Source organism: Arachis ipaensis, chromosome B5 (assembly GCF_059453495.1).
Source record: "Arachis ipaensis isolate K30076 ecotype BB chromosome B5, ASM5945349v1, whole genome shotgun sequence".
NCBI lineage: Eukaryota > Viridiplantae > Streptophyta > Magnoliopsida > Fabales > Fabaceae > Arachis > Arachis ipaensis.
In genome coordinates, this window is record NC_142440.1 from 156,817,572 (window position 1) to 156,888,432 (window position 70,861).

Genomic DNA, 70,861 nt, shown 5'->3' on the forward strand with positions numbered 1-70,861 from the left:
TAGACAGGGTCTAAGAGGACTCCTTAAACAACTTTAGATAGGATTCAAGTGAACAAATTCGCGATGAACCTATAGTATTAGTAGGCTAAATTATTTTTTTTTTCCCTTCCACTACACACATTCACTCACTATTAACATTTAACTATTAAGTGCTGAATGATTTTTTTTTTGTCATGGTTTGGGTTGGACAAAGCCAACCCGCACCGGGAGAAAAACCAGGACAGACCAAGAAAGCCCAGAATGATAAAAACCAGTACAAACTTAACTCCACTTGCAGCTGAAGCCTAGCTCAATTGGTAAAATCATGTCTCTGCACCCGATTTGAACCTTGCCAAATGTGCCAAGTGTTGAATATGAGCTCTTTAGTGTTGTGTGAATGTGTTGTGGTACTTAAAATTGGGAGTTGTCCAATCCATTTGACAAAAAAAACTCCACCTAATACTTTCTACTAGCAAATTGAATTGATTACAAATTCAGAAGTATTAAGAGCCGGTTTGGGAAGTAACAGAAGCTACTTTTTCTGACTTTTGAATTATGAAAAGTTACAGTACATGTGTTTGGTATTATTTTAAAAACAATTTTTAACCTTCCAAAAATTAATTCATAGCTTTTCGAAAAAGTAGAAATATATGACTTATCCTCCTCCATAAGTCATTCTATCATTTCCGTAAAACAAAATGACCTCAAAACAAAAAAATCTATTTTCATTCTTGGCTCTGTAAAAAAATTCTGAAAATACTGGCCCCCACCACCATTTTCACCCAAGGTTCCATATGCTAGAAGCATTGGCCTTCCATCATCATTTTCACCTAATGATTTATCTGCTGAAAATATTGACCCTCCACCACCGTTTTAAAATAACGTTCCATCTGAACCATCTATTGCATATATTCCTTCTAGGTTTTTTTTTTTATCATTTTACCACTCTATTTTTATTATTAAATTTGTATTTAACATTGTGTGTGGTATAAAATCTCAGTTTTAATTTTATTTTTTTCCATGTGATTTTATTTTTATATAGCTGCTATTATTTTTATAGTTAGTTATAGCAAGTTCTTGACCCCAATAAAAGAAGAGAAAAATCTAATAGAAGTAGAAAAAATAAAAAAACAGCAACAAAATATACATTGACACACATTTCACATTTATTTTTTATTTTTATCTACCATATCATACACAATAAAATAGCAAACAGTAACTACACAATAATTTCTTTGGCATTGCCATCAAGATTATTGTGAATTAAAATTTTATTACTATTTACCACGTACAAAAATACCATTATGAGTGAAGATGAAGTAGAAGAACCAGTTTCTACCTAAAAAATAGAACTAATAAGAAAGCAAATAAAAAAGTAATTGCCTAAACAATTGTAATTTTAGTGATTAGATTATAGAAAATCAACATTCAATATTAAAAAGTATTTTTTATCATCGTTGTTTTAATATTCATAAAAAAAATGATATTTTTTGAGTTATTTATCCAAACGCTACAACTTTAAAATAAGTACTTCTATAATTAAAAATTCAAATACAAAATAACTTATTTATAAGCTGCTATTAATAAAAATCCTTATACTTTAAGTCTTTTTTTAAAAGAGCTTATTTAAATTGTTTTGCCTAAATAATTTAAAAAGATATTAATCCCATTTATATGATATATGGGATTAAACTAATATGTCCGTTGTAGTGTTCATTAACTTCAAAAATTTGGCATAGCCCATCTTTCTTTTTGGTTGGGAGCATATCCCATCTAAATTGGTTTATTTGTTTTTTGGCCAAAGGAAGACAAATTTTTTTCCCTAGAGATGGTAACGGGACGGATATATAAAAGCAAATTTCAGCACTTTTTGATCCCGTCTCATTCTGTTTATTTTACGAATGAGATAGATATTCGTAAGAAGTTGTATTGCTGTCCTTAAATTTTACTATTGCAATATCTTCTTGGATCAAACAGCTATTATGCACGTAAGAATAAATACCTGTATGTTTTCAAATATCTTCAAAACATGTACATGAAGTCTGACTAAAAATAAAGGACAAAGTAATTTCTAATTATTAACTTTGAGATATAAAGGTTTTTCCCTCTAAGATAATATTTGAAAATATTGTTTTCAATTCTTAAACTCTAGAGACAACTTGTTGAATTGGTGATTTGTTATAGACCATTTTCATCTATCATCTATTCATCAGCTATAGTGATAAATGGTGATAGCTAATTGTTATAGAGTATATCATATGCATTTCGCAATTAAAATATTTTTAAAATGATTAGTTTGTATTATTTTAAAATATTATAAAAGAATTGTGATCCAGCAAAAAGAGCATGGGTCCAATAATAATAATGCTAATGATCATAATCATATCATTTCAGTAGAACAAGTCACCATTGCAAATTGAAGGCATTCCAGCTTCCTGATGAAGTGCACCGTAGACTGTACTATATATGATCCTCTCAAACTTAGCTAAGGTCACTATATATATGCATATGCAGACAAATAATCCATATTATTATTATCATCTTCATTTATCTCCTATTGTATATAATTACAGATACATACCACAGTCCACACCAATATTTTATAAAACGTCATAACAATATGCATGATAGATGTAGATTAGATTATAATATATGAACCTTTCATCCATTGCATCACGCAACTCTACAATCATGTGGATAAACCAAAAAATATATACTCAAATTATCTCTGTATTGATAAAAAGATCTTTAAATTTTGTTATCAATAAAAATAATTTTAAATAATTTTAAAAATGTAAAAACTATCCAATCATAAAAAAAAACCTCCTACTTTATTAATAGAAAAACGTGATATGAGTACTAACGATAATAAACATCTTCCCAAAAATTTAAACTAATACCATGTATGATACCACTCATCCCAAAAGTTTCAGCTGATAGGAAAAGGTAACACTAATGATTATATCTCTAATACTCTCTAAACTTCCATTGTACATATTGTATAAATATTCCATTGGCTCCTCATACTTTTCCTTTATATTAATGTAGAATGCTCAGACTCTTAATATACAGATGTATATTTTTTTTTATCACATTTTAAAAATATTTTTATCAATAATAAAATTTAAATATATTTTTATTATTATCATATTTTCATATTAGCTAATATTAAGTAAAACGTAAACACATCACCTCATCTTTATAGTGACTTGACGGATCTTTAATTTAATATAATATTTCGATTGTAACAGAAAACAATTTAAGTATCTCTTAAAACATGCCGGCTGGATCAATGTCCATGTCAAATTCTGAAATTTAATTAATTTATTGACATTATATAACTGCAATAATTGACTTATATCATCATATTTTTATATCATAGCTAGAGAGCTAACCTTAGGAGTGTTAATTATAAATAAAACTTCCTTTTTAAGCTTTTGGTCAAGAAGCTTTGATTGATCGATCGTGATATGCATGCAAATTAAATGACACACGAATCAATTGATGGTTAATTTTTTATTATGTGTTAGGTGAATGTGAAGAGAATAAGGAGATTGATTGAGAAAAATGCTCTAGAAAGAAATGCATATGTGTGAAATCAGCTTAAGGTACAGAAAGATGTATAATTAACATCTCAAATAAATAAATAAAGGAAAAGAAATGGACATATACCAAATTTTCAGATGAAATATAATGCGACCATTAATTTGATATATGGAACTGTCATTCTCTTCATCCTTCAATGACAATGCCACAAACGGAACAAGAAACATGCATGCACCTCATTGGCTTTTGTTTTTAAACCGAGATTATATTATGATAATTAACACCAACGGGTTGGTTTGAGTGTTAAATGGTTCGAATTTGTTTAAACTAAGTTTTGAATTCAAAGCCTAGCATATGCACTTATTCTCATTGGGAGATTCACCCAGGCCACCAGAGTTAGAAATGCGACACACATTAGTTGGGGCAAAATTTCACTGACGACCAAAAAGAAAAAATATTATGATAATTAGCCTTTAATATATGCTTTTTTTATTATTATATGTTAAAAAATAATTGTTCTTTAATAATAATAATAATAATAATAATAATAATAATTGAGGATCTTGTTAACTTTATTCCAAACAAAAATAATAATAGTGCATCCAACCATCTCTAGATGCCTAGATAATTAGTGTATGTTTGATTTAGCGTTCATGAATGTATATTTAAAAGTTTTAAATATTGGACTAAATTTATTTGGATGATTTTTTTTAACATGATTTTTTACTCTCAAACGTTTACTTGAAATAATATTTTGTAGCTTTTGTTTTCAATTCTTACCGTTGAGAATTAATTGTAAAAATTTATTCTCCCAACTACCCATCTATCTTCACCTTCTTAAGTCATTTTTATTTTATTTTTTAATTATCCTTCTTCATCTTTTCTGCATACAAGGTCAATCATCTTCATTTTATTTCTCAACTATCCTTTTTCATCTTTTATTTTTATTTTATTTTATGCATTTTATTATTATTTTTGTTTAATTTTATAAATTTATTTACTTTTTATTATTATAGTTTATAATTATTAGACATTATCAATAATGTGTATATATATTTAATATTATGTATAATTTATTATAATATGCATATAATATTTAAGATAATATTTTATATAATAATATATTATAATTTAAAATCTTCTAATATAAAAAATTTTTAAATAATAATATTAAAAATTTAATATAATTTTTATCCTTTTATAATTTCATATCTAAAAATGATTTTAATCTTTGTTATCCAGATAATATTTTATCAACTATAATTACTTTTGAATCAAAATATCTAAATATAAATCACGTTAAAATAAATTCAATTTTAATCAAAATCAATTTTAGTATAGTCAAATTAAACTTAATTTCAGTTTATAAAAACTAAACCAAACACACGCTTATAATTGTCCTTTCAAAAATTTATCTAATTAATGTAATTAGGTTGCTAATTATAAGTGGACCATATAATTGTCCTTACTCGTTTTAAACTGATTTTAATACTGTATTGCAGATCATCATATCGTATTTGGACATACACACAACACTGAATTAAAATAAAATTGGATGACATATTATTGGGCCCTAATAAACTTTGGGTTATAGTTTGGGATTTACTGTACTAACCTTCAAATTGACTGATATAAGATAAAATTCGAATTTCTAACATTTTAAGTGGATAAATAAGTTGATTAGTTATCGACTATATGATTTAGTTTGATTTAATTCCTTTGAAAGGACTTCGAAATTTAAGTTCACGAGAAGTATTAGTATTCAATATTAATTAAGGATTAGTTTTGATTGCGTAAGTCTGATTCACATCTTACTTAGACAACAGGACAAAGTCCAAAATAATTTCGATAGTCAGAATTGTCACACTTTATTAACAATTCAATATGCTAATATGCTAAATTTCTGTAACTATTAGTCAATACTCCATACATATAATTGTTTTGGAATTTATTTTTCATGTTACTGTGAAATTCAATAGTGGCATAGCCGCCACCAGATATTCCTACTTTTAATTAAATCCTTGATCCTTTTGATTTAGGGATTCAAACCTTTAAGTAACTTTCCAAAGAGGTATTTATTCAATATATAAGAACATATATTCATAGATTGATTATCTTCTTATTGGGTGAAGAAAAGTCTTCAGTCCTATAATTAAAATATTAATATGGATCGGATTAACTACATGAGAGGCAAACAACATGTTGAATAATACAATTGAATTTTTCCCTTTAATTAAGTATACTATTTAATAAATTAGAATGATCTTTATATAAATTAACAAAAAGTTTCAGAAAATAAATTTTTTTAGTAAAAAAACTACTAAAATTGATTATGTTTAGCTTTATTTAATATATTCTAGAATAAATAAATATTAAATAATATAAATTTAGATTAATCGAATTAATATTTTGTCTTTCTATTATTACTCTATATTATTAAAGGTAAGTAGCTATAACGGCCGCACCACCCATAAACCACCGAACTCTAATATTTTATTAGTTTTTAACTTTTTATACAAAAAGAAGAGACATATTGATATGCTTCTGCAAATTCATGGCCCAACTAAAAATTCATATAATAAATAATTTAATAATTATTCTTCATATGTCATATGGAAACAAAGCCAGCATTCATGGAGCACAAAAAGATGCCTTATCTAAAACCGAAAAGCTCATATATATTCCTCCATCAATCATCCAACAAGTAAATAAATCCAAACAATAAAACGCAAAACTAAGGTAACAATTAAAAATAAAAGAAAAGAGAGAGAACAAGAAATGTATAGAAGATTCAAGAACAACAAGAGAATGAGAAGAAGCTAACAGATATGGTATTATGTTTTCCCTTTTATTTCTCTATCTAAACCGAAAGTGATGTTTTGCAAGTGGATCGTTTCTCACTTTACACGTGAATAAAAAAAAAATCAAATATCTTTTTAAAAAAATATTTAACTTGTTTTTTATACGGTGAAAATTCAGGTGCAGTTCACTTCACGTGAAATTGTTAGTTGAGAGCTGTTATATAAAAATTTAGTCAAATTAGTCAAATCATCTAACGACTCTCAACTATTAACTTTACGTGAAGTCGACTGCACCTGAGTTTTCACCTTTTTATATTTATTAACATTTTCTATTTATAATACGAGACACATATTAAACAGAGTCTCTGTATATATAGTATATATACCATCTGATCATTACCTCTTATAAACATGTAAAATTAAAAAGATAAATAAAAAAAGAAAGGAAATTAAACCTAGCTATACTCTTCATCCTAATAAATCATATATATGATGGGTATATATGTACAACATGAAAAAAGTGAAAAAGAAAAATATAGAAGGAAACTAAAATAAAAAACACAAGAAAATAACGTAACAACTATATAATAATAATGTGTAGTACTAGCTACCTCAATCTTTGAATGTTGAAGAGAATAGAAAAGTAGGTTAATTAATAAAATTAGGTGTGATTTTGATGACAAGGCCAGGAAAGACATCATCAGGATCATGAATATGAGGGTTGCGTTCAACGATGAATGGATCACTGCACTTGTCACTTATGGTGTGAAGTGTCTCTCCTTCTCCCACCACGTATATCTCGTCGCACGGCCGTACACGGAGGTTGCTCCTCTGCCCCGTCACGGCCGCAGCCGTGGCGGCCGAGTTGTCGTCGTCATATTCATAGGCCTCCTTTATGGAGGCCAAGAGTATGAGAGACAACAGGACTATGGAACAGTACCATGATGCCGGATCCGCTGTGGATTTTCTTGATGACGAGGAAATTGAAGAAACCATCTTGGTTATGTGGTTATGAAATGAAATAATATGAGGATATACAAAGTGGAAGGGATATATATATTATGAATTATGATGAGAGTATTTATTGTTCTGTGGGCCCCTGGGAAGGGGATAATAGAAAGAGAGAGGGCTTTAAGTTTTGAGAGAGAGAGAGAGAAGAAGTATGGCGGGTAACTTAACTGACATACCTGAAGTCATTCTTATTTTTATTTAAACATGAGAAAGTTGGATTAGTAGCTTCGAAATATGAGACATAATAAAAATAAATGGGCAGAAAGGTAAAGAGAACAAAATAATATGTAATTTTTTAGTGTATTTAAAATTATTGGTTATGTAAAAAATCCTCAAATCTATAAAATAAATAAAAGGTTTTTTCTTCTTCTAACTGGATGGTGGTAACTCAGCATAACTAACTGATTCAGAAGAAAAGAATTAAACATGTATAAAATAAAAAAAATATAGGTAAATAATTTTTAATTAGTCAATTTTAAATAAATTACTAATTAATAACCACTAATTAACATAGAGTACAATTTACAAATATTTATTAGTTTGTTGTTGGTTAAAGTCTTATTAATTATCTAACAAAATTGAATTAAAAAATAAAAAAAATTTGCTAATTATCTTGATGCGCTGAATCAAGTTATATGGGCTGTGGATTGATGGTGGGGAAGTGGTTTGATATGCTTTCGTAAGTTGAAGGATGAAAAATATTATAGATATTTGTTCATCTGCTCGAATGTTCGGTGAGTCGGGTTGAGTTGGTACTGGTCTACTGGAGCAAAGTCTTGAAGGGGTTAGGGCCTAGGTGCGAGTTGGGATGATGGTTGAATTTCGGAAGAGGTCGCTTGCTTTGATCGGTGAAGTGACGATGTGGTGGGGCCACCTGCAAGGACTCCGATGCTCAAGTCAATATCCGTACAAAAGTAGCGATTTAGGGTTAGAAAAAGTAACGTACCTTTGGAGAGGGGTAGGTCCCTCCCCTTTATAGTCCATACTCGGGTGGGTCCTTTGTGGCTAGGTCCACCTGCCTGGAAGCTTTTGACAGCTGTCCAGGTTTCACGTGGATGAGGAGGTGACGTGCGGGTCACCTCCTGGCTTGGGTCGAGTAACCCGTCGGGTCGGCTATTCATGCCCGGACCCAGGTTGTTGGTGGGTTGGCGCAGAACAGTGCCCCAAACGTGTTAGCTATGGGCATAGAAGCTCGTAGTTGGCGCGTTTGATCTACTCGCTTCTGCCTCGATCGAGTTCTCCTGGGGTTGGGAGTCCGTGGTGGAGTCTGTGCCCCTAATGCGCAAGTTGCCCTCGTCCGTTACAGGAAGCGTCGCCTTGATTCCTGTGTCAAGCATTTAATGCTCATTATCGCTGATTTGAAATTCGGGGAAAAAGCCCATTTTTCCCCTTACTTTTCGCGCTTTCCATTGACAGTTACTATTTTGCATTCCCCCTTCGTTCCTTATTCCTTCATATCTCTCCTAATTCACTGTTTTCATCACTGATTTCATTCTCCTCTTTCTTGATTTGATTGCCGCAAGGCCTGCTACATTTTCTTGGGTTCATCTCTCTTCTTTTCTCAATTTTTTGGTAAGTTTCAATTATCTTCATCTTTTTATGGACGATTATGGTTCTGCTTTTAATTTTGCTACCACTACTGCATTCCTTTTTCATTGTTTATGATTGCTCTTGTTTGGGTTGAGCATGCCGTTGTTAGGTAGATTACAAGGGGTTACCATTAGGTAAATCGATTTTGGATTTTTGGCCTCTAATTAATCACATATTAGTGTACAACAGAGACGTAGCAAAACGTAGAATTAGTCTCTATCTCCTTCGATTTTTTGACCTCCCGAGTTTAACTTTAAGTGGTACCCCACTGTAGGTATGGCACAGCGTCCCGTCCCGAGAGCTCCCGTAGATCGTTATTCTTGGATCATCTCCAACGTTAAAGATACGACTTCCAATATAACACTCGAAGAGCTCCAGGAGTTCCGTAACTCCGATCTACTATACGGAGGCAGTCTCGAGGAGGAACAGTACGAGGCATTCATTCCTGGAAATCGGGAACGCATTTTCCATATAAACATGGATACTCCCCGGGTGGCCAATTGGATGTGGGTGTACAAGCCCATGTTCACCAACTTGGGGGTTCGGTTCCCCTTATCCCCCTTTGTCATCTCTCTTATGAATTGGTGTGATGTGACGCCATCACAGTTGCACCCAAACAGCTAGGCCTCCATCCGCTGTTTCGAGATGGTGTGCAATTATCTGGAGCTGTCGATCTTTGTAAAAGTTTTCCTCTACTTCTTTCTACTGACCAACCCTTCAAAAGAAGAAAACATAAAAAAGGATACATGTAGTTTCGAGCCATGCAGGGTCGACAGATCTTCGGGTTGTTCGAGGATTCGTTCCATGGCTTCAAGAAATTTTTTTTCAAAGTACGGCCCACTGAAAGTTGGCATCCCTTTTGGCTAACCTTAGAGGGGGAACGTCGTATACCAACCTACTGGAATTTAGTTTCCGGGGCGAATTTTTTGATAAAAAGTACTTACAAGGAGTTGAGTCAACAAAACCGGGATATCGCCGATATACTATTAGCCATCTTCGGTAAAAATAACCTCAACCCCTTCTGTTGATGGGTGATCGTGAAACCAGTAGAAGTTGCGTGGGTAAGTTTAGATGGGCTTCCCTATTTTCATCGCCTCTGTTTGCTCCCACTTGCATATTATTCGTAACTTGTTTCTTAGGTAACGATTATATCTGCCTTCTTGTTTCAGTTTTCATGGCGGCTGAGTAGGTTGGTCTCAGTAACTTAATGGCTCAGTTCCTTTCGAAAAATAGTGGCGACAGCTCAGAAACTCCTTCTGCCGAGGCTCCGCCTTCCCCTACTCCTGAGGTTTAATCACAACCGCCTCTTCAAGAAAATGTCGGTTCTTGTGCTGGTGTGACTCTCCAATCCGAGGAGATACCCGTGGACGAAACGGGTCCCGACCTTACCATCGTGGAGAATCCTAGGAAAAGAAAAATGACGTCCAGCACAGAGGGGGCACTCATTGTGATGGAAAAGAACTTCGCTGCTGGGGGATTCATTGACTCCCAGCTTTTACCGGGCACTAAGGACTTTTTTCATGGCGGTGACCTGGCCTCTCAAGCTAAGTGGGTTTACCGCAGCATGCTCCGTGCTACTACTATTGCGAGAAAAGCGAAACTTGTTCTGGCCTAGGCTGGGTTACTGGATGGTAAATACCGCTTGGCATTGTGGGAAATCGACAGTTTGAAAGCTAATGTGGAAACTGCCAAGAATAAATTGGCCGATATGGAAGAAAAACTGAAGGTTTCTGACGGGACAATGGCCCGCCTTGCCGACCGGGAGATGACCTTGGAGAGCCAGTTGAGCACTGTGTTGGACCAGACATCGGTGGCGGAGGCCAAGGTGGCCGGCCTAGAGAAGAAGCTGGCAGAAGTCGTTGCGTCAGCCGATACAGCAAAGCTTGAGGCTGCCAATCTCAAGAAAAAGAACAAAGAAACCATCAAGAACGCTCGGGAGGTGATTGGGGGTACCAAGGAAGCGATCAAGGCTTAAGTCAAGTTATTATCCCCTGATTTAGACACCTCACTAATCGGAGCCTTCAAGACCATCAAGGATGGTAAGATTGTCGACATCCCAAGGAAGTAATTCGTAACTTGCTCAATGTTGAACTTTGTACTCTTTTTTGGCTAGACCAATGCCGCGCCTTATTTTGTAAATGACCTTTTTGGACTTGTAGTCTAGAACTTGGATTGTTTATCATTTTGCCGTAAATGATTGCCTGTTAGGACGACACGGTGCCTCTTTTTTTTTTAATTGTTGGTTTAGTTAACGTTTTCCCGTTTGACTACTATTAAATCGTGAGCCGTGATTCATCAGGTACTTGTTAGGCGTGACCACTTTGGCTCCCAGGGTAATCAGTCCCAGGTTGCTGTTAGTTCGGTCGTGATCTTCTTATATTTTTCGGAGTTTTGCCAGAACCCCCCTCTGTAAATCCGTAGGTAACAAGGGGGCAGGGTTTCCAGAAAATTTTCTCAAGCTGACAAAGTCGCGCGGTTAAGAAAGGTGTCATTTAATATCAAAGATAAAGTAAAACAAGTATCATAAGATAATTACAATTTGAATTAAAACGCGCAGGAAATAATGTGCTTGCGATAAGTATTACGAAATAAAACAGCATGAAGTGGAACGATGTAGGAAAAGAGGGAGGAGAGAGAGGAGCCATTAAGTCGTGTGGTCGCGTCTTAAGAGTATAACCTTTTCAAATTTTCTATATTCCACGTTTTCGGGATGTCATTTCCGTCTTGCCTTTCCAACTTATAGGCACCCTTCACGAGGACCTCTCTTACCCTATACGGGCCTTCTCAATTAGCCGTCAACTTACCTTCCCCTGGAGTGTAAGGCCCGATATTATTGCGCCATAATACCAAGTCACCTTCTTCAAAACTCCTGCTGAGCACTTTCCCGTTGTATTGCAGCGTTATTTTCTGTTTTAATGCAGTTTTTGACAAATGGGTCATCTCCCTTGTCTCATCAATCAAGTCTTTCTCAATTGCTTCTTCACCGCCGCCGAGGAGCAACCTCGGACTCAGTTCCCCAAATTCAACAGGAATCACCTTGTCTACTCCATAGGTAAGCCGGAAGGGCATTTCTCTAGTGGAGGACTGGGGGTTGTCCTATAAGACCATAATACTGAAGCTAGCTCGTCTGCCCATGACCTCTTCTTCTGATCAAGTCGTTTTTTCAATCATTTGAGGATGATTTTGTTTGCTGCTTCTACCTGACCATTGCTCTGTGGGTGCTATATTGAGGAAAACTTCTGTTTGACCCCCCAAACCAATAAGGAATTTCCCGAACTTCTTGTCAGCAAACTGCATCCCATTGTCCGATATCACGGTCTCAGGAATTCCGAACCTGGTAATCACTTGCCTCCACATGAACTTCTAACAATTTGCCGACGATATGCTGGTCAGCGGCTCCGCTTCCACCCATTTAGTGTAGTAGTCGATGGCTACTATCAGATACTTGACTTGCCCAGGGTCAACCGGAAATGGGCCAAGGATGTCGACTCCCCACTGAGAGAAAGGTCGGGAGGCTAGCATCGAGTGTAAGAATGAACCCGGTTTTCGGTAAACAGACTTTCTGGCTATTTTAAAATTTATTTCGCAAAATCTCAAATCACGGCCGGTTGGGTCGGGTTAAGCTGGCACTAGAGCAGAGCCTTGAAGGGGTTAGGGCCTAGGTGCGAGCTGGGATGATGGTTGGATTCCGGAAGAGGTCGTTTGCTTAGATAGATGGAGTGACCATGTGGTGGGGTCACCTGCAAGGACTCCAACGCTCAAGTCAGTATCCGTACAAAAGGCGGCTTAGGGTTAAAATAAGTGACGTACCTCTGGGGAGGGGTAGGTCCCTCCCCCTTTATAGTTCGTACTCGGGTGAGCCCATAGTGGCCAGGCCTACCTGTCTAGAAGCTTCTACTAGCTGTCCAGGTTTCACGTGGATGAAGAGGTGACGTGCGGGTCACCTCCTGGCCCGGGTTGAGTGACCCGTCAGGTCGGCTATTCGTGCCCGAACCCAGGTCGCTGTTGGGTTGGGTCGGAACAATATTCAATTTGGAGATATGAAGATAAACGAATTAAAGAGATAATAATTTGGTAAAGATATCAATTAATTATCTTAAAAAAGATATAGGGAGTAACTTTATTATTTTAACTTGAGTTTTTTGATGCACCACATAACAATTAATCTCTAAATACTTAGTGCGCTCATAAAAAATGAGATTCATTGCAATGTATATAAAGCGTTTTGATTATCACAATACAAAATAAGGTACAATCACATGAGAATCGCAAGAAATGCAACATATTTACCAATAATTAGAGGTTACAGTTGTGTTACTAAGAACTAGATATTCAACTTCAGTAGATGATTGAGCAACGATAGTTTGTTTCCTCAATTTTCAAGAAATCAAAGACTTTCTCTCTAAAAAAAAAAGTATATAGTTAACGAATAGTGTGTGTCTGGACAGCCAACCCAATCAAAATCACTAAAACCACATATTTATATAGAAGATTTTCTTGAAAAGAAAAGACCTTTTCCTAAACTATTCTTTAAGTATCTCAAAACACGAGTGACAATAAAAAAATGAGCTTGGTAGATGATGCCATAAGCTGACTAAACTACTGTGTAGCATACATGATGTCGGGACGGATAATAGTAAAATATATAAGGCGTCCAACAAAGCAGCCGCGATAGATTAATTCTCATGAAATCAGTGTCTTTTAAAAGATTAAGACAATATTTTCTTCGACAATATGAAATATCTTTGTAGAATAATGAGCAACTTCAATTCGCAAGAAGTATTTTAGAATGCCTAAATTCTTTATTAAAAAAATATTAATTTAAGATACATTTAATAATTTAATAATTGTCATCTCAAAAATAGTATTGTACGTTAAAATAATATTATCAACATATACATACCAATAATATAAAAATTTTAGCACCAACTAATTTAACAAAAAAAACTATAATCAGATAGAATCTCCTAATATATAAAATAATATATTTTTTTTGTTTTAATTTTAATTTCAATATATTCTAACACAATTTTATGCTGTTAGAAAAAAACTACAAAATGGATGGTCAAATTGTCTTAAATGACTAAATTTCCATTATTATTGTTATTATTATTACCTTGTTAACTACTTTTTGTTCTTTGACTATCTATTTTGTTTTTATTTTCTTAACTTTTTGTTTAACCGACAATATAAATTTAATTTCTTTACATTATAAATGCATAAAAGTTCTCTATACTATTTCAAGATTTTAGGATTTGGTTTATTACTCTTCCTGGGATACTCCAACCTACTACTCTTTAAAGTCCAATTTGCAATTTGGAGGAGTCTAATTTGATACTATATGATGCTTTAATAGAATTACCTTTTATTCCTTTTTCAGAGTTGGTAATTTATTGTTGACTTTGACTTTTCTGAATGGTTAATGCATGTAAGAAAACATTGAATTTGTAGGATATAAAAGATAATTTTAATATTGGTCAATAAAATTATAAAAGTTAATAATTACCTATTTTAAAAATTAACTATCTAATATAATTAAATTTTTGACCGGCGGTAATTTTTCTTTGATGATCGTTGTTGTCGTACGGGAATTTTCTTTGACTTAGAATATAGTTTTGGGATAATATTACTCAAATTTTTTTACCAAACAAATAATATTATTAGTGGCTGAATTGGTGGCTAATTTTTGGTGGAGATTTAATATAGTTGTTATTGATTAATATATTATTGGTTATATAAGATTAAATGCAAGCTTAAGGAACTTATTAATTAATTAATTAATGTTACATTTATCTGTATACTTATCTCTTGACAAACATTTTTTTATGACACCATGTTATTTTATTATTTTTTTTGGAAGGGCACCACGTGACTAGAGATAAGATGGGAAATAGACTAATCATTTATGCTGTATTTTTTTATTTTTTTTACCCGTTTAAATTTTTGAAAAAAAAAATGGTATCATGATAATAATGTGTATATATATATATATATGTTTATTAGATGTTCATATAAGAGCTGATAAATTTTCCTTCAAATTTTTTGTCCTTTTATATATAATTCATAGAGTTTAGCTATTATGAAAATTATATAAAAATATATAAAATTTAGTTTTTTATATAATTATTGTGTACTTATTAAAATAAAAAATTTTAATTTTTTATTAATAATAATTTTAATTTTTAAACTTAAAACACATATTAACTAAATTCTAATTCATACGCTTACAATTTACAAAGGAATATATATTTAATTTGACCTCTGTGATTAGATCAAAACAACAAAAATTTTACAGATTATATATGTGCAAATATCAAGCCGAAGACGACTAATTAAGATGAAAAAAAAAAAAGAAATTATATATAGACCTTACTATATATAATTGAGCAAACTAATAAGTGTGAAATAAAAACTTAAAGAAGTAGCTAGCTAGTCTACCATGTTGTCATGAAATCTTAGAAGAGGAGCATATTTAAATAGTGTTCTACTACCAAAACTTATCTGGGGGAGGAAATTATTGAGACATACATAATTAAGGTCTTGCTGGTGATGAGTATATTGTTATCAATATAAAATTATTTATTTCATAATAATTGTTCAGTCAGGTCTGGTGTTCAAATATATAATTCTGCATATACTTCCCTACATACAATTTGTATCACCCCTGATAAAATTTGTTCTTAAGTTTTTTAAAGATAAATACACTCATATATTTTATAATGTATGTTTAAATAAGCTTCTAAGATTCGTGAGTCGCGACAGCATACAATAATAGACTAGCTACGATTTAATTGTTTTAGGTCACATCTTAGCTTGTTCAATAATATCATCACTTGATTGAAAGAATTCAGTAGAACTTATATGTTATTATTAGTTTATTATTATAGATAAAAAAATTAAATTATTCTATCAGTTTTTATAATTTTTTATTAAATTTATAATTAAATTTTATTATTTAAAAGTTTTTAATTAAATTTTTAAATTATTTTAAATTTTATAATTAGATATTTATTGTATTAAAAATATTAAAATTAATAGAATATTTTTTTCAAGTTAAAAATATTTACACTTAAAAATTAAATTCTTAAACCTAAATATTTTATTAATTTTAGTAATTTTGGTATAATAAAAAACTTAATTCTATAAAATTTAAAATAATATAAAAATACAATTAAAAATTTTTAAATTATAAAATTTAATTTTAAATTTAGTTAAACTATAAAAATTGAGAGAGTAATTTAATCATATGAAATAAGGGATTGGTTTAGTTATCACGCAACTACTAATGTACTATTTTCACGTAGTACCTTTTGCCTTTTGGTGGAGGTTAATTAATTATTAGTTAATCTTAACGACATCAATTTTGACTCTTATTACACCATTTTATTAGAGCTCTGTTATTCTAAAACTCATAGGGTCAATAACTTTCCAAGCCATCAGCTTGCTTTGCGAAAAGAACCTCTTTGGAATTTTTAATAGATTCCAGTTTCAAGGTTTAATTGTGTATTATTTATGAATAATATACTGAAATTAATCACGGAGAATATAAAATAAAGAGGTGTTTGTAGTTCAAGAAGGTTTGGTGAATTTAGGGTTGTGTGAAGGTAATTAAATAATATGGGGTGGTCTTTGTATTGTATAATTTATAATCATCGTGTAAAGTGTCTGCTTGATCATATACTAATTGATTAACGTTAAGAAAGCATATACTAATTTTAATTTTATCATTACAATAAAAGAAGATGACTTCAATTACTAATTTTGATATATACTTATTTGGATAGAGGACTATATTTTAATTTGATTTCAATATTTAGATCAAATTTTAATTTAATTTTTAATATTTTAAATATTTTATTTTGTTTTAAAAAATTTTAAATAAATTCAATAGCTCATTATCGTTAAATTTGACGTGAATATTAATGAAATAAATGACGTGAATATTAATAATATTATTGATTAAGTCATATTTTTTATTTTTGTATGTTAGAAAAATATAACTAAATTTTTTTTTTATAAAGCTCCAAATTTTAGTAATCAATCATCAATATTCTATAATTAAAAGAATAATTTTTATATTGACAATTGTTGGTAGGTCAATTTTATTTACAAACTAAAATTGAATATTATTATTAATTCTCAATATACTAATTTTTCATGTTAAATTTAACAATAAAACAATATTAAATTTATTTAAAATTTTTTAAAATTAAAATAGGATATTTAATTTGACACATTATGAACCAAATTAAAATTTATCTTAATCACTAAAAATCCAAATAGTAGTTTGCCGTAAATTAAATATTTTATGTATTTGTATTCAGCGAAATTGTTCGTGAGGTTAAGACTTAAGACAATATATAATGAAAAAATGTTAATTAATATAATGTTAAGTAATTATTTCACGAGGATTTGTTGATAGGCATACGAAAACAACTTATTATTAGGCTTTTATTTGCGTAAAAAACTTAATATAATATTTGGTGCCTAACTTATTTATAGTGAATTCGTTCATGACATACGTGTGATGAAAGGCATATCTGTTTTGAAAATTGAAACAACTGGTGTTAAGTCATTTCATGTCTGAATTAATTAACTTAAGAATTCACTTCCCACTTCTGACTTCGTTTTTGCCTTATATATGATTAATATAAATAAAATTAAAAATATTATTTATACACTAAAATCAGTTACCAATATATTTGTGTATAAATACATGTGTGATTTAATTTATTTTTAATATATATTTATATTCTAACATATATTTTATACTGGTGATTAATTTTGGTGACTAATTTTAGTGTACATGTAACATTATTCAAATAAAATTATATATAAGGTTGGTGGCTAATTAAATCTTGTCTAGTGCAAGAATCAAGAAAACATAACACCCATGACGTGTTGATGAAACAATTGATGTTAACTCCTTTAGAAACCGTTGATCCGAGTCAAGACAAAAATGTAAGTCTCTTTGAATAGGCCACATTACATTCATATACATAGGGAAAATCAATATATTGTAGTTAATATATGCCTTAAAATATATAAAGTTTCTTTTAACATATTATTTATTATATATTTGTTAAAAAAATTTGATTTTTTAATAATAATCACTTTAATATCAATCATATTAGATATATATTAAAATTAGTTACTAATATAAAATACATATTAAAATATAAAATATTTAATAAATATAAATCAAGCTACATATATGATATATACAATAAAACAACAACAACAACAAAGCTTTGTCTCACTAAGTGGGATCGGCTACATGAATCAAATGACGCCATTGTGCTTTGTCATATATCATGTCTACAGAGAGACTGTTTACATGTAGATCTCGTTTGACCACTTCATGGATGGTCTTCTTAGGTCTTCCTCTGCCTTTCGCCCCTTATCCATCTTCCATCTCATCCACCCTCCTGACTGGATGTTCTATCGGTCTTCTTCTCACATGTTCAAACCACCTGAGACGCGATTCAACAATCTTTTCCACAATGGGTGCTAATCCAAATCTCTCCCTTATATCTTCGTTCCTTATTTTATCCAATCGCGTATGACCACTCATCCCTCTCAACATTTTCATCTTTGCCACACTCACTTATGTTCGTGCTCCCCTTTAGCCGCCCAACACTCCGTACCATAAAGCATAGCAGGTCTTATGGCGGTGCGATAGAATTTACCTTTAAGTTTTAAAGGCATTTTTTTGTCGCATATAAAACTAGATGCACTCCACCATTTTGACCAACCTACTTGAATCCTATGATTTACATCCTGCTTAATCTCTCTATTATCCTGTATGATGCACCCAAGATGCTTAAAACTTTTAATTTTTTGTAGGATGTTTTCTCCAATCTTCACCTCTATATTAGGGTTTTCCCTTCTCAGACTGAACTTACATTCCATATATTCCGTCTTGCTACGGCTTATGCGCAGACCATACACTTCTAGGGCTTCTCTTTATAACTCCAACTTCTTATTTAGGTCTTCCTTTGACTCTCCCATAAGGACGATATCATCGGCAAAAAGCATGCACCATGGCACAGGCTCTTTGATGTGTTATGTGAGTACTTCCAAGACTAATGTGAAAATGTATGGACTTAAAGATGATCCCTAGTGTAATCCTATACCAATAGAAAATTCTTCTGTCACACCACCTTGAGTCTTCACACTAGTTGTGACCCCATCATATATGTCTTTAATTGCACGAATATATGCAATCCTTACTCTCCTCTTTTCTAAAATCTTCCATAAGACCTCAATTGGTACTCTATCATACGCTTTTTCCAAATCAATATACACCATATGTAGATCCCTTTTATTACTACGATACCTCTCCATCATCCTTCTTAATAGGTATATCGCTTCAGTGGTAGATCTGCCTGGCATAAATCCAAATTGGTTCTCTGTTACTTGTATCTCTTTTCTCAACCTCCGTTCTATCATCCTTTCCCATAACTTCATGGTATGACTCATAAGCTTGATCCCTCTATAGTTTCCGCAACTTTGTATATCCCCCTTATTCTTGTAGATAGGTACCAAGATGCTATTTCTCCACTCATCAGTCATCTTCTTTGACCTTAAAATCTTATTAAAAAGCTTGGTTAATCAATTGATGCCTTTTTCTCCAAGATCCTTCCAAACCTCAATCGGGACATTATTAGGTCCTACTGCCCTGCTAGTTTTCATCTGCTTTATAGCCTCTTTTACCTCAAATTCTCGGATCCTTCGATAGTAGTAAAAGTTTTGATCTTCTTCCCTTGTGCATAACCGACCAAAGCTCGGGAGAGTCTTCTGTCCCTCATTAAATAACTCGTAGAAGTAGCTCTTCCACCTTTCATTAATCTTCTCCTCTTGAGCCAACACCTCTCCATCCTTATCCTTTATGCACTTAACCTGATCCAAATATCTCGTTCTTCTTTCACGACTCTTTGCGATTCTATATATACATTTTTCTCCTTCTTTCGTACCCAAAGACTAGTAAAGACCTCATATGCCCTTGTTCTTACTTCACTTACAGCCACTTTTGTCTCTTTCTTAGCTGCCTTATATTTTTTCCAGTTATCTGCGTTGTGGCATAAAGACCACTCTTTAAAGCACTTTCTTTTTATCTTTATCTTAGCTTGTACACTCGCATTCCACCTATAACACCCTACCACCCAGAACTTTACGCTTAAGTCGTAAAATAGAGGTGGCAAGGTATTACGACTTCTAAAAATTAAAATAAATTCTTATAATAGTAGAAAGAATATAATAGACTAGGAGCCTTGAAAAATGGGTAAAACAAAATCGCAAAATGAAAAGCGCCATACTCCGGAAATGGAACAACTTGCGTGTGAGACAAACTATAACTATAAAATGTAAGACAATAAAAGTAGGAATCGAAAGCGATAGGTATCAAATAACAAGCTCCTAACTCAGTCTGCGAAGTCAAGGCTGGCCGGAGAATATTTACATATATATACATATCCAAAACCCAAGATGTACATAAACAAAATCCTGCCTCTCCATAACCCTCTAAGAGGATCAAAAAGAATAAGTTATGTGGAGAGAAAGCTAAGTACGTGCATATACATCACTGCACAACAAAATAACACAGTAACAACTTCTCTTCAGGTGACCAGACGCCTAATGAGATACCTTTCGACCTGCATCTGAAAAACAACAACATAGTATGGAATGAGAACCAGAGGTTCTCAGTATGGTAAAGGTGCCCACATAGTTAATATAAAAGGTCTCGGGAAAGCCAGAGGCATTCCTAGAACTTCGACACTTAGATTTCAGCTTAAGAGTTCAACTAAACCGGAAGTTAGGTAAGTTATCTAAGATATTCTAGTTCTGAATCTAACTTTAACTTAACATTCTACATTCTGTCACTTCTAATCCTCTGAATCACTGGTGGAACAACCCTCGTCATTCCTTCGCCAGACAAGGGGCCTCTTAATTACATAGACAAACATTACAGACAAGGAAAACACAAGTAGAGAAGCATTTACAGCACGTAGAACAAGTAGCAGATAAGCAGAATTTAACAGTTAAGCAAACTAAAACAATGCACACCCAAACAAAGCAAACAAATGCATATGATGTATGCCTGTCCTATGGCTGATGAGTCTCATCTGTCGGTTATACAGCCAACCCGACAAGTCCTGGTAATTAACCAATGGACAGTCCCTCTGTGCGCGCATCCCCAAGCTCAATAATATTCCATGGAGTTAAACTCCAAGCTCAAATATAATATTCCATGGAGTCACACTCCAAGCTCAATAATATAGTATTCCATGGAGTTAAACTCCAAGCTCAATAATATTTAATATTCATATCTATATGCATGCCCATGGGGGAATCCGGGGAGTTAGAGTGCCCGGTCACATCTTGCGACAGAGGGTCAACAAATAGTCTCAAATACACAAGCTATATGATAATCTCTTTCCTTTTTAGAATAACACCTCAAATCAAAACTCTAATTCTTATAGAAACTTTGGCAGTATCTCCTTTAAAACTCGAATTTCTGCCACCCTTCAAGGGTCCCAACTATCAAATCAAACACCTCTCAGTCCTTCAAATCGTTTTCAGTAACAAATTATTTCAAAATCAAACAAATACCAATATTAAATCTTTTTCCAAAACTGACCAACTTCAACAGCAAATTATTGACAATAGCTAAACCTCACATTTTATACCATATACACAATCCATCATTTATTCATTCATTTCATTCCTATCTTAAGGTCTTCTAGCCTAAGTTTTCACATGACATTAAACATTAACTACAAGAAACCAAAACCATACCTTCGTACAGAATCAAAATATTCAAAACTCTGGAAAAACTTTCTGACCGAGCTATCGAAGAAGAAAACGTCCAGAATCGTCTGTGCCTCCTAAATCTTTCGTTGGCCAAACTCAAAGAGTAGAGGAGTTACGTCACCGTCAACTTCTACCAGTCAAAAGTGGTGCCAACATATAAAAGAAGAGGATACGAACACTTTTATCGGATTAGATTTTTGATTGGAGTTACGGATTATAAGAAATTAAAACCGAAAGGTTGGAGGAGGAAACGTTCCCACGCTTCTCTCTCTCGGTCACTCTTCTCTCTCGTCACTCATACCTTCATATACTATATATATCAGGCGACACATATAATAATAATAAAGTAAATATTACTTATTTCTTCGGATGATATTATCATATACAAAGCTAATGATATAATAAAGCTAATGATAATCATAACTAGATATTTCATATATGTGTATACCTATACAATGGCTTTTCATTAAGTAAATGGTTGCCGCCTTATATATATATATGCGTACATGCATAATAATAATAATAATAATAATAATAATAATAATAATAATAATAATAATAATATATGTAATCGTATTATAATCAAAACCGTCTTTTGTTTTCGTGCTTTATGATTAATAATAGTAATAATAATGCTAGCAATAGTAATGATAATCATGTAATAATAATAATAATAAACGTAATTATAGTAATAATAATAGTAATAATAATAGTAATGTAGTGAATATTATAACAATAATGAGTATATAATAATAGGAAGCAAAACTATATAAACTTATAATATATATAATACTTATGACAATTATATCTAATAATAATAATAATAATAATAATAATAATATAGATTTGATTAAATTCAAATTATTATAAAATTAGTTCGATTACTAACCCTAAAAATAATTTTCTAAAAATAAAGAATTCTAATTTTATAAAATAAATTATAACTTATTTATATTTATATTTTAAAAACTGAGGGTTGCTACACCACCACCAGGACTCCTTGTCTCTTGGTCTTATTCCTTTAGATTCACCAAAGGTTTTTTTTGCTGTTCTTCTAATAACTTCTGCCATCTCCCTCCACATCTCTTCCGCGCTTCCATTCCCATCCCACTTAGCCTCTTCTCCTACCCGTCTTAGGAAGCTTCCTTGTTCCTCACCTTTCATCCGCCACCACCTCGTCCTTGGGTTCTTCGTATGATGTCTTTTTCTCAACTTTTTCTCAATGCGAAAATCCATAACGAGCACCCTATGTTGTGTTGTCAAACTCTCTCCAGGGATAATTTTACAATTAATGCAAAATTTCCGGTTGACTCTCCTCAATAAGAAGAAGTCAATTTGAGAGCTTGTCATGCCACTCTTATAGGTTATAAGATATTCGTCTCTCTTTTTAAAATATGTATTTGCGATGAGAAGATCAAAGGTTGAGAAAATGTCCAAAATAGTTTTACCTTCGACATTGATCACCCCGAAACTATGGCCTCCGTGAATACTCCCATATCCAGTCATTTCTCTCCTAACATGGCCATTTAAATCTCCTCCTAAGAAAATCTTATCTCCCAAAGGTATGTCTTGAACCAAACTCTCTAGATCCTCCCAAAACCTTATCTTCTGTTGTTCGTCCGAACCCACTTGCGGTGTATAGGCGCTAATCATATGGAAAGCACCTCCCTCCACCGCAAGTTTGATATAGATGATCCGATCTCCCACCCTCTTGACATCCACTACGTCCTTCTTCCACTACTTATCCACAATTATTCCAACCCCATTCCTATTCTTCACATTTCCTGTATACCAAAGTTTGAAACCAGAAGTATCCAACTCCCTAGCCTTCGCACCAACCCATTTTATTTCTTGTAGGCACATAATGTTAATCTTCCTCCTTGTCATGGTGTCCACCACCTCCATGGACTTTCCTGTTAGAGTGCCTATGTTCCATGTCCCAAATCTCAACGTTCTGTCGCTCCGACCTTTACCTTTTACTTTGTGAACTAGTTTATTTACCCGCGTCCGTTCACGAAAACGTGAGAACCCTTGCTCATTTAACACTACATCCGAGCACCGATGCAGCGGCTCTTACTCATTTGACACCGTACTCGAGCCATACAGCGCGTTGCTTCCGGGCAACGACTTAGCTGTAGCACAATAATGTCTTTGATTCATGTAATGGAGATTCGACTATATTTTTATGTTGGTTGTCGAAGACTTAACACAACCCTCCTCCTTTATCCGGGCTTGGGATCGGCTATGTACCGCTAGTGTAACATAGGTGGAGTTACATATATGATATATATTTATACATAAATATAATAATAACTAATTTTAGTGATTAATTTTAATATATATTTAAAATATTAAAACATATGTATGTTAGCTAATTCTTAATATATATATATATATATATATATATTACAACCATCAAGGTAGAAATAGAAGACTCTCAAATTTATTTATTTATTTAAAAAAAAAAAAAGTAGTCCCCACTCCCCCACTCTCCACTATATTTTTCGTTGTATGAACATCGGCAATAAAAACATGCATGGATAGAATATGAATCCATCCAGACAAAGTGGACGATATGCCAAAGAAAAAAAAAATTAATGGAATTAGCATAAGCAGTGAGGGTGAAAGCTAAAAGAGAAAAGGAGATGCATGTATAGAGGAATGTATGTTTTTTCCTCCTATGTTGGCAAGTTTAATTTGGTCTGACAAATAGCTGAAGCAACATAAATAGAATTGTTGCTTTACCATTTTGACCCTGGTTCAGAAATCATACCTGGATATGATGGAAACAAGTGCACTAGTATGACCAATTCAAATTCAATTTGGGTATAAAGATAACAGTGTCTTAGTTGAGAATTGAGATTGAAAGATAAGGCGGGACTAAGTGGAATTGTGGGGTCAATTTGACACATTAAAGTCATTCAAAGGTACAAATGATGAATTGGAAATTTGGCACCGAATTTCGATGCAAATTGTAGCTAAGCATGTAGAATTAGCAAGTGAAATGAGAGTCATTTTCTGTTCACATCTAAAAAACTTTAGTGTATAGTGTGTTTGTTGATCTATTGGATCAATAAAAGGGTGGCTCAAAATTTTGTGTAGAAAGAAAAAGGGTCTAGGACTCTATCGGTAGGTAAGATGTGACATAGGAACGTAATGACCACAAAATTGATTAATTGATGATGTTGAATGTTATTAGGGTAATGCTGATATTAAACTATAATATAAAACAAACAATAATTTATGAGTTGTTTATGTATAAGATTTTGTGACGAAGAGGATTAATATGAATTGACATGGCTTCAGTTCTATCCTTTCTTTGTTTGGCCTTTAACATAGGGTCGGTTAAGAAGTTTGACTTCTTAATAAGATTTTTTTTTTTTTCAGTATTAATGCATGCTTAAATATTACTTGTTCTTAGGTTTTTTTTTTTTTTTTTTTGAATGAAAAATTTATAGCAGTGATTGTAGCCAGAGGTCATTAGTTAAGTTGTGCATGCTTAATGAACCTAAATAAATTAAATAAGAGAGTACTAATACTACTATGATGTATTATGAGAGTAATACACTCTATACTTCAATTAGTAATTAACTTAATGCTAAAAGAAACACACTGAATCTAGAGATTGAACATGATCTTAATAGCATTTCCCCCTCGAGCACTGGTTTCAAAGGCTTCTTCCAACTCTTTCTGTGAGAATCCAAACCTGTGACTTATCAATGGCTTGATGTCAATCTTCCCAGTTCTTAATAGCTCAATGCATAGGGGCCAAGTGTTTCTGTATCTGAATATTCCAATTACATCAACCTCCCTACAACACATGAAAACCAAATTTTGATCATCAAACACAGTTTTATTTGATAGTACTAATACTACCAAATTTGAATAATTTTATGGCATCCTAAATCTTCTAGTAGTATCCCTGAGCCAGCCAAATTTTAACTAATCTGACTCGAATCGAGCCGGTCTAATGTGATCTTTGTTACCTCGCTGCGGCCGGAGTAAGGGGAACTGTCATCTCAGTTTGAGCTAATCCAATGAGGCAAACTTTGCCACCAGAGGTGGTGACATTGAGTGATGTGGACATGGTTTTATTGTAGCCAACACAGTCAAAACTCACATGAATCTTAGACCTCATGGCATTCTGGATTTGCACCACTTCTTTCTCCATGTCCTAAATCAAAATGTAGCCATTGCAAATATCTTACCAATTGAATGGGGTATTTTAAAGGAGTGAAATGTGTAGAGTATAGAGTGAAACCTGGATACTAGTTGAAACTAGAATAGTCTCATCTGCACCAAGATCTTTTGCAATTGATAAACGAGTGTTATCAACATCAACCATCACAATTCTTGGTGATCCAAATGCCCTGGCAGCAAGTGATACTACAAGGCCAATTGGTCCTGCTCCTATGATTAGTACATTTGTGTCTGGACTGATATTCGCGCGACGACACGCATGCACTCCTACACTGAGTGGCTCAATCATGGCTCCTTCCTCCAAGCTCACATTGTCAGGTAGCTTGAAACACAGATTGGCAGGATGCACCACCTGAAAACATAATGGAACATTCAATATATATATATATATAGTCTTATAAGTATGTTAGTTTTGAATATTCATCATTAGTATTTATTTAACTTATTGAATATAACACATGAAATGAAGTACATCTAAATTGAAACATGGGATATATCAGAGCAACACATAGAAAAGTTTACCATATTGGCAAGAGAACCGTGAGTGTGAGTTGATGCTGATCCAAAACATTTCATGCCGCGACAGAGATTGTAGCGGCCACCTTATTAGAGATACAGTTAGATATTTCAAGAATTAGTTACTAATTGGTTACATTTATCATACCATATAAGGCTACAATTCTCTGATCAATATGATTCTTAACTCACCTTTGCAGAAATTGCATGTTTGGCAACTGATTCCAGGCTCTAAGGCTACCCTGTCCCCTACTGCAAGAGATTGAACTTGAGTGCCTAGTTCTTGAATGATTCCAGCACATTCATGCCCCAGTACCATAGGCTTGTTGGCAATAAAATTTGCACATCTCATAGTCTAGCAACAAAGTTTAGTAGTGTTCAAAGAACAGAATTAAGCAAACGCTAGAGTACTAATAATTAGTGATAATACGAACTTTCAGGTTCTTACCTTATAGTAATGAACATCACTTCCACAAATACCAACAGCTTTAATTCTAATTTTAACATCATGGGGACCTGAAATTGAAGATTGTTGATCACCACAGTACTCAATACATGAGCTTCAATTACTTTATTAGATACCATGAGTGTATAAGTTAAATGTCTTGAAATTTATGAGAAGATCAATTCACCTAAAGAAGGAAGTGGATATGGTTGAATTGATAAATCTTTAACACCAAGAATCCAAGCTGCCATGTTGATCTCTTCATCTTCACTTTGTGACATTTCTGTGTTAATTATCACCATCTGTTGCTAATCAGCTAATACCTTTCCTTGTGTCCTCTCTAATTTCATCTGCATAAAGTGTCACTACCACTGTCACTGTCACTGTCACTTTCCTTTGCACTCTTCATTATTCAGTTCATGATCCACAATTATCCATATCATCTTTTGGACTATGCTAATGCCACTTTGTGTCTTTGTAAGAGAATGATGTGAAGGTATGACTTTGTACTTGTTTGTATTTCATTGCTTCAATTTTTTCCTAAACTTATTCTGATTTAGCACCACTAAAACATATTTCACCATTGTTTATTGAGAAATTAATGACTCTTATGGGAAAAAAAATTAAAATATTCTGATCAATCACTATTCAATGACTATGACAAAATTGCATACTTTACAGGATCCTAATTATTCTTGGGGTTTGAGCCATACTTATTTGTGGATCAGTCCCTAGTTCATAAAGGAAATTGATTGATATGTTATGGTGCTGAGCTGAGTCATGCTTTGGTGACAAAACAAATAGGGAGTTCTATGGTTGGTATGACACACAATCATGACATGAATAAATCCAATAGAATTAGATTATAGAAGCATGCATGCTCTTCAGAAAAACCCATTAGGCATCAGCAAAGGCTGAAAGCGATTTATAGCATATAAACAGCCACATGTGACATGACCATATCACAATATGGATGAGGACAAACCACCCATATGGTCTCTATGACGTTTATATGAAAAACCACTCAGATTAATTGCAAAGATTCATCGTTATCTCATAATATAATTTAATGTTTATTATTACATTTTTTTAAATCTAATTTGTTAGGATTTAAAATTAGTTGTCATCTTATCATTTATTTTGGTTTAGTAATTTTTATCTCCTGTTATGTAATATGTTATTCTTGTAACTAATTTTTCTATACAATAAATTTAAATTAAAAATGCTGAGAAGTTCACTAATTAACAAAAGATAGCAAGATAAAAGATATTCCTTATTATTATTATTATTATAATTATATTATTATTAATTATGGTTGATAGTGAAGAAAATGGAAATGGACTTGATTTATTTGATTCCCTGTGGCAGAAGAGGTCTCTCACTTCTGAAATATCTTCAAGATTTGGAGAGAGAGAAAGAGAGTTTGAAGTGAATCAGCAAAAATGGGGAAAGGAGGGATGTCAGTAGATGATGATCATGGAGAAGAGCAGAACATGGCTGCTTGGCTTGTTGCCATTAACACACTCAAGATTCAGCCATTCAACCTTCCTCCTCTTGGTATCTCACTTCATTCATTCATTTTGTTTCAATCATACTCAGATTCATTCTTGGTATCTCACTTTTACTCTGCAATCTGCATGTTCTAAATTAAAGGACCCCATGATGTTAGAGTTAGAATGAAAGCTGTTGGTATATGTGGAAGTGATGTTCACTACCTCAAGGTAACACATACATACATACATACATACATACATACATACAACATACATAATTATTCTCTATTGCATCTAATTTCATTCAAAGCAATTGCATATACTTTGATAATCTATGCCTAAAAGTGATGCTGAATGACTTGACCAATGTATGAATATCTGATTGGCAAATTTGGTATATATCTTGCATAGGTTGGAGATTTTGATTGATGGGGTTATTGATGTTCCCTAATTCAGTTTATGTTGCTGCTGGCTTGAATACACTATTTACTATTTTGCATAGAGGTTGGAAAACATTTGATTGAAGGTTTTGGTTTTGATTGTTTTATGTGCTTGCAGACACTGAGATGTGCACACTTTGTAGTTGAAGAGCCAATGGTGATTGGTCACGAGTGTGCTGGGATCATTGAAGAAGTTGGCAGTGAGGTCAAGGCCTTGGTGCCAGGTGACCGTGTGGCGATTGAGCCAGGAATCAGTTGCTGGCGTTGCGACCACTGCAAGCAGGGCCGCTATAACTTGTGCCCTGATATGAAGTTCTTTGCCACTCCACCAGTTCATGGTTCCCTTGCTAATCAGGTTTGAACGAATCCAGAGCTTCTCAAACTAGAATCCTTTCAATATTGTATGATTCTGAATACAATTAAATGAACAATGACCACATCAGTTAGCATGAATTTCGGTTTAAACACGATACAATACTGATACTATTGTGTATTTGTTTTGGTTGTCACCATTTTCTGTGTTGTTAAATAGAATGAGTCCCTTAAAACCAATTTTTGAGTTTCATTTTTCTCTTTATACAGATAGTGCACCCTGCAGACCTATGTTTTAAACTACCAGACAATGTAAGCTTAGAGGAGGGGGCAATGTGTGAGCCCTTAAGCGTCGGTGTTCATGCTTGTAGGCGTGCTGAGATTGGCCCAGAAACAAAGGTGTTGATCATGGGAGCTGGACCTATAGGACTTGTTACAATGCTTGCGGCTCGAGCTTTTGGCGCGCCTAGGATTGTCATAGTGGATGTCGATGACCATCGTTTATCTGTTGCAAAATCTCTTGGTGCTGATGATATTGTCAAAGTCTCGACAAACTCCCAGGCATGTATATTTGATTCCCTTGTGTTAGAGTTTGAAAGATAAAATAATAATAATAAAAGAATGAAGGAAATTTACACTTTAACATGCTGCTGTCTATGGAAATGTACACTTTACAGGGAAATTTTACATAGTACAAGATACCATGTGTCAGAAAACCTTATATAAATGGAGGATTGCCATGTGTGGTGTCATCTTAGCTCAGGATACTAAGTGTAATTTATATAATTTTGAATGTAATGCTTTGCATTTCAGGATGTTCCTGGAGAAGTTGAACAGATACATAAGGCTATGGGAGCTGATGTAGATGTTACCTTTGACTGTGCCGGTTTCAACAAAACCATGACTACAGCATTGAGTGCTACTAAGCCAGGTGGCAAAGTTTGCTTAGTAGGAATGGGTCATTCTGAAATGACAGTCCCACTCACCCCAGCTGCTGCAAGGTATGACTATGTAATTAGATAGAGTCGGTTATATAGATCGAATGACATCATAACATCTAAATCTAAGTCCTTGCCTCTAACTCTCGGGCTACTCTTCATCTGATTTATTTTCTTAGTAAAGCATATGAATCACATATTCATTGAAGCTCAATAGGTACTTCTTGTCATAAAGTAATTTAAGAAACAGTAATGTTGTAACATATATGAGTTGTTAGATTTTAGTTTTCTGTTGTGATGTGATATTTTAGTGTATTATTTTATGATGCCAAATACAGGGAAGTTGATGTGATTGGTATATTCCGGTATAAGAACACATGGCCTCTATGTCTTGAGTTTCTAAGGAGTGGCAAAATCGATGTGAAGCCCCTTATAACACACAGGTATGGATTCTCTCAGAAGGAAGTGGAAGAAGCATTTGAAACAAGTGCTGCTGGTGGTAATGCTATTAAGGTCATGTTCAATCTTTAGAAGATACACATCAGTCAAGCTCTTGGTCGTCTTCATAATTTGGGTTATGAATAAAGTGGCTTCAATAAGAACTCAAAAAATTTCCCCTGACTTGTGTTATGAATCCTTCAATGTTCTCATTGATAAGTGAAAAATTCTAATTCTTTTGCTGTGCGAATGAGTTTAAGTGCTATATGTATGAGAACACTACCATATGAAAATCTTGAATGCTATGATGTATCACTTGGTCTTGGTTATTATAGTTAGTATTTTGTTTTTTCAATTGATTTTACCGAGTAATAAAAAAAAACTATATTTACATAATTATGTTTGTCAAGATTTAGAATCACCAGGAAGAATATCAAAACAGATCAAAATATGAAACAAACTTGTTACTTTTTCACTAAGTAACCAAAATTTATTTGTGATACATACATAGGACCAGCAGGAGAAAAGGTAACAAATGTTTAATCTGTATTGTAATTTCACAAAATATTGAGAACTTAATAGGGACTCCTACTTGAGCACAGCCTTTGTGCCAAGGTTACAAACTCAACACCAAAACCACAGCTCAAAACTCTAGAAGACAGACTATTACCTTCCGCAAACTTAAATTACAAATACACCCCTCTGCCCTCTTCTCCTCTCTCTCTCTCTCTCAAATCCTCCGCGTACCAACCTTAATATTGAATTCCCTTCTTGCATTTGAAAAAAATTACAAAAAGGTACACCACAAAAAACTACTATAACAAATTACGGAAAGTATCCATTTTATTGAATGGTAGGTATTGGCTCCGGTGTCCAATTCCACACTTTGACTTGACCAGTTCCATCACCAGTGAAGAATAAGCCATTAGGCCCTGCCTGAATTGCCCGTACCTCTTGTTTTGTAAATATCTTGCCTCTCTCTGCAAATCTGAACACCACAAATGGGGCCAGAAAAATTAGGATTAGCTGCATTTTATAGGCAGCGAGTGCACTTGATAATATGAGCAACGAATCATACTTCTTGTAAAGCATACAATCAGATTTGTCGGATTTTTGGCATAAATCAAGCACTCGTGGGCGAGATACACAAATACAATTCATTGAATGAATTTCTAAATCCTCTAGAGACTACCGAAGTCAGCATAGGAACAAATGAGCTCATAAAATTTGGAAGATAAATTACTTACGATGGCAGGTCATAGAGGCGCACAGTATTATCATTGCAAGAGCACAACAAAATGGGCTTGCCATGTGCATCGTGCATTCCACAGAGAGTAACTATTCCCTACAAGCAGAATATATTGTTAAAAGGGGAGGAAATATCATGAAGCAAACTTGCCCACTATTTTTTTTTTATAAACGAAAAAGGAAAAGAAACTTGTCACAACTCATGAGTGATTAGGTTAAACTGTTAAACAATACCAATTCTAACTACAAGATATATATGAACCTGTGGTAATATCCAAGTCCAGATGCATGCAAAATGAGTCATTTTCATTACCAGAAACTTAAATAAAGTTCTTATATTTTATAAGTGGTTTTTGGATCATTGATGTAAGAGTAAAAAGTGAATTGATTCTCCAATTAATATTTCAAGGGATTGACGGTCAAAATTACAAACTAGAGATCAAATGTCATACGACCAACTATCAGGGGGGTGGGGGTGGGAGGGAATTCATACGTACATGCTCTTCGTTGTGAGTATATGTCACTTCCAAGTTTCCACTTTCAGTAGCATACCACACCTAAAGAGAGAACAAAGAGATTTGCTTGAAGACCTTTTTAAGAAGAATAATAACTTTTAAGGGGAAAAAAAAATACTTATGCCTATTCTACGTATATATAACCAAACAAATAGTATGAACCAACCTTTACTGTTTTGTCCAATGAACAAGACAAAAGGAACTGCTCCCAACAGAGAACAGACATCACGACAGACGTGTGGTCTGTTAGTGTCTGTAAACACTCCAAATTTTCAAGATTCCAGACCTGAAAGATAGCATAAATATACAAGAAATTAACAAAACACATTGCTTAGATAGCAGCTAATGCACACCCCATTAAATGAATTAGATGCTTATAGAATATTTCTTATGTAGCTTACTCTTATTGTATTGTCCATTGAACCAGAGTAGAGTCTATTAGCTCCAACAACTAATGAAACAACACCACGCGTGTGACCCTTAAGTGATGCAGCTGGCTCAAAGCAGTTAGCAACTACATTGAACTTCCATACCAATATAGATCCATCCTGCAGGATAAGTAGTTTAAGTGAGCTTTAAATACTAAAGTGGATACTCCAAACCAAGGTACACAGGTTAGAAGGACATTAAGATTAGAGCACGAGTGAAAGCATGTTTGGTTGAATTGAAAGTTGTAACAAAGTAGTTTCCTAACACGTAACTATGTAAAATCATTAAATGGTTCTTATCCAAAAAGAAAAATAAACAAATAAATAAAGTTGTTAAAGCATTGAAGGAATAACCCCAAAAGTTGACATAGTAATTAGTTCTTGACTTCTTGTGTTCATATAACACCAACAATTCTTCATCTATCAAATATGAAACATTATTAGCTATCCCCTAGAGCTTATATACTTTACATACCCAATATTCCAATATTCCAATATGCACTTTATGGTGTCTCATAACTCAAATCATTCTTGACCACCGTAACGTTACCCTTGGGTTCTAATGGTTACATTTTCTTGATACAACTTGCACCAGCAACTTTGTTGCTTGTAGATTCAAAAATGTTCTTAAATGGTTCTTCCTTTTTTTTAACCTAATATACCTACATCCCTAACATAATAATATGCATGTACTGCTTATTCCTAGAATTCCTTATAATCCCAAAAATTTATGTCAATATTCTCATTCCAAACTAGTGTATGTACATTTAGTCGCCTTAAAAGATGCCACTGAATAAATAGTGTGTATAAAAGAAGACATGCACTTCCCATTTGATCAGTCAGGCCTTAAAGTACCAACAAGTTAATCTCCAACCAAGACATGGAATACTGCCTCACGAAATAAAGCATGCCTTGGAATATAACATATACATCACGCAGGAGAGAGAGAGAGAGAGAGAGAGAGAGAGAGAGAGAGAGAGAGAGAGAGAGTGTGTGTTTTACCTGTGTACCAGCAAAGAGCATATCATTATTCACAACAAGTGCATAAACTTGTCCAACAGGACCATTTAGACTTAGTTCCATTGAATTTTGTGTGTTCCAGACCTACAAAATATCATCATTAAACAAGACATTAACTGTGCTGCGATGAGAGTTTATAGATATACTTGAACTAAAAGTCTGTAAATTACAAAGAGAGAAGAAAGAAAAAATGCCTCCAGAATCCCCTCTTTTTACCTTCACAAAATTAGGTATGCCTACAAAAACCCAAGGACCTTCACTGATCATGCAACCTACTTCACCACCAAGATTGATCACAGCTACACACTGCATAGGAAAATTGATAAGCAAAATCAATATAGTTTCATCAGTGTTACCTTTTTGCAAGGATACAATAAAAGAAGTGACATGTTGAAGGTACTAACAACCTTTCCAGACTGGCAGTCCCAAACCCTTACAGACTCATCAGTACTTCCAGTATAAAGCTTATCCGAGCCAGAAGGAAAGGCAATTCCACTAACAACCTGTTCATTCAGTTTAAACCAAATTTCATCCCAACAATTCTTATTGCACAAAAAGCATATTCAGACAACTTAGCAAGCATCAACTGATCTTATAGTACAAAGAATAGTGACAAAATTGACTCAAGTTCACACTACACAAATTTTACAGAGGAATGTATCTACCACTAAAAACAGAATCTAAAATTATAAAAAAGAATTGATTCTATAATACTATATGTGTAAAGTATTTTACATTGTCAACTAATCTTCTAGAAGTCAAACACTTGCAATGACATGACAATACATAATTGGAAGACAATATTAAAAAACATTACACTTCCAACCTGGCAGAAAGAACAAAAATCCTATAGTGAGTGAAGTAAATAACCTAATTTTTTTTTTACCTAAAAAACAATTTTTTTTTTACCTTCTGATGGCCTTCAAGCTGTGTCAACATAGAAAACCCATCCCCTGTATTCCAAGAGTGAAGGAACTTACACCTCTCACCAAAATTACAATTCCCCTGAATCCAATAATTACAAACTTTATCAGCCTTCCTAACTACACTCATGTCACCACCAACAACTCCACCACTGGCACCGCGACCGCCACCACGACCACCACCGCGACCCCATGTGTTGTTGAAGTGAGGGTTCCGGCGATGTCCCGAAAATCCGGAATTGTCAGCAGAACCATGAGGCCTCTTCGAAGAGGTACCATTAACATTGGGAGTTGGCAACTCGCTATGAAGAAAAGGGCATGGGTGACGATTGCACTTGCCAGCTTGCCAGTGATAGCACACTTTCTGATGCTTCGAGTCCCCTGAGGGTCCACCTAATCGTTGGTACACGCGCTTGTTGCCCCCATCAAGGTCCATGGATCCAAAGCACAGACACTGGATGGTTTCTGATGTTTTGCGAATTTGCGGTGTCGAAATTGGGAGGGTATCGCAAGATAGAGGCTGAAAAACTGTAGCTTTAGCTGCAATTAGCAGAAAAAATGTCAGAACTTGTTGAATCGGGATCCCAAATCGACCACGCACAAAAGTTTGAAGTTGGGCGAGCTTGAAGGTGCAAGGTTGGAAGACGAGCAGAGAGGTCTTGCGTGATCATCAAGGGTGACAGTAGGACTTAAACTTCGTCGTGGAAAAACCCTAATTATTGAGATTAGGGTTCAAGACTTTGGATCAGAAAAACCCTAATTTAGCGATTCAAGAGAGGAAAGAGGAGAGAGTCGGGCATGGAGATCAGTTCAGGCGAAATATGCTACGAAACGACGTTGTAGAAGACAAGAAGCGTTAGGTTTACGAGAATGTGGAGTTACGAAGCTACCCTCAGTTCATGAATGGAGTTCACTGTGGAATGTGAATATTACGAATTTAAATGAATTGGATTGATTCTAAAAAAAAAATTATGAGTGAGTTTTAAGAAAAGATTTTTTTTCTAGTTATCTTTTTTTAAAGATTTTATGGAAAAGTAAAGTAATTTTATGTTTGGATATTTTATATAAAAAGATATTTTTATTTATTAATTATGTTCGAGTATAATAATATAAAAGTATTTTTTTATTTATTATATGAAAAATATCTTTTTTTAAAAAAAAAGATCTTTTAAAAAAATATATATTACAGTAAAAAAAGATATTTTTTTTATTTTTTTAGTGTTTTTATTTTTACTATTAAAAATTTGTCAAACACGCTAAAAAATAAAAAGATATTTTTTTAATAAAAAATATCTATTTTTATCAAGATATGACACCCAAACAAATACTAAATCTAATCTTTTTTAAATATATTTTATTATCATTTTAATATATTCTAAAATTTTTAAAAGTAAAATTATAAAAAAAATAATTTTATTTAGAATGAAAGTAATATGATTAAGAATAATTTATTTAGATGTAATTAAAAAATAATTGAATAACTATGTACCATAAAAAATTGATATTATTGAAGGATAAAATTAAAATTTATTTTTATGTATCGTTTTTGTTCTTAACGTTTTCATCCTATTTATGTCTCTAACATTTCAAAATCGTTTCAATTTTGTTCTGCCGTCAATTTTGTTCACGGATCTCTAATAGCAGGACAACATTAAGCCAATTTTAAAAAGTTAGGAACTTAAATAGGACGATTTAAACGTTAAAAATAACTTTAAGATTTATCCCAAATGTTAAGGACAAAAATAATACTTTACTCTAAATTCTTAGGCAAGACTGATAGATTTTGCATTAAACTTTTTATTAATTGAAGATGAAATTTCATAACATTATAGATTATAGGAAATCTTCAAAATTCAAAGATGGATTTAGAGGAAACATAATCTTTCTCAAATTTTTTCTAGTTTTTTATGTTTTATGGATTTGTCGGTGAAATAATAGATTATGTTTATATTTCGAACTGTGTGAGAAATCTTATTTTTAATAGGCAAATTCTATGGTGTAGATAGTATAAAATATCTACACTTATAGATTTTACGTGTAATGTGTCATTATGTGGCACTTGTTTGATGACAAGTTTGACAGATTCAGTAGTTACAATAAGTACACTGACAAAAACAGAGATTTTGATTTTGATGGTCTGCCACGAGAATGATTTTAGCTTTAATTAGATTAGCAAATAATGTTGTTACGGTAATCTTTTTCTAAAAAATTGGTTTTATGGGTTATATGTTTTTTTTGCCGTAGCAGGCTTTAACGGTTGAAGGTCTGGTATTGTGAGTTTGTTAAGGAAACAAAATGAAAATCTTTTTTCAAACCAAAAAAAGTGAAAATGTTTTCAGGTTGTTATAGATCTAATAAAGAGGGAATGTGACAACTTTAATAACAATGAAAAAACTAATGATGAGAAAATTTTGGACCAGTATTTTTATTAAAATTTGGTCAGTATTTAATTATAAAAAAATAAGTAATTTTATATTATTGGATAAAATTTCACACCATTAAAACACTAATGATACTAATTGATAACTACAAATCATAAAATTTGTTAGTCCCCTAACACTTATCTGCTAGTATTAACGGGATTTTTATTTAAATAAATTAAATAAATATTTTATTTATTGAAATAAATAATTTTAAAAATTATTATGAAAATACGTCATCTACCCTTATCTCGTTTACTTTTTAATGTATCTTGTTTACATTGTAAATATAAAATATATTTTTTGAAAATAATAAAAATATTAATAATTTAAATTGGGTCAAACTCTTGAAAATGAAACATTTCAAATAATGGGGAAGATGGACGATTTTATATAATAGAGAAGATGAACGATTTTAAAAATGAAATACTATTAATACTTTTACTTCTCCCAACCATTGAAATAAGTAAAAGCACCTAAGTAGCTGCCAACTATTAATACGGTTACCTTTTCTAATTACCCACTATTAACACTATTGCTTCTTCTACTATTTGCATTGACTAATTTTCAGTAGGATTTACATTAAATCAATTTAAATAATACTTCAACTTTTTAATTGAGGTATAATTTTTTTATTAATATTTTTTATTATTTTCAAAAAATATACTTTTATATTTACAAATACATAGTGTAAATAAGATAATTTTTAATATATCTCGTTTATAGCGTAAATGAGATATTTCGTTTACACCGTAAACGAGATATATAGAAATTAAAAAATACACATATTTCGTTTATAGTGTAAACGAGATACATTAAAAATAAATAAAATAAGAGTAGATTACGTATTTTTGTAATAATTTTTAATAAATTATTTATTTCAATAAATAAAATATTTTATTTAATTTATTTAAATAAAAATTTCGTTATTATTAGTATTTTCATTGTCATTAAAGTTGACACATTTCCTCTTTACTACTGTTCGTCCACCAAAGGTGGTGTTCTCTCTTGAATCTATAACATTCCAAAAATATTTTCATTTTGTTTTTCTTAACAAACCCACAATACCAAACCTTCAACCGTTGAAGCTTGATACCACCAAAAAAACCATGTAGTCCATAAAATCAATTTCCCAGAAAAAGATTACCGTAACAATATTATTATGATAATCTCATTAAAACTAAAATCATTCTCGTGACAGACCATCAAAGTCAAAATCCCTACTTTTGTCAGTGTACTTGTGACAACTGCTAGATCTGTCAAACGTGTTATCGAACAAGTGTCACATAATGACACAATACACATAAAATCTATAGGTATAGATATTTTATACCATCTACACCATAGATAATGTTTGGAATCTTCAAGGTCTTGTCTCTAATATTTTTAGGGATCTAAATTTGATTATTCAAAGCTATGAGCCTAATGAATATACCTCAAAAGATGGTTATTTTTGCCTCCTAGATAAGTATGCTCTTGCCATCACTTTTATAAATTGGACTTGGTTGTGAAAAATTTGTATTCTTGAGAAAGTGAAACTTTTTTTTAACTATACCTTCACAATGTTTTTTTCACTCGTAAATCCTGTTTCAACTGTCACCTTGAATCTTCAAATATTTGTCGGCATTGTAACATTTCTACAGAAAATATTTTTCATTGTTTGAGAGATTATGCCAAAGTCCAATGCATTTAGAGCAATCTCGGAATCAATCAAGTTCCGACTTTAATGGTACAAGATTTTTCGATCTGGCTGCAAACGTTGTTAAGAAGAACTGATTTGTTTTTCTTGTTAGTTTTGTGATGCATATGGCTTGATAGGTGATACGTCACCTTTATCCTCAGCCGCCCGAAATTTTCGGCCGCCCGAAAAGCTCGGCACGTGAGCAAATAAGCTCGGTCTCGCATTAGCCGCCCGGAAAGCTCGGCACGAAAGCAGGCAGGAACGGCCTCACCCATTTGAAAATAAGAGACGTGCTCAGCAAACCTAATCACTAAAACAGAACATCATAACCAACCTATAAACTAGGACTTATCCACAGCAAACGGATAAAACAACTCCTATAAAGCCGAGCTAATATCCTCGGCTAAGGTTCAGGTTCTCTCACTCTCAGTCTTCATACGCACTTAATTACTCTCACTCGAGATTATCACTAACTTGAGCGTCGGAGTATCTTTTGCAGGTATTCCCGCCGCGGTGTTTGTTCCAGGCCGACGTATAGCTCTTCCTCTCCGACAGCTACTTGCTCGGAGTCGCTAAGCTCGGCCACCCCAGTGCCAGGACGAAACACTTGGCGCCCACTGTGGGGCCGAAATATATCTGACCTCACCATCCATTTTGTTTAGTATCTTACTCTATTTTTGCAGGATTCCCTATCCTCGGACATGGCTGACAACGGGAACCCCCAACCTACACAGGCAGAGCTCTTAGCTCAGATCGCCGAGCTCCAGGCGGAGGTGCGGAAGATAGCTGAGCTGTCTGCACAAAACAATGGAAAGCACGAAGGAGAAAGCTCTAAAAGCTCGGTGCAGGGCAATGCAGATCCCCTGAATATCACTCCACCAAAGGAGAAGCTCACCCTCGAGAACCCCTTTTCTGACGAGATCACTAAGTTTCAGATGCCGAAAAACTTTGTATTACCTACAACACTAGAACCATACAAGGGGTTCGGTAATGTTTTTTAACAGCGCTAACAATGAGCCCGTACTTTGTCGGGCTTTTCCTACTTATCTTGATGGTGCTGCATTACTGTGGTTTTCTAAATTGTCTGCAGGTTTGATTTTCTCCTTTGAGGAACTGGCGAGATCCTTCATTGACTACTTTGCGGCATCAAGAATTTATGTCCATGGATCAGACTACCTAGGCACAATCAAGCAATGCCAACACGAGAGTTTAAAGAACTACATGACCAGATTTTCTGAGGCTACTATGGAGATCCAAGACATGGATCCGGCTGTCCACCTTCATGCCCTCAAGGCCCGCCTCCGACCAGGCAAATTCTGAGAAACCATTCCGATAACGAAACCAAAAACACTTGAAGAGTTCCGAGAGAGGGCCACAGGTCAAATGGAGATTGAAGAGCTCCGCGAGGCCCAAAAGCCGGATAGACAACCACAAAGAAGGGATGAGGAAAAAGCTTTCAGATCACCAGGCAACAAGGATACAAAGAAGCCCTTAATCTCACACCAAAATACAACACGTATACCAGATTCAATACCAAGAGAGAGAACATCATAAAAGTGATTCTGAATGCCAAAATCGTGAAGCCACCAGCTCGGGCGGGAAACTACCAAGACCAAAGGTTCGTGGATAGAAGCAAGCATTGCGCCTTCCATTAGAAGTTCGGCCACACCACAGACGACTGCATTGTCGCAAAAGACCTCCTAGAAAGACTGGCGTGTCAAGGGCTTCTCGACAAATACGTCGAGAGTCGGAAGGCCAGAAGAACTATCTCGGACAGGGAGGAGAGCAAACAACCAGGGACGGACAAGAACAAAGAAGAACAGACCACCCCTGATCCACCAAGAGGCATCATCAGCCACATATCGGGAGGATACGTAGGCGGAGGTGAAACAAGCTCGGCCAGAAAATGAAGTTATAGGGCGATGCTAGCAATCGAGGGAACACTGCAGCCAAAAAAGGAGGAGGACCCGGATGTCACAATATCCTTCAATCAATCAGATTTCATATCAGCAAGCCCTAACCTCGATGACCCAGTGGTAATTTCCATCCAGGTCGGAGAGCTGTTGGTAAGGAAAACACCGCTGGACCCAAGTAGTAGCGCTGATGTTTTATTTTACTCTACCTTTAAAAAGATGCAATTATCAGAAAAACTGATACAGCCATCCTCGGGAGAGCTAATTGGGTTCTTCGGAGAAAGAGTCCCCATCATGGGACACATATGGCTGAGGACCACAATGGGAGAGATCCCTATGTCGAGGTCCGTTGATATTCAGTACCTAATAGTAGATTGTTATAGCCCTTATAATATTATAATTAAGAGGTCCGCCTTGAATATATTCAAAGCGGTGGTGTCCACATTACACCTGTGTGCAAGGTTCAGAAAACCGAATCAGTCATCAAACCGCTCTAGTCACTGGTTTACTGGTTCACTGGTCTAACTGGTCCAACCGATGGTTCAACCGGAAAAACCGTTTTAGAATAGAAATAATAAATAAATTATAAATACACATTCTAAAATATAATTATAGTCTAATATAAATTTTAAAATATCTTCAAAATTTAAGACACTACATAAAATATCATCAACCAAATACCATATGATCTTATCAAAATCCAAACTCAAAAGTTAAATAGTAATAAATTAAAAGCATATCTAAGTATTAAACAACTAAAGACTAAATAGTAATAAAAGCATTACTTGGTCATTTCAGTATAGAGTTCACATTCTAATTTTTAAACAACTAAAGACATTGTAACATAATATTCCTATGATATCTATACACCAACCTCTACTTTACAAAGCAGAGGCAGGTCCAGTTCCATCATTTGTGCTCTGTATTCTAACTTTAACAAAATGTAGATGACCTATGGCCACAATTCTGGCACACCATCTGCAAGTCTAGAATTAGCCATCTTTTTGGTAATCAGATTTTTCAACTCTATTTCTCCGGGAAACCTTCCTTCTTTCAGTTTGGAGAACACCTTCAAAAGAAACAAAGATTTAGAACAGGTTATGAAGAATTAAAAAGCATTGAAGATGACACATGTTACCATCCAAAAGGATACATAGGGAGGCAAAGTTTGACCAAGAAGAACTTTTCTAATTGATAAGAATACATCCTTGTTTTCATAATTAATTTACCACTGTCCCATTTGTTAGGGGTTATACAAGTAAACCCTATAAGAATTAGAGGAAGCAACTTGAATAACTCAATCATTGATATCAAGAAATACCAATGAAACAAAACTTAGAAGAATAGTTCATCACCCTAAGGTATACCCCAGTACCCAACATCAATAATCACAAATTACAAAATTGAAAATGATGGAACACAAGTGTAAAAGTGAAAAAGTGCAAAACAGCATTCAGCCAGTCAACAATTACAAAGCAGCAAAAGCGCAAAACACTAAAACACCAGTAGCCCTCTTCATCGTCTTCATGTTTCTGTATCAAGGTTCTGAAAACCAAAAAATTAATAGCAGCACAAAATTAATACTACCAACAGCATTCAGCAACAAAAATTATCATTCAGCAACAAACAACATTTGATTTGATTTCCATTTTACCATTAAGCAACAAACATAACAAAATAGTAACAGTAACAATTTATCCCTAACAAAATAGTAACAGCTTATCAGTAGTAATTTATCATCAATTAATAAGCCAGTAATAGAGTTAATCAATCAAGAGCAGGCCAGAACAAGCCAGAGTAGTGAGCAAAGCTAATCAACTAAGAACAAGCACTAAGCACTAACAAAGCATTCAATCTCAAGCACAAAGTAAAAAAAGAAAACAGCAACGCATCACTTAATAATCATCAAGCAATGAAAACAAAAACACTAAAAACGACTATCACTGACCATCGATGAACAAGCACGAAGAGGGTTTGATTTCTGAACAGACAATAAAAAAAACACGAAGAACAAGCCACTAGCAGTGAGTATTGACCTTCGACGGACGACGGAGAGCTGTTGAGCGCGCGGACGACGGCGACCAAGCGATTCGTGAGAGCGAACAGGGGTTGGTGAGATCGAAGTAGCGAACGCCGATAGCACGAAGATGGAAGTTCTTGAGTGCAACAGAGGCGACAGCAGCAGTTTCTCACTCCGACAGACGGCGACAAGATTGGTGGAGGCTAGGGTCTGCTTTCTTTGGTGGAGCTAGGGCATTTGCTGAAGGAAAGAGTTGGAGAAAGGAAGGGGGGTGAGGGGACAAACGCGTGCAATTCCTTTTCTTTCAACGAAGGAAGGAAACGGGGTCATTTCTTATAAACCGGTCGGGTTCTGGTCCGGTCTGACCGTCCGGTCTCGGCCGGTTCATATCCGATTTTTAAAATAGCGGTTTCTGTTAGTAACCCAAACCGTTTGAGCTGCCGGTTCACGGTTGGACCGGTTCGACCGGCCGGTCCGGTCCGGTTTTCAGAACATTGCCTGTGTGTCAAGTTTTCAGTGCAGGAAAACAAGATCGCTACAGTGTACGTTGATCACCAAAAAGCTCGGCGTGCTACAATGCCTGTCTAAAGCAAGCCCATACGAGGGAAACAGCTCGGCCCCAGGTCCAAGCCATACATAGCTCGGCTGAAGCTACAATGTTAGCCAATCTCGACCTGAGAGAAGACATCGGCGAAAGACCTCGTTCAATGGACAACCTTCACCAATTAACATTAACAGCAGATGAAAAGCAATACACATACATCGGAGAAGCACTGGAAGGGAATGAACGAGCAAGACTTATACACATACTGCGCCAGAACGCCGACCTATTCGCATGGACACCAGACGACATGCCGGGAATAAGCCCAGAAGTCATCTGCCACAGATTAGCAATCGACAAAACAGTCTGACCAGTGGCACAGAAGAAAAGAAATCTCGGAGAAGAGAAAAAACAAGCAGCACTTGAAGAAACCAAGAAGCTCCTCAACGCAGGCTTCATCAGAGAAATTCGCTTTACCACATGGCTATCAAACGTGGTAATGGTAAGGAAAATTTCAGGTAAATGGCGCATGTGCGTCGATTTTACAAACCTAAACAAAGCTTGCCCTAAAGATGCATATCCATTACCTTGCATTGATAAGTTAGTTGATAACGCTTCTGGTTTCAAAACCTTGAGTTTTATGGATGCCTACTCTGGTTATAACCAGATTTTGATGCACCCAGAAGACCAAAGTAAAACAGCTTTCATAACAGAACATGGAAATTTTTGTTACAAGGTAATGCCTTTTGGCTTAAAGAATGCATGTGCGACATATCAAAGATTAATGGACAAAGTATTCCAACAACAGATAGGCCGGAACATGGAAGTCTATGTAGATGATATGGTAGCAAAAACGCCTGCACAAGGGTCACACTGTGATTACTTGGTAGAAGTTTTCAAACAACTCTGAGCTTATAACATGAGGCTCAACCCAGATAAATGTGCTTTTGGAATCCATTGAGGGAAATTTCTTGGCTTCATGCTAACCTCACGAGGTATAGAAGCCAACCCAGAAAAATGCAATGCAGTACTGACCATGACAAGCCCAAAACAGTAAAAGAAGTCCAACAATTAGCAGGCAGAATAGCCGCTCTATCACGTTTCCTACCCGCAGTGGCAAACCGATCTTATCATTTCTTCCAGACGTTCTCTAAGGGCAAGAAATTCACATGGACAAACGAATGTGAGAATTCCTTTACAGAACTCAAACAGCTCTTAACATCACCTCCAATACTCCAGAGACCAGAGGCAGGTAAACCATTGTATTTGTATTTATCAGTATCTAACCATGCCATAAGCTCGGTCCTAGTGATAGAAACAGGAAAAAAGCAAAACCCAGTATACTTCATTAGCAAGGTATTACAGCCAACAGAAACAAGGTATCCGAAGATAGAACAGCTAGCGTTGGCGCTAGTCACCACGGCAAGAAGGCTGCAACATTACTTTCAAAGCCACACAATCATAGTACGAACAGACCAACCACTAAGGCAAATATTAATCAGACCCGAGCTTGCCGGACATCTAATAAAGTGGTCAATCGAACTATCCGAGTTCGACATTCAGTACGAGTCGAGAAAAGCTCTGAAGTCACAAGTACTTGCTGACTTCGTGTCAGAGATGACTAATGAGACCCAACACACAGCAGCCAGTTGGAGCATACATGTGGATGGAGCATCAAACAGAGAAGGAAGCGGAGCTGGGATATTGCTAAAAGAGGGAGAGAAAGTGATTGCCGAACAATCACTACAATTCCGCTTCAACACGAGTAACAACCAAGCAGAATAGGAAGCTCTGCTAGCGGGATTGAAGCTAGCCCAGCAACTCGGAATACCTCAGATAACAGTCTACTGCGACTCATCACTGGTAGTACATCAAATCAAAAGCGAGTACCAGGTAAAAGATCCTTTGTTAGAGAAATATTAGCTCATAACAAAGGATCTCATCTCAAAGTTCAGTAAATTTAATATTATCCATGTAAACCGAGAACAAAACACCAGGACTGACGTGTTATCCAAGTTAGCCACAACAAGGCAAACAGAAAACGCATCAGCACTGTCTCAGCTAACACTTGACAAGCCGAGTTTCGAGCAAGAAACAGTTTTAAACATCATGCAGGTCCGAGATTGGAGAACACCTTTTCTCACTTACATCAACACAGGTGCAATACCAGATGATGAGCCGAACTTGCCGCTCTTCCGAAGAAGATTAAGTTTCTATACAGTACTCGAAAATACACTGTACAGACAAGGACACTCTCAACCACTGCTCAAATGCATCAGCAAGGAGGAGGCCGAGGATGTCATGGCTGAAACACACGAAGGGGTCTGTGGAAACCACATCGGCGGCCGAGCATTGGCTGCAAAAAATATTACGAACAGGATACTATTGGCCAACGATAAAAAGGGACTGCATCTCTAAAGTCAAAGCATGCGATAATTGTCTAAAGCATGCCACCCTCTCAGAGACCCCGGCCGAAGAGCTCCACACAATAGAGGTAAGCTGGCCTTTCGATAGGTGGGGATTGGATATCCTCAGACCCTTTCCGAAAGCGCCAGGCCAGGTAAAGTTCCTTTTAGTATCAATAGACTATTTCTCTAAATGGATAGAAGCACAACCACTAGCACATATAACGGCAGAGAAAGTGCGATCTTTCTTATGGAAAAACATTATATGTAGATACGGTATCCCAAAAGAGATAATCTCGGACAATGGAAGACAATTTACCGACCATAAGCTCGCTGCCTTTTTAACAAATTTTAACATTAAACATCACTTCAGCTCAGTTGAGCACCCACAAACTAATGGACAAGTTGAATCAGCTAACAGAATTATCTTACAGGGCCTAAAGAAAAAGCTCGGCGAAGCCAAAGGCGAATGGGCCGACCTCATTCCAGAAATCCTATGGAGCTACAACACCAGCATTCAATCTGCTACAGGAAAAACTCCTTTCAAGCTGGTATATGGTGCAGAAGCACTGATCCCAGTAGAGGTCAGTGTCCCGACATTAAGGGCCGAGCTTTACGATCAATCAAACAACTTACAAGCTCGAACAGCCGAGCTGGATCTTGTGGAAAAAGAAAGAGACATCTCAGCCATAAAGCAGCGAGCCAGAAAACATTACATAGAGCAAAGACACAACAAAAGGGTGGTTCATAGGTCTTTCAACAAAGGGGACCTCGTACTCAGACGAACAGAGGAAGCTCGGAAACCTCCAGCACATGGCAAATTAGCAGCAAATTGGGAGGGACCATTCCGAGTTCTCCGAAGTCTCGGAAAGGGGGCTTACAAGCTAGAAGCCCTCAATGGAGACCAGCTTCCAGGAACATGGAATGTCTCCTCGCTAAGGGAATACCAATCATGACACATGCTGTAAACACGCGAATGATGGTACTCTTTTTCCCCTCCGAAGTTTTTTTTCCAAAAAACACATGGGTTTTACTTGGAGAGGGTTTTAACGAGGCCGGACGCCACAAACCATCATACCAATGTAACTTACATTGCAATCAAACACATTTTTTATTGGCAGTTAGCATATATCCCACTCGGATAAACGTGCAAAATAATCCGAGCTTCATAATCAGAATCCAAAATACGTATACCGAGTATATCACTCGGAGAAATACAAACAAGCGAAACAACACTAAATTGTCCAAACGAAGCCTAAAGGCTCACTCCACCATACCAAAGCTACCGCTCTCCTTATCGATAAGAAATGGCAACAGATAGCCATCTCCAATACATACACGCAATTGTTATCACAACACAGCATATCATCATCATAACTTTGCCAAAATATCATATTCTATAAAAAACTAAACAAGTCACTGTCAAACCGAGCTATATACTCGGAAACCAAAATATCAAGACCGAGAATGATACTCGGAATCATCCAAAATAACCAGAACAGTCAGAAACAAGTCTAAAATCCAAAACACCATAAACAATGTCTACAAAATAAGAGCATAAAATAAAGGCCTAATCTGCCTTATCACCAATGCTAGAACCACCACTCTCCTTCTCAGCGGCTTCATCATCCACAAGCTCTCCGTTAGCTACCACCTTTATAATATCCAGCTTTGAAGCATCAACCTCTGGAAACAGAACCTTAACCTGAGAAGCAGCGCGTTCGAAGCCTTTAGCGAAGGCTTCATACACTTCACCTTCCAATTCCTTTACACGAGCAGATAGCTTACCATTTTCTGACTCCAGAGTCTTCACTCGCGAAGAAGAAGACATATGAACACGCTTCTCCTCCTCAAGCTTTAATTGCACCTGCTCCATGGAGGAAGACAGCTCAGAGATCTTTTTCTCTTTTTCTTTAATAATACCAGACAGCTCTTTAAGATGTGACGCCTCCTTCTCGTCTCGGCCCAAAGCAAGCTCTTGTGCCCTACCAATGGCAACAATCCGAGCACCAATCACCTGCAAAGGAAAAGGATCAGTAGCAACACCATAAAAGAATACAAATAACATTAAAAACAGGTAAACAAATATACCTGAAGAAAATGACTAACACCAGCTCGACCAACCTCATCGATCATTTTCATATCATCTGGAAAACAACAGAGCTCGTTAGCCATTGTACTAAAGGAATAGAGCTTCGCCCACAACGACTTCCCATGCTCGTTCTCATCATATCCATGAAGCCTCTTCTGTGACTCGTAGGCAAACTCCACCATTTGGAGAATCATGAAAGAATCACCCTTGCCCTCCAATACCTCGGCAACACTACCCTTCGCCTGACCCCTCTTACGCTTTGACTTTTGAACAGGACCATACTGCACAGCAGCAGCAGCAAGACCTTTCCCCACATTGGAAGAAACTTCCTTTTCACTTTTCTTGCGTTGGTTGAAGAAAGACTTCAACCCCGCAGTGGTAATGGTGGGAGCTTTCTCGGCTGAAAACCACAAGCAAACCAAATTAGAGTCAACATATCAAAGCAGAGAAGGAAACAAACATAGTAAAACAATTTACCTATATAATCATACACAGCCTGTCTATCAGTATCCCATTTCAATATTTCAGCAACTGACAACAAACCCTTCGGACCCAAAGACTTAAACAAAAAATCCATTACAATATCATCATCAAGAAGCCTATCATCTACATCCAGTGCTTGATACGGCTCGGCACACCAGAACAAGGGGAACCTTTCCACTAAATGTTCGTTCAAATAAAAGGGAAAATCCTCGGGTACACTCCTAACCTTCACAAACATAGATTTGAATTCCTTATACGATGATTTATACAGGCCAAATATCGCACGACGGGGGTAGCTACTAAGGTTCACCCATAAGCCCCGATTTACCCCTTTCGCCTGAAATAACGAGAAAAACAACCTAAGAGACGGCGGACGGTCTAGCAGCTCCATCAATATTTCGAACGCCCGAACAAAGCCCCAGGAATTAGGGTGAAGCTGAGTTGGGGCACAGTTCAACCAATACAAAACCCCACACTCGAACTCGGTAAAGGAAAGTCTCACACCCAGCTCAATGAATAGACAGCTATACATGTAGAAAAAGGACCAATCATCTAATCGGTCACAGACCCGGTCATCCCTCCCACAAGGCAACAATTCTATCCTAACATTACTACCATCCCTGACCCAAATATTCGACCCCAGCAACCTCACCGACTCCTCATCATCAAACTGAGATGCGCGCTCCCTTACCCTAGCATCAATCCAGTCATAAGAATCTACCACATTACAGTTCGCCATCAAGGACAAGAAAAAGAAAAACACAAGAAAACAAAGAAGAAACGAAGAAAGAATCACAACTGACCTTGCTTACTCATTTTTCAGACAAGGAGAGAAAATAACCTTTATCCCAGAACTCAGCAGTTTGAAAAGAAAAAAGAAGTGAAAACAACATATAACTTCTATAAAACAAACGGTTACTAACCCTGTGCATTTACTCCAGATTGACAAAAAAGAGGGAAGCATTAAAACCACTACTAAATCCAACGGACAGGGGTGCCTAGAAAAGCGGGACAGTTTCACATCAATAATGTCATGATGGTGCGCAGAACAAAGCCACCACTACAGGAAACGTTTTGAATTTTGAACAAGACCAAGCCGAGCTTGGGGGCTGCAAGGAGTATATACGACAAACAACTCAGCGACCGAGGATTGCGGTACTCCTGGTTCGAAAGCTCGCCATGGTCCTGTCCAAACCAAGACAAGCTTGGGGGCTATGATACGTCACCCTTATCCTCGGCCGCCCGAAAAGCTCGGCAGGTGAGCAAATAAGCTCGGTCTCGCATCAGCCGCCTGGAAAGCTCGGCACGAAAGCAGGCAGGAACGGCCTCACCCATTTGAAAATAAGAGACGTGCTCAGCAAACCTAATCACTAAAACAGAACATCATAACCAACCTATAAACTAGGACTTATCCACAGCAAACGGATAAAACAACTCCTATAAAGCCGAGCTAATATCATCGGCTAACGTTCATGTTCTCTCACTCTCAGTCTTCATACTTACTTAATTACTCTCACTCGAGATTATCACTAACTTGAGCGTCGGAGTATCTTTTGCAGGTATTCTCGCCACAGTGTTCGTTCCAGGCCGACGTATAGCTCTTCCTCTCCGACAGCCGCTTGCTCAGAGTCGCTAAGCTTGGCCACCTCAGTGCCAGGATGAAACAATAGGAATGCTTGAATCTTCAATAATAAAAACCAAGCCCCTGCTTCCATAGCTTTCAAAGTCAGATTCTTAGTCGAAGAATTTCAAATTGTCTTGTCTTTCAATTTCTAGCAAAGTTCCTTTTTGATTGAATACAAATGGACTCAACCGAACATTGAATTTGTAAAAATTAATTGTGACGGAAGTATTTTTCCTAGCTATAAGAAAGTTGAATATGAATGTGTTCTTTGTGATAAAGATGGTGTATAGATTTCAGGGAGTGCAGAAAAGGTTCATGGTTCAAGTGTGCTCCACACAAAGTTGGTATGGATTGATGTTGGTGCTAGAACATAGTGTTCGAAATATTGTGTGCCAGACCAACTTAATTGATGCATATTCCCTTGTTAACATTAATCCCTCTTTAAGACCACTGTGAATCATAATTTTTTTTTCCAGATTTTTTGAGCTTAAGATGTGCAGAAAAAATTCTTCTTTAATTTGATATTATTCATTGTGAAACTAATAAAGTTACTGATCTTTTAGCAAAATATAGTGCACAAAAAATGACTGACCAATATACTTAATTACAACCTCTGCTGCAAGTGTTGTATCTAATGTAGCATGATTTAATTTAGTTTTATTTTTTTTATTCTTTTTCTTTTGTTTTTCGTTACCTCACCCCAAAAAAAAAAGACTATGGGCCTTTCTAATAGACTGTTAAAAGAATTTTTAAAAATAAAATAAAATAAAAATAACAATAAATTCGAATATAATTAATTGAAGTAAGTCTAAATTACCCATTTAATGTTTAGTATGTAGTCAAAATAGTTTTGTAATAAGAAGTGTAAAGTATCGTTTTTGTCCCTAAAGTTTGGGATAAATTCTATTTGTGTCTCTAATATTTATAAAAGTGATTCAATGTTATCTTGCCGTTAATTACACATCATGAATGCTTTAATTTGAGTTTTAAAAATCTCTTCTTGAAGTTAGAATACAAATGTCTATCATAGAATCGATGATCTACTCCGAAAAATAGCTTATCAAAAGTTGAAACTAATTTCTACAACATTTACATAATTTACTTTTCTAAGGGACATAATTGAATCTAAACACAATTAGTGAGTATAATATTAAAATCTAACACATCCAAGTGAGACTTAATTGAAAATGAATACATTCAAGTGAGAATAATTGAAAAATATAATCTGATTTGTTAGTATAATTGATAGTAGGATAATATTAAATCACTTTTATAAACGTTAGGGATACAAATATGACGATTTAAATGTTAGAGATACAAATAGGACTTACTCTAAACATTGAGGACAAAAATGATAAGAATTAGTTTTTCAAAATTTATTTAACGTGAATCAAATTAATATACCAAAACAAAAAGTACCCCCAAAAAATCACCACAATCCCCAAGGCCATGTATACTTCCTAGTTCCTTCTCCTTTTACTCAAATACATTAAACTCTTCATAATGATGCAGACAATCATGGGAAATAGATTATTTAACAGTCAATATTTAGTATATAGTAAATTGTTATGAGAAGCTAGTTTTAATGATGAAAACCAATTAACACTTATAGATCTTCACAACTGAATGACTTGGAGATTATTCCATTCATCGGAATGTTGAAAATGAAGATTTTTTCTTCTGAAGTGACCAACTACGTGATCTCAATCATGTACACTTGAATAGTAATATTTCATAATAAGAATATAATTGATTTAATTCTAACATTAAATTGTTTTATTGAAATAGATAAAAAATAATAATTAAATCAATTTATAAGTTAAATTCCTTATTTTTTATAAAATTTTGTTGAAATTTAAATAAAGGGCTATATACATAAGTATTAGCTCATCATAGGTGTCCCACATTTTTTATTTTGGTTGTACACGGTATTTCCCAACTCGATACGTCAAGGACTAATCCGTTGCACATCTGAGCTTCATTTGCGGATCTGAGCTCTATTTAAGGGTCTGTCGCTGGCCAATGAGTTACTACATACATAAAGTGGGATTTAAATACCCGACATTTGCTTAAACAGACCAATGAACTGAGCATTCGACCAACCCAAGTTGGTTGTCCCACATTTTTTATTTAACAAAACTAAAGCTATCCCCAAATTGTAGAAATGCATGGAGGAGTTTTATTATACACAAGAGCGGAGAGAAGAATAGGTGGTGGTGGACCTTGGATTTAAGGAGAATAGACGGGTATGGAGAGACAAAGAGAATGATAATGATGACGGTAGATGAGTTTAGAAAGAAATAAATAATAAAAGTCAAATATTTTTGGAATTTTGAAAAATATGGTATGATATATTTCATAATTAAATTTATAGGGATCAATGGAATTTAAATGAAAAACTGGATTGGGATTAAAAGCGATTTATATTAGCAGACTTGATTTAACGAAAATTTGGATACTAATTTGACTTGTTAATAAAAATTAAGAGATTATTTTAATTATTTATTATTTTCAAATAGTATAATTTTATTAAAATTATTAATTATTTGTTTAAAATAATATATATTAATATATAATGATTAATCTTTTTATGTGTAAGTAAAGTATATTGGGTATATAAAATACTTAAATGGCTGGATAATGATTTTATAAATAAATTAATAAAATTAGAGAAGCTTTACTGCTTTAGACGAAATGAACGAAGCAAAAAGATTTATTTAGTTGTTAATAGAATAATAATAATTAGTGGTAGGTGTTGGCATCGTTGAGAAAAAGGCTTTTGGTGAATTTGAAAACACACATGAAAACAAAGCAGTCTCAGCAAAGTAAGCGCTGTTTGTAGCTGTTGTTGTTGTTGTTGTTGTTGGGAGGGGGTTTCTGTCCCAATCCTCACACAACACGTAACACGCACGGGGACACCGCTCTCTGAAACTGGTGAGTGGTTTTGGTTTCTGCTGTGGATCTGGGGTTGTTTAGCGAGCTCTGAATTCTGATTTCACTTCTTGTCTTTTGTTGTTTTTCGCTTCTGGGTTTTGCTGCTTTTCTCCTTTGGGTCTTGTTTTTCAAAGGATCATGTGTGTCTCTTCTGGAAATTCAGCTTCAATTTTTGTTTTTTGGAAGGGGGGTGGGGGGAGGGGATTAGATTACTACCTTGGGGTGTGGTAGAAGGTGTGGTAGAATCTGTTTCAAAGTTTTTATTTTGCTGAAATTGTGAGCTAGGGGGAGCTAGAATATTGAAATTATTGCAACTTTTGATCTCAGTGGTTTGAATTGTTCAATGAACCTTGCCCTATTTCAGCATTGTTTTGTGAAGTGGTTGATTATCATTGCCGTGGTTTTTCTTTTGCAGATCAACTGCTCTGTTTGAATTAAAAAAGAGAGAGAGGTGGTCCTCGCTGGTTCAGGTTCATGGTATCGTGTGCCTTACGCGGAGTCTCTTTGTCAACATATTTTGGCTTTTAAAGCTTGAAAAAAGGGGTTTTGGTGTATGACTGTCTCAGCAAGAAAATCAAAGGCTTCCCCTTTGTGCTTGGTAATACTGTTTTGTTAAAAGGGTAGTTTCAATATCCTGAACTAGAAATTTCAACTATCACTTCTGGGTTTTGACCTTTTGTTGAGGAGCGAGGATTTGTGTTTTGGTATGGCTATTGCCAAGAGTAACAACAGTAGCAGCAATGAACCTTCTACTTCATACAAGTGTTACAAAGTAGCAGGCTTGACCGAAACCATATTAGAGACAAATCATACTGCTAATTTGAAAGATCGATATGTTCTTGGGGAACAGTTAGGCTGGGGACAATTTGGTGTCATCAGAGCTTGTTCTGATAAGCTGACAGGAGAGCTTTTGGCGTGCAAATCAATTGCTAAGGATAGGTTGGTTACGTCAGAGGATCTGCGAAGCGTGAAGCTTGAGATCGAGATCATGGCTAGGTTGTCTGGGCACCCGAATGTGGTCGATCTCAAAGCTGTTTATGAAGAAGAAGATTTTGTTCATTTGGTGATGGAGCTTTGTGCTGGAGGGGAGCTGTTCCACAGGTTAGAGAAGCACGGGCAGTTTTCTGAATCTGAAGCCAGGGTTATCTTTAGGCACCTTATGAAGGTGGTTTTGTATTGTCATGAAAATGGTGTTGTTCATAGAGATTTGAAGCCCGAGAATATTCTCCTTGCTACTAGAGCATCATCATCTCCAATCAAATTGGCCGATTTTGGGCTCGCAACCTACATCAAACCTGGTACTTCCATCCTTGCAGATTATTAGTCTTCTTTTGCTCAAGCGGAAAAAAACAATATGTGATATTTATCCTAAGATGTTGCGCTTTGTTTAAGCAGGACAAAGTTTGCATGGGCTAGTTGGGAGTCCGTTCTATATCGCTCCTGAGGTATTGGCAGGTTCATATAACCAGGCTGCTGATGTGTGGAGTGCAGGGGTTATTCTTTACATTCTATTAAGCGGGATGCCTCCATTTTGGGGGAAGACCAAATCCCAGATATTCGATGCTGTTAAGGCGGCTTCCCTAAGGTTTCCTTCCGACCCTTGGGACCACATTTCTCAGTCAGCGAAGGATTTGATCAGGGGAATGCTCTGTACAGAACCTTCTCGAAGGCTTACCGCCGAGGAGGTTTTAGGTAATTTTTTCTTTCCTTGGGCTGTTAATGTGAATCTAGTGAAGCTGTTTTGTTTAGATTTGTTATTGAAGTAGTAAGAGAGCATTTTAGAATTTAGACAAGTAGGATGATCACAAATCTACCAAGATGATATTATTACTCAAAATTGAATGTGAAAAGGCATACATTTACCATATATGTATCACATAACTCCCACAAACCTTCGCCGTCTTTTTTCTTTTACCTAATATTTGAAAGATATAAATATCACCTCGTGCATTTATAAATACTCAGCATGTTTTCTTAGGCATTCCCCCAGATTTCTCTTTTTCAATGTTGTAATATTTTACCACCATGAAGCGCAAGAGTTTTGTTTTTGATATCTCTAACTCATCAATTGGTTACATGAAGAGCAAATGATATCATATGTTATTTGTTGGCTTTTTTTTTTTTTTCAAAGGTTGTGTGCTTCTTGTTTTGATGATATTCAGGGAAAACATTTTTAGTGGATTAGGTAACTTTGCACTAAAGAAAACATTTTAAAGTATTGCTATGTTGTAATTACAATTACATCTTACACTCTTTCTATTATTCTTTATCGAACACAAGTTAATTAGATGGATTGTAGTTCTTATTTAATATGTTTTAACCCTCGTGAACCACTCCCAAGCGATAAAAAGCACAGGAAGAAGAATAAGACACAAAATGAGAAAGAAATCAAATAATATATTTTCTGATGCTCTTATGAACTTCCCCTTCATAGATCATTGCTGGATGGAAAGCAATCAAACAGATCCTGAACAACTAAGTGAGCATAAAACCGGAAGTTGTGAAGAATGGGATGTTGGTGGTGGCTCATTCTCTGCCTCTTTTATGTCCAGGAGTCAGGATATCAGCTTTGGTGCTGGTTCGCCTACTTGTGATGCTCAATCACCTACATTCACATGCAGATCATCATTTTCGTCGTTTCTCGTGGAACCAGTTACTCCTTGTTTGGTTTCTGGTGGGTTTTCATTTCAGAGCACCAAAGATTCCGAAGGCTTGGAATTTTCTTCTCCTGTTCAATCAATGCTCAGCTTTTCATTTATTAGTCCCCGTTCCGTTGTTGAGCAAAAGAGCTGTAAATTGGAGCGCTCAACTAACACAGCTGCAATAGATACGCTTCCTGGAGGTATGTGTAAATGTTTTTTGTTTAACTTTATTTACTTTTTCTTAGATACTCCAGTCTGATTATGTTCGCGATTTATTCCAGAAGCAAGCTTGGGAAATTTGCTTCTTGTATCGGATTCTCCCTCTTGCATCGTCGGACTTGATGTTAAAGAATCGAACCGCAAGCCTGCAGAGACTAAAAGGGCAGGTGGAGTGAATGGACAACGGGTAATGGGAATCCACAACAAGAGAAACCGGACAATTGGACTTGGCGATTGCGAGCAACTAGATCTTGTGGTGACTGAGTCAATCATCCGCTGGTCGTCGTGCACACAACTCCCTACATCTTTGAGATCATCACTTGTCTGCTAAAACCAGATAGACTTCTTGAGAGATTAATCAAACAGCTCCATGTTGTGCCTAAGTGGGCGCATACCTGCACAAATTTTGCCTAACGCATTGTATATGTTTTCTCTTTTGCGTTGTTGATACTGTCTTCTTGCTGGTGTGATGCTGTGATTTGTAGTATAGATTCTGATTGAGTTCTAATTGCTCAGTTTCTTGTTTTTCCTTCATTCCCCTTTTAATGTTAAGTAGCTTGTTAAGTGTATGTTATAATCGGGTTTCTATACTTAATGATAAAGCTGCATGGCATGCTTTTGAGTTTTGAGCGTATTTCCTGATTTAATTTCTTTTATTCATTAAATCAGATATATTAGCAAATCAATTATAACTAATTGATTTGATTAATTTATTATATGTATAATAGAGCTACAAATAAAACAGGGAACATAGATGTTGTGGGATGAATTGAAACTGCAAAGAGATTTGGCCTATGGAAGAGGTGTGTGCTTGATAACCCTCTTCTATATATATTTTTTTAATGCCTATTGCAGAAATCTAAATATGATGCTATGTAATTTTTATTTTTTAAAGATGAAAACTATAACTGAGTCCATCTGTATTTTATTTTTTACTTATAGATTTTTTCCCTTAAATTTGTTACCTTATGTGTGCTTAAACCTCAACTATAGATGCCACATTAGCATCATTGTTTGTCATCATAGCTGCTTCTATTAACGGAGACAAATTTACCTCAAGTTTTGGCAATTTTATCAAGTATTATAATTTTCTTATCGCATTTTTTTTTTCATTTTCTACTTTTAAATTATTTCTATAGACGTTTAAATCTTTGAGAAGCAATTTTTGGTAATTTACTCAATTTTAATAAATTTCATTAGTTGAATTAAAAATGGAAAAGAATCTATTTTATTCATAGTTGTTAAAATCTCGATTTAACTCTTAAAATCTTCTGATATTATGATTTTAAACAAATTAATTAATTTTATTATTTGATTTTATTATTTAAACTTATTACAATTCCATGTTTTAGTACTTAATTTGCTTTTTCGATTTCGCATAAAATCTCAACGAAAAGTTTATGATGGGATCATCGATATGAAATCCAGTAAATGCTTTCACTCATTTCATGTATAATTAGTCCAAATTTGCAAAACATATCAAATGATCAAATATTTGAATCCAGCCTACCCATATTAAGCACATTCGTAGCTAAATTACAAAAAGAAAAACAACAGCAAAAAAACAAAAACAATAACAAAAACAGATTCATAATTTGGCATTTCATGAGCAATTTGTCACCACAGGCCATTATCCATCACAGCCGAAATTATGCCTTTAAGTGTTTCCTACATGACATTGAAATTAGCATTGCTCATTATTTCTTTCTTTTCTTTTTCAATTTTGGACCTTCAGTAGGGAAAAGTAGGGAAAAGCATATACCGGTATATGTACCTTAGAATGGTCTTTAAGACCAAGCGAGAGCACCAGTGGCTTAGAGGAGCCAGAGAGACTACAAATCAGGAATAGGGTATATATCAATATAATTTAGCTAAGTTGCACAAACACAAGTACGTCTTAAAAGCATCTCTTGTAATGGATCTTTGTATTCTGCATGTCGAATGTTTTTTTGGCTGAAATTACAATACCGAGAAACACTACAGAAGATGTGCAATTTCAACCAAGTTTCTCCTAACAAGGAAGAGTAGTTACCTTATCTTCTCAATCAGTTGACGGGCACATGCAGCCAACATTGGCTGCAGCAAATGAAGTTAGCAAAATATAAGCACAACCATCATTTAGAATATCAAGGTGAACAAATAATTGCGACAGGAAAGCCTACCTCATCCCGTTTGCCAAATATAACAGAAACATTGAACGTTGGATTAATCGACACACCTTCCTTCCTGGCATTGGAAAAACCATGTGATAATGCAAAGCATCACTTTTTTAGAAAGTGCAAGACAATCCTAATTCAAGTTGGCAAAATAGAAAACGGAATTTTCTAAAGTCGTAGTTCTCACAACAATTTTTCCGTGTGTGTAGCTGTTTAATTTGAAAGTTCCAATTTGCATGCACATCTTTAACTTTTAATGAAGTATACTGAAACTTAAAACCAATTTAATGTAATTAAGCCATTCATTATGCGCTGAGAGTATTATCTAGGTCATCCCAACCAAATTGACCTTAAAGACACCATCTTCGGCAAACTCTGTTAGTATAAAAAATCTGAATCTCTAATTACAGACAAACTTCATTGAAAGAATGACCTATCATATCCTACACAGTCATTACTTTCCGCCAAAAGATAAATCACCTTCCTTGTATCTAATTATAGAATACCAATATCTGCAGTAGAATTCCATAACAACACATTATGCACAAACAGCCAAACCTTAACTTCGACGGTGGTGTAGCGAATTTCCATGAACCCCAGAAGGAGACAGTAGCGAAAGAAATAGGGAAAAAGTAATGAGAACTTCACAGTTTACAACCAAACATGTACCATGAATTTATCCCAGGAACACAATGGCATGGCTTAATTACTTACAAATTTACTAAAATATACTTCAATTCTCAAGCAAAATGTAAACAAAACCAATGGTATAGGTACCTGGCATGCAGTATTGTCCCCATGGTTCCTATTTGAGTGGCTATAACCTGATAAGTGGGTCAAAAGGTTAAGACTGCAGCCATTAAAACATATACGCAGAAGAGGCAAATGAGCAAAGTCCATCTACCTGAAAATAATCTTCATAACTCATAACAATAATCTGTGTTTTGTTTCCCTGACAAGCACAAATAAACAGGCTCAGTTATATAGAAAGCAAGTAGAAATAATTGCATCCACCCCCCTCTTTAATACAAAATTATTTTTTGTATCAAACAAATATCAAGCTTTTCCACAGGCATGCATACCTTGATTACAACAGAGAAATGATTGTGGCGTACAGGAAACTGTGGGAAAGCCAAAGTGCTGGTGTTTGAATTCATTGGCAGAAGTAAAGGTTCTGATTTTGTTATGGCACTACTTGATTCATCAACTTGCACAATGGATTGAGTCATTTAGTCACTGCTTTAACACAGTCAACCCTAGCATCACCATTATCACACACAAACACTAAAGTACTAAACCCTAAGCAGACAAACACAGGTAATGGAAAGGGCCTACCTGCACGGTGCAGATGGACGGAGTTGGCAACATGCAGAGGCGCAGAGAGGCGGCGCCAACGGAGGGGGAGGAGCCGATTGGCGCTGAGGCAGAGAGAATGAGAGGGGGACTGGGCCAGAGGGTGGGAGAACTAGAAACAAAAAGGGACAAAAAAAAAAGAATAGTTATTAAAAATTAAAAATTCACGTAGGATTTGTATTCGATGAAGTTATTAGATGGTATATGATTTAATATGTTTGATTAAATTATTATTTAATAATTTAAATTATTTTTTTAAGATATTTTTTAATAATTTTTTAATTATTAAAAAATTTATTTTGTAAAGATCTGAAATAATGAGATATTAATTTTTTAAAGTCGAAATTTATCCATTTCGACTTATTTTTAAGTTTTGATAAAATTGTTAATAATTTTTAATAATTATATGAAATAAATTATTTATTAATATTAATTATTATACATATTAAGTGGTAATATTTTTTAATTTAATGTTAAAATAATAAATATTTATATAAAAAAATTAATAATAAAGTACAAAAATAATAGTTAACGAAAATTTTGGTAAAATTACAATTTAATACTTAAAAAATTATAGAAAGATATTTTAGAAAAAAATAATTTAACTATTAAAAAATTTTTTAAAAAATATTTTTGGTAAAAATATAATTTAATCAGTAAAAAAATAATTTGTTAAATAATATTTTAGTAAACAAAATATAATTAAAAAAATAAACTTTTTATTAAAGGATATTTTTGTAAAAAATAATTTATTTTTTCTTAAAAAAATTAAAGTTAACGTTAGTTAATATAAAAATGTTTAAATGAATTAAAGATAAGATTTTTTAAAAGTTATAAATAAAAGGAATATATATTATACAAATAAAGAGGGAGAGAGTGTGTCAAATGTCATTACTCATTTTAACCTTTTTCAAGGAAGAGAAGTGGAATTTTTTTTAATTTTTATTATTAAAAAATTATTGAAATGAACAATAGAATAATATAGGACAAATTGTAATCTTAAGAGGGTGAATAATTTGTCAAGTCTAAATTCAAAAATATTTTTCTATAGACAATATTTAAAGTGCGATGAGTAGGAGTACATTCAGTATTTTTTATTAGAACTTTTATCCATGAGAAATAATATAGAATTAATATAATTTATTATTTTTGATTAATTAATTATTAATATTCAAAAATATAGGATAAAATATATTATTAAATTATTAAATTAAAAAAATTAGATTAATAATTAAAAATAATGATAAAAAATAATAAATTTTACAAACTCCTAAGTATTTCTCTCTACTCAATTGCTTTGTACACTCTAAAATGTCATATAGAAAGAGAGTTCAGTTTATGGAGACATGGAGATCTACGCAAAATTATAGTGAAAACCACCAAGTATTAAAATGTTACTACCAAATGGCATGTTTGGTTTAAAGTTATGTGTAGACTATAGTACGTCCCTCAACAATATTTGTTGAAGATTGGTGCTTCATCTCAAATGATCAACTTTGTGTGAGAGATAAAACTTTCTACGAATATCCTTGCTTAATATTACAATTTGAATCCCAATCCATGTTAGGAGGAACTTTGAACTGGATGCAATACCACTTAACACCATGTTGAGGAAATTTGACCTCCTTATGTAAATGTTGATAATAATAATAATAATAATAATAATATATTCTATAAAAGAATGTTTTACCAGTCCTCTATAGCCATAGATAAAAAGTAAAACCCACTAATATCACTTGTAATAGCATTTAAATCAAATCAATAGCATCTTTTGTTTTGCCACGATTGAAACTTGAAAGGTTAATCAAGTTCTGTTAATAACTCCTTTTTGTATATAAAATGAAAAGGCTGTCTTCTTTGGCAGTTGTGTACTTTAAATCATGCTATCATGTACCAATTCCTTTTAATTTACAAAATTATAACAAAAGGAATACCAATATTTAGTTAGTTCAAGAGATTCGATACTTATTCTCTTTTAGTAGTGATTAGTGAACCAATGGATTTTCATACTCTAAAAAATAATAATTATAACAATAAGAAAAGAGAATGAAAGAGCAAAAACCAAAAGAGCCACCACACGATTATAAAGTACAGTTTGAAAGCTTGGGATTTATGTATGTGTTGATGATGAGAACGGGCAATAACACATCCACTACTAATGATGTTGTTGCTACACTCTTCAGAGAGAGACAGGGAAACACCTCAAAGCTTATATGTCTCCTTTGCCAAAAGCAATTGGAACTTTAATTTCCCAACATTTTTGGGTAATGAGACATTAAAAACATGGCACATTATTGTCCAATCCTTTTAGTGACCCTATAGTATGAGGAGAACAACTAAGTTACTATGCAATGGTTTATCCCTGCCACGTTGCACAATGATGTTGATTAATAAAAAAGAGGGACAAAATATTATTCATTATGATTCCATGCTATATCATGGCATTATCGCCTCTCATGTTCTCAAACATAATGAAACATTTATATGCCAAAGAACTTGGAGCAGACGTGTGGATAACATTATATTTTGCTTTTCAAAGGAAACAATCATTAACTTGTGGATATAAGATTATCATGACAAGGGTTAAAAACTTGAAATGCTATTGCATCTTGTATGACCCATGTGGATACTACAAAATATAATGTCAATTATGAATCACTACCACTCTTTCTATGGGCATTCCTAACCTTTTCTTCTTCTTCAATCTTCAATGGGATTTGTAATTGAAGCATGAAAGTAACAACGAAACAGAGACACACACACAACACACTAGTGAGATAGCCTCTGTTGTGTACTGCGTGTAATTGCGTTGCTACTTGCTAGTGAGGTAGCTCACATCGGGGTGGAGTAGTGAACAAGAACCACAGGCTTTGATATAAAAAAAGCATGGCTAGTCTGAGCAACTCATACCTTTCTCGGCCTTTTGGCTAAGATCAAGTGTAGTATCTGTTCTTATCAGTTTAATATCTGATATGTGGGCCATTGGCCCACACGATATTAAATTTATTTTTTGAGGGGGAGTGGCCGCACAGTAGCTTGCTACTGGGCCTCTCGAGCGTCGCCCATGCGTTGCACTATTGCAAGGGCCTGGCGCACCCCACCAAGCGCAGTTTAAATAGTTGGTTATCTTGTTCATGCTATGGTCAAGTGAATGGTTTTATGGTAAAAGCTGTTTATTAATTTACCGAAAAAAAAAAAGAAACTTTTATTCGGAAGATCTTAATGTTTCAGGGAATAGAGGTGGCATAGGCCATCTGGCCATGTAGTGTAGATCTGTATTTATACTCAAAAATAAAAAGGGTAAAGCTAGCTAAACAAAAAAAATTTGTCTTATTTAGTATTTATTAATTGTTGTGTATTAATTAATTAATACTTTAATTAATTAATAAATGTTAAACTATAATATTTTAATTAATTAATAAATATTAAACTATACTGTTTTTGGCTGATTTTCGTTACCAAACATTTCCGAAATAAAAAATATATTGATGCAATTCCTTAACTCCAATGCTATTAACGAATTGCCAAGTGTTGGCTACTGATTGCACAAAGGAAAGACCCAAGTGAAGAAGATAAGAGATTCGCAGCCACAGACCAACCCAAATAAGATTTTGGATTTTTTTCGAAAGCTAATTACTGTTAGAGACACACCATAGGAGCTGTAAAATGAACTCCTTAAGTGCACCAATTCCATGCAAATTTTACACTAAGGAACCAAATCTTAGAAGAGGAAGAAGAAGCAGCAGCATTATATTTTCTTCTACATCCTCCACTACAAGCATAACCACCATTAAACCCTCAAAAGATGAGTCTTACACTGTTAGTTTCAAGACACAAAGGGCTTGCAAGCTTGGCATTTCAAGGTACCCTGATTTTGAATATGATGCACAAGGTGGATTTGGAACTGGTTCTGTTGCAAAGGTGGCCACAGATAACATTAATGAGCTTCTTGTTTCATTTGACCTTGAGACACTCTATATTCCACCACTAACTAATTCTACAACCAAGTTTCTGGGGTTGCCACTGCCCCCATTCTTGAAGATTGATATAGTCCCAGAAGCATTCCAAGGAACCATTAACCAAGACTCTGGCAAGGTAATCAATTTAATCTCATAGGAGATTAGTCTTTGAACTCTACAATTTTATATATATGGCAAAGTAATTCTTACATCAATAGTGGGAATTGAACTTAAATTCTTGTTAGATACGATATTTATTAACTGTGCCAATCATCTTTGTAACAAGCTAGGTTGATTTTGAATTCAAGGCCAAGTTCTTGTTTTCTGCTGGGAGTATCTACAAGGCTCCACCACTAATGGTGAAGACAGTGTTGACATCTGAAGAATCGAAGGGTGACATGAAAAGTGGAAGAGGGAAGAGATTGGATGAAGAGGGGAATTGCAGGCTGGTTGGTGTGGCAAAAGTTGATCCAATTGATGATTTTCTCATGAATTCCTTCCTTGCCCTTCCAACTGAGTGCCTTGCTGACCTCAATGCTGTGATCTCAATATCTGCCTCATCTTAAAGAAGCGATCATCATCACACTTTGGACATTGTTGAAATCTATTTTTAGTATTTTCGTAATAAGTTAAAAATATTGAGTAAAGATTTCAGTGAATACAGAAGTTAAAATTGGATTAGTTTATTCACTCTAGAGCTTACTGTTCTGTGTCACATTTCATGTGTATAGCAATAATGCTGTAACTGTATATTTGTTAGTGTATTGTGGTAAATCATCGGTTTTTAACTTTTTATGTTCTTGAGATTTGGATGTGAAATTTGAGAAGGTCACAAGTCATAATATCCATGGCCAATTTAGGTAAGCTACATAAACATTAATGTATATAATTATACTTTATAAGTATTTATTGCTTTAAATCAAAATCATAACACTAAAATGGTTTGAAGAACAAGTATTTAAAATAAATAGTAAATAATCTAAACAAAGACTTGGAAAAAGAATATATTAAAATCCAAGGATAAAAACTGAGAGCTTTGAATTAGGGTAGCAACCAAAGGGGAGAACAAAAAAACTTCACATCTAACAATAGTCTATAAAAACGTCTGTTTTCCAAACTAAAGACGCCAAGATCTTGAGCAACAACATGGTCAATTGATTTCTCTATCATGTTATCGGAGAAGAATATCTGATTTCCTGTCTTTGGATAAGATGCCGGTATTTGAACAGAAGAAGTAAATCCGATCATTAGTATGTAATCACCCAAATTATAAACTCTTGACCATTTTTTTCCATTTTTTTTCAGTTCATAGATGTCGAATTTGTAAGTTTCATCATAGCGTCTTCTATTCAAACGAGTGCGAAAATGTCTTACCAACATTAATAAACTTCCATTGGCACATCCAATCAGATATTTAATCGTTAAAGTGCTTGTGTCAACTCGAGATGGAGGTCTGACTTCATGGATTCCTCCCTCAAGCCGCCCTGATTTTGTGTTTGTATCAAATTCATATAACTGGCCAGCATGGTTTACTGCATATATCTTCTCTCCAAAAAATATAACATCTTCAAACTCGGTATTTCTAGTTGGAAACTCTACCCATCTCATATCATTAGACTTGTAAAAGGCTAATCGACGTTGAAATCCATATATGGCAGCCGCCATAAAATTATGATTGTTGCAGTCAGGAGGTGAATTTATAACAACCTTCAAAAGTTGAATTTTATGAGTGAAATCGCAATCAAAAGTTTCACTTCTGTCTCGAAAATCCAACAGAGTGTATTCGTCTCCATGATTATCAGGCTCGTACTTAATTACATTAGGAAAAGTTGAGATGTGAGGAAGACGAAACTCAACATTTGTAAATGGATTTAACAGTAACACGGTACCTTCAGATAAGGATACCATAATTAACCATCCATGAGAAGAACCACGGATGACATAGTTCTGCATCTGCATATTTGGCAGCATGACATGGTAGATTCCCCGCTCTTTAAGGCCGTGAGTATCAAGAATTTCTTGACCTGCAACAGGTAATTGCATGAGATGATAGATCTCCTCGTCTTCATAAGAATTCTTCTCTGTTTCTTCAGGTATGAGCAGCCACGGAACATTGTTGGCATTGGGAATCTTTGGAAGTTTCAACCTCCATTCTTTGCAAACCAATCCAAGTTGGATATAATCATCGTATGAAAAAAACCGTGTTGATATTTCTAGCAACAAATCTTCATCAATGTGTGCCCATCCATCAGTATCACCCATGTCTGAGGTACAAGCAATGATAAGAAAATAGAAATCAAGGATAAAAGATAAGAAAAAGACCACACAAAAATATAACAGAAACATAAAAAGATAGGTAAAGAATTTTTTTAAACTTCTAAAAAAATTGTTCTTAATAACTTAAGTTACTTACAAGTTTTTCGACATTCAAAGAATCTATTCTTAACAATCTAGATTAGAGGAATAAAAAGTCACAAAAAAAAAATTAGAGGAATGGAAATTAAAAGGATACTAATATAATTACCTTAGTGTTAGATCTTTCAATCTTTTTCATAAACAAATCACTCACCTCACTTAATCACACAATAAAAATGCGTATAAAGCAACTGACGAATTTTATTCACTAAATGGTCTCAAAATATTTAAATAACCTTTAACAGACTAGCCTAAAAAATAAGATAAGATAATTTAATTTAAATCTTTTAAAGATAAGATAACTTTAATTTAAATAAGATTTGATCATATTAGATTAGATCAAATTTGATTTAAATTTAAAATTATAAATATATAATAATTAATTTAAATCGAATTTAATGTTATTAGATTATATCAGATTTAATTTAATTTAAAATTTCTAAAAATACTACTAAATAAATTATCGTTAGCCCAGGAAATCGGATCACGCAGGAGTTCCTATCACCCCGCATACACAGTACCTCCGACCCGTTCAGGAACCGAATGACCTAACAATAACCTTATAAAAGAAACAATACGGAAGAACTTCCAAGTATGTGATTCCAACTCAAAACAAACAACTGGCTAACCAAGTGATTCACTCCCTCCTCCAACTTGAAATAACTTTGGTCACAAAGGTCCATTATTAATTAATAATTACGCATCGGCAGATTTAGCATTGGACCATGAAAAAGTTTTATTGAAGCTCTCTGTTACGGCAAAGTAAATACATGACAGGAAGATGATTTAGCTTTGCTAATTTGCTATACTCAAATCAATTCATTCTTCTTCGTTTTTGTTACTTATAAGAAAGATCTGTCCTTCATAACATTTTAGTTTTCATATTAAGTAAACTTAGAGCGTATATTTTTTCACATTTAAAATAAAATAGATAAATAAATCTAGACATTATGAACTACTTTTTAGTTTCAAAGTCTAACCAAAATAAAAATTTCAAGAACAATGGCATGAATTGTGGATCTCAACACAATTAAACTAAGGTCAGAAACATTGGACCATAACCCCATCAACCAATAAGAATTTGTATACGAGTGCATTTTCAAGCAAAGTATAGGTCTGACTATGGTAATTTAGCTGTGAGACTTATGCGTAGTCAGTTGAACTGAGTATGAATTCAAGAAGGTTAAACCAAGCTGTCTTCAGAGATGCATGTAACTTGCCTGAATACTTTCAAAAGTTGTCAGTCTTGACCAGATTTTCTCCTTATCAATAACTTGCTGCAGTTGCCTCTGAGCAAGATTCACCCAGAAAACAATCTCTTTTGAACCTCATTCATCTTTTTCTCTACAGACTGTAGCTCTCGGCCCAAAATGAACGAGATATTCTCTGTGCAGACCAATGAAAGCTAATAGCTCAACATATAAAAATGCATTATTGACAGTGAACACACAAAAATAGCACTAGCAGAAAAGCGTCCATCCCCTTCAAACTTATTAACAAAGGATGCCACAATAGCTGGAACCTGCTCAGACCAGAACCATTCATATGCTTCCGGCATTTGGGTTGATAATTTTTCTCTAATTCAACCCTCCAGGGGAGCAGATAGCCTCAGCAAACTAGGTCAATGCCACGGTTGAACAAATTAGTCCCAAAACAGCTATAGGGTAGTACAAAATAGTGAAATTAAGCAAGTCACAGGAATCAGGGAAGAAATAACAATTAACATGGCAATAACAGTATACAAAACTATTGCATCATTAGGTTCAAGTAGCCAACCCCAGGAAATGAGAAAAAAGTTCGATTCTTGTTCTTGTTGATATTTGAAAGTCATCAGTATGATATAAAACTTCGACATTGAAGGCACAAATCAAGTCAGTATTTACTAACGTTAACACACAAATCCATAAATGTAAGACAATAGCGAAATATATTACTGCAGTTTTTCACGCAATTTCAGGAATAGAATTTCTATTACCCTCTAGTAAATAAGCCTAACTTATTTATTGTTTGCTACGTCTAAAGCAAAAGAAAAAAAAAATAATGAACCAAAAGGCAAAGCAACATGCTACCTCCTGTCTTTGCTTTGAAGCACTGAAATTCATAGCAGAAAGGATGCAAGGCCTTATGCTGCAGTAGTTGTAGGAGGCTTAGTGTGTCTTCCATAGAGGAAGCAGAGAGTTCATCAGCCTCTAATCGGTTCCCTTCGGTGTTTAGCGTTGCACAAGCCATAGTGCAAGAGAGACTTGACCAGTTGATTAGGGAAAGGAGGATGGAAGAGAGACGGAGGAGGCAGTAGCAAAGCAAAGTCAGAGAAAAGAGAGAACAAAGTGAGTACTTCTTTTCTTAATTTTCCCTTTCTAAAATTTTAAGCTATGTATGTTTATCTACCTGGAATGGGAGGTAGTGGACTACTTTTGACTTGGTGATTAAATTTTATACAGATTGATTATTGATGTAATGTTAATATTATATCTAATATTTTTTTGGTGGAGAGTGGAGACTTTATAGCCTTTGTAAATTATACTAGAAGCAAGGCTTTATGTCTTTCCTCTGTGTTTATTTTCCATTACCTTTGTTAAGAAGATAAATAATTTGATGCAAAAATGATCATTTAACATTTTCTATACAATTTTGTTGCAGCCGAGTCTTCATTCATAGAGGCCCTGGAGGGGGAAATGGCCAAGTAATTAGAAATTTTTTTTATCATGAATCTTTTAGGATCATTCTATTTGACCAGGTTAGATTTTGAGCTATTTTAAATTAAAAAAAACTCTATCCTTTTGAATAATGAAATTTATTCTTTGTCAGCCGGATGCAAGAAAAAGCACGTCCCATGTTTGCTTAAAGCAAAACACTACATGGTATCTAATTGACAACATTGAAAAACTACAAGAACACTTGAAGATTCCAAAATGGCAAGTCTTTTTTCACCCTCAGGTTATTTATTATCATAAATTTTATTATCATTATGTAATGGGCTATGCTATTCTCCTCTGTGTATTATGCAGGTATTTGGAGTATCATGAGAAGTTTCCTCTTAAGAAAGAAAGAGATTGATTGGTTTTAAAGATATTTTGGAAAGAGCATTTAACCAAATGTCAGACTAAAACCATTGGCCAAGGGGTGTCCTCTTCATCATGGTTTTACACTATAAAAAGGACCTCAAGCCACCTCTGTAAATCATCCTTCACTCTCACTTTTCACTTTCACCTTGATCATCTTCTTCTTCACGACCCTTTTCATCATTTACTTTCACCTTCATCCTCTTCTGAGAGCTTCTTTTCTAAACACCTTCACCTTCACCTTCACGAGTAAAAACTGGTATTCAGGTGTTCCACCAGAGCACTTGACAACCATTAACCAACCCTATCCACTTTAAACAAAAAGCTCGTTCATCCTCTTGTGACATTAGTAAAGGTCTCAACACTTGTTCTCCACCTCTATTCCTCATTATTAGTTCCTGTATTGCTTATTTGCCATTAATAGAAGTGTCTTCCTCACAAGTTTACTTACCCCTAATCTCTCATCTTAACCATTATTTTTCACTTAATCTATTTCTCACGAAACCCACCCGAATCATCTGGCGACTCCACTGGGGAAGAACACTTCGACGTGATGGCTGAATCTAGCAATACTCATCTTGGGCAGAATCGACCACCTAAGCGACGCTCAATAACTCCTTGGGATCTCAACCTCAGCTTGGGATCACCTTAAGATGAGGACGAGCACAACCAAGAAGAGGAACACATGGAGCAGCAGAATCTGGGTGCAGGAGGAGAAGAAGCTCATGCCCATGCAAATTTCTTCACACCCCATGCTGGAGGTACCACTGGCATGCACACTCATGTAACCATTCCTGCTCATGTGTACAACTATATGATAGACAACCAAACAAAGATGTAAGCTTTGATCACAGAAATGATGGCTAGAGATCAAACGAGGTATAGAACCCCCTCACCGCCTCCATTCGCGAACCAGGAGAATATGGAGAAAGACAAGAACACCCCAGTCACTCGTAGGGAGTTGGCACGTATTCTAAAGGGAAAAGGAGAAGCAAGTGAACCCACTTGGGAGATAAGTCCACCATTCAGGCATCATATTTTGGCAAAACCGTATCCTAAGGGGTACCAACCACCTACCTTTCGTAAATTTGATGGTACTGGAAGTGCCAAAGAGCACATCCTCTCATTCTTGGACGATCTCGGGGTGTTCAGGAACCACCAGGAGCTCAAGATCAAGGAGTTCTCAAAATCACTGACAGGAAGGGCATTCACGTGGTATTGCAAGTTGAAAGCCAGTAGCATCAACACCTGGGAGCAATTAGTAACGGAGTTCTGCAACAAGTTCCTGGAAGAGGAACCCTCCATGCACATCATGGACCTGGGGAGAGTGAAACAGAGACAAGGAGAAGGATTGGTAGCGTTCGTCAAGAGGTACAGAGATCAAGCTTTACTTTGTATAGACACTCTCCCAGAGCCACAATTGGTGTACGAGTGTATTAGAAATGTGGAAGATGGATCCCAAATTTATCTTTCTATGAGCAACATAAACACTTTCTCTGAGCTCTTAAAGAGAGCATCTGACATAACAGAGGCAATGAAGCGCAATGGAAGGAGATATAAAGAAGTTTCTCCTCTAGAAGTGTGTGCCGCTGATGGCAGGGGCAGAAGGAGTTCCTATTCTAAGGGTGTTAAGAAAAACAGTCCTCCACCCCACTACCTCTCTCCAGAGCTCAGGCCATGGTTGTTGTAAATGGATGGTTTGAGGATGGAACATTAAACCCTAGAACAGATAGAGAGCCACCAACATCTGAAGACTTGAGAGATCCAAGATATTGCATGGTGCACCGCAATAAGGGCCATGGGTTGACCGATTGTTATGTGGTGAGGACGATGTTTCATAGGCAAGTGAAGGAAGGGAAGATACTCCTAAATGGGGAACAAAACCAAGAAGGTGTAAAAAGCACTCCTTTTCCTCAACATGATGTTGAAATGATAGGCGTTGAAGGAGAAGTAATGCTAACAGAGATCGTAGATGAAGCAGAAGAGATGGTTACCATGGAGGAGTCCTTGGATGAAGACACGTTGACAAGAGGTCTTTTGAAGTCTCGAGGTTGTAGAATCATGTTTAACTAACTTGGCTTGGAACCCCACATTCAGAAAGAGGTGGCCAGAGCTCTAATAGGAGTCATTCAGAAGCATGAAAAAAGTTTTGGGGGCATCAACGCTCCGCTCACAAGATTAGCAAAGGCCCATGCAAACGCCCTGGTGTTTCGGGACCCTGACTCATTTAATGGGGAGTTTTACCATAATAAACCATTGTACGTGAAAGCAGTGGTAGAAGGCATG

At 34.9% G+C, this 70,861-nt stretch overlaps 8 protein-coding genes and 1 non-coding gene across 16 annotated transcripts; 4 read left to right on the forward strand and 5 right to left on the reverse strand.

The window, feature by feature from the left end:
- Nucleotides 1-6,974: 6,974 nt before the first annotated feature.
- On the reverse strand, nt 6,975-7,322 carry LOC148566356 (uncharacterized). Its single transcript, XM_088487512.1, has one exon. The coding sequence runs from the start codon at nt 7,320-7,322 to the stop codon at nt 6,975-6,977; it is 348 nt and encodes a 115-aa protein (XP_088343638.1).
- Nucleotides 7,323-25,220: 17,898 nt separating this feature from the next.
- LOC107644762 (L-idonate 5-dehydrogenase) lies at nt 25,221-27,823 on the reverse strand. The gene is made up of 7 exons (XM_088487998.1): nt 27,089-27,823; nt 26,905-26,972; nt 26,649-26,811; nt 26,463-26,542; nt 26,002-26,292; nt 25,727-25,914; nt 25,221-25,551 (listed from the first exon to the last, which is right to left on the reverse strand). Exons 1-7 carry the CDS (start codon nt 27,201-27,203, stop codon nt 25,359-25,361), a joined length of 1,098 nt encoding a protein of 365 aa, XP_088344124.1. The 5' UTR covers nt 27,204-27,823; the 3' UTR covers nt 25,221-25,358.
- On the forward strand, nt 27,371-30,874 carry LOC107644763 (GroES-like zinc-binding alcohol dehydrogenase family protein). Of its 5 annotated transcripts, none has more exons than XM_088487997.1 (7): nt 27,371-27,397; nt 28,270-28,458; nt 28,555-28,622; nt 28,953-29,189; nt 29,417-29,707; nt 29,960-30,147; nt 30,423-30,874. In XM_088487997.1, the coding sequence occupies exons 2-7, from the start codon at nt 28,344-28,346 to the stop codon at nt 30,613-30,615; spliced, it is 1,092 nt and encodes a 363-aa protein (XP_088344123.1). In that variant the 5' UTR covers nt 27,371-27,397; nt 28,270-28,343; the 3' UTR covers nt 30,616-30,874. The 5 variants fall into 5 exon arrangements, with proteins under 5 accessions (XP_088344123.1, XP_088344122.1, XP_088344121.1 ...); XM_088487996.1 differs by lacking the exon at nt 27,371-27,397 and adding an exon at nt 27,626-27,716; XM_088487995.1 differs by lacking the exon at nt 27,371-27,397 and adding an exon at nt 27,674-27,720.
- Nucleotides 30,875-30,973: 99 nt separating this feature from the next.
- Nucleotides 30,974-35,580, reverse strand: LOC107644761 (zinc finger CCCH domain-containing protein 48). The gene is made up of 9 exons (XM_016348686.3): nt 34,643-35,580; nt 34,141-34,236; nt 33,950-34,039; nt 33,716-33,817; nt 32,687-32,833; nt 32,452-32,571; nt 32,268-32,327; nt 31,770-31,867; nt 30,974-31,510 (listed from the first exon to the last, which is right to left on the reverse strand). The coding sequence occupies exons 1-9, from the start codon at nt 35,090-35,092 to the stop codon at nt 31,366-31,368; spliced, it is 1,308 nt and encodes a 435-aa protein (XP_016204172.1). The 5' UTR covers nt 35,093-35,580; the 3' UTR covers nt 30,974-31,365.
- Nucleotides 35,581-52,551: 16,971 nt separating this feature from the next.
- On the forward strand, nt 52,552-56,264 carry PEPKR1 (phosphoenolpyruvate carboxylase-related kinase 1). The gene is made up of 5 exons (XM_016348685.3): nt 52,552-52,769; nt 53,185-54,067; nt 54,165-54,461; nt 55,204-55,611; nt 55,693-56,264. The coding sequence occupies exons 2-5, from the start codon at nt 53,476-53,478 to the stop codon at nt 55,959-55,961; spliced, it is 1,566 nt and encodes a 521-aa protein (XP_016204171.1). The 5' UTR covers nt 52,552-52,769; nt 53,185-53,475; the 3' UTR covers nt 55,962-56,264.
- A 782-nt stretch (nt 56,265-57,046) lies between these two features.
- LOC107644764 (uncharacterized) lies at nt 57,047-59,307 on the reverse strand. 4 transcript variants are annotated; one of them, XM_016348692.3, is made up of 8 exons: nt 59,122-59,307; nt 58,869-59,042; nt 58,691-58,738; nt 58,564-58,610; nt 57,793-57,856; nt 57,663-57,706; nt 57,405-57,462; nt 57,047-57,298 (listed from the first exon to the last, which is right to left on the reverse strand). In XM_016348692.3, the coding sequence occupies exons 2-8, from the start codon at nt 59,013-59,015 to the stop codon at nt 57,248-57,250; spliced, it is 459 nt and encodes a 152-aa protein (XP_016204178.1). In that variant the 5' UTR covers nt 59,016-59,042; nt 59,122-59,307; the 3' UTR covers nt 57,047-57,247. The 4 variants fall into 4 exon arrangements, with proteins under 4 accessions (XP_016204178.1, XP_016204177.1, XP_088345013.1 ...); XM_016348691.3 differs by having other exon boundaries at nt 58,869-59,022; nt 59,122-59,290; XM_088488887.1 differs by having other exon boundaries at nt 57,393-57,462; nt 58,869-59,022; nt 59,122-59,269.
- Nucleotides 59,308-62,045: 2,738 nt separating this feature from the next.
- Nucleotides 62,046-62,240, forward strand: LOC148566357 (U2 spliceosomal RNA). Its single transcript, XR_015885093.1, has one exon. It is a non-coding gene; the product is annotated as a U2 spliceosomal RNA (small nuclear RNA).
- Nucleotides 62,241-62,697: 457 nt separating this feature from the next.
- On the forward strand, nt 62,698-63,893 carry LOC107644766 (ATP-dependent Clp protease ATP-binding subunit). Its single transcript, XM_016348693.3, has 2 exons — nt 62,698-63,234; nt 63,389-63,893. The coding sequence occupies exons 1-2, from the start codon at nt 62,806-62,808 to the stop codon at nt 63,662-63,664; spliced, it is 705 nt and encodes a 234-aa protein (XP_016204179.1). The 5' UTR covers nt 62,698-62,805; the 3' UTR covers nt 63,665-63,893.
- A 203-nt stretch (nt 63,894-64,096) lies between these two features.
- LOC107641497 (F-box protein SKIP23-like) lies at nt 64,097-65,444 on the reverse strand. The gene has a single exon (XM_016344987.2). It carries the CDS (start codon nt 65,442-65,444, stop codon nt 64,140-64,142), a length of 1,305 nt encoding a protein of 434 aa, XP_016200473.2. The 3' UTR covers nt 64,097-64,139.
- Between the last annotated feature and the right edge of the window lie 5,417 nt (nt 65,445-70,861).

What these genes read in the sequence shown, in the direction of transcription:
- LOC107644762 (XM_088487998.1), bottom strand. Translation starts at nt 27,203, where the DNA reads ATGGTGATAATTAACACAGAAATGTCACAAAGTGAAGATGAAGAGATC. An exon ending in ACGGTTCTCTTGCCAATATG is followed by an intron (nt 26,293 to 26,462) that starts GTAAACTTTTCT and finishes TTATGTTTTCAG; the next exon opens with GTGGTGCATCCTGCCAATCT. An exon ending in CTTACTCCGGCCGCAGCGAG is followed by an intron (nt 25,552 to 25,726) that starts GTAACAAAGATC and finishes CATGTGTTGTAG; the next exon opens with GGAGGTTGATGTAATTGGAA.
- LOC107641497 (XM_016344987.2), bottom strand. Translation starts at nt 65,444, where the DNA reads ATGTTTCTGTTATATTTTTGTGTGGTCTTTTTCTTATCTTTTATCCTT.
- LOC107644761 (XM_016348686.3), bottom strand. Translation starts at nt 35,092, where the DNA reads ATGGACCTTGATGGGGGCAACAAGCGCGTGTACCAACGATTAGGTGGA. An exon ending in TGCTCTTTGCTGGTACACAG is followed by an intron (nt 32,834 to 33,715) that starts GTAAAACACACA and finishes CTTATCCTGCAG; the next exon opens with GATGGATCTATATTGGTATG. An exon ending in CATTGGACAAAACAGTAAAG is followed by an intron (nt 32,328 to 32,451) that starts GTTGGTTCATAC and finishes TTCTCTCTTTAG; the next exon opens with GTGTGGTATGCTACTGAAAG.
- LOC148566356 (XM_088487512.1), bottom strand. Translation starts at nt 7,322, where the DNA reads ATGGTTTCTTCAATTTCCTCGTCATCAAGAAAATCCACAGCGGATCCG.
- LOC107644763 (XM_088487997.1), top strand. Translation starts at nt 28,344, where the DNA reads ATGGGGAAAGGAGGGATGTCAGTAGATGATGATCATGGAGAAGAGCAG. An exon ending in ATTCAACCTTCCTCCTCTTG is followed by an intron (nt 28,459 to 28,554) that starts GTATCTCACTTC and finishes TCTAAATTAAAG; the next exon opens with GACCCCATGATGTTAGAGTT. An exon ending in AAGTCTCGACAAACTCCCAG is followed by an intron (nt 29,708 to 29,959) that starts GCATGTATATTT and finishes TTTGCATTTCAG; the next exon opens with GATGTTCCTGGAGAAGTTGA.
- LOC107644766 (XM_016348693.3), top strand. Translation starts at nt 62,806, where the DNA reads ATGAACTCCTTAAGTGCACCAATTCCATGCAAATTTTACACTAAGGAA. An exon ending in TTAACCAAGACTCTGGCAAG is followed by an intron (nt 63,235 to 63,388) that starts GTAATCAATTTA and finishes GTAACAAGCTAG; the next exon opens with GTTGATTTTGAATTCAAGGC.
- PEPKR1 (XM_016348685.3), top strand. Translation starts at nt 53,476, where the DNA reads ATGGCTATTGCCAAGAGTAACAACAGTAGCAGCAATGAACCTTCTACT. An exon ending in CGCAACCTACATCAAACCTG is followed by an intron (nt 54,068 to 54,164) that starts GTACTTCCATCC and finishes TTGTTTAAGCAG; the next exon opens with GACAAAGTTTGCATGGGCTA. An exon ending in TACCGCCGAGGAGGTTTTAG is followed by an intron (nt 54,462 to 55,203) that starts GTAATTTTTTCT and finishes TCCCCTTCATAG; the next exon opens with ATCATTGCTGGATGGAAAGC.
- LOC107644764 (XM_088488887.1), bottom strand. Translation starts at nt 59,015, where the DNA reads ATGACTCAATCCATTGTGCAAGTTGATGAATCAAGTAGTGCCATAACA. An exon ending in ATTTCTCTGTTGTAATCAAG is followed by an intron (nt 58,739 to 58,868) that starts GTATGCATGCCT and finishes TGTGCTTGTCAG; the next exon opens with GGAAACAAAACACAGATTAT. An exon ending in GGGACAATACTGCATGCCAG is followed by an intron (nt 57,857 to 58,563) that starts GTACCTATACCA and finishes TTCCAATGCCAG; the next exon opens with GAAGGAAGGTGTGTCGATTA.